We start from the raw sequence: 61894 nt of genomic DNA on the forward strand, positions 1-61894 counted from the left end.
CTCCCCGCCTGCAGTTTTTGTAAGGGCTTGTATTAAGAATAACAGATTATTATTTTTAAAAAACCCAAACTGCTGGCCAGTTCATCCAGGAGGAACTTTCTTTTATTGTCAATTAATAGATTTATTAAGCACTGCAGCCCTGTTTTGGGCAGTGTATTAAGCTTACTGTCCTATGCATGTTTACCTAGGAGTAAATGCCATCGATCAAAGTGGAGTAAACATATTGTGGGGTTGGATTTGTTACCGGTATATCATTTTAAAGGTAAAAGGTAAAGGTAAAGGCACCCCTGCCCGTACGGGCCAGTCTTGACAGACTCTGGGGTTGTGCGCCCATCTCACTTAAGAGGCCAGGGGCCAGCGCTGTCCGGAGACACTTCCGGGTCACGTGGCCAGCGTGACATCGCTCCTCTGGCGAGCCAGAGCTGCACACGGAAACGCCGTTTACCTTCCCGCTGGTAAGCGGTCCCTATTTATCTACTTGCACCCGGAGGTGCTTTCGAACTGCTAGGTTGGCAGGCGCTGGGACCGAGCAGCGGGAGCGCACCCCGCCGCAGGGATTCGAACTGCCGACCTTTCGATCAGGTTAAAGCCTCAGCGCCACCTGCGTCCCCCATTTTAAAGGAGGGACTCTCTAAACATTTACAGGCATTGAAAAATAAAATACTCCTTTTTTACCACACTGCTAGGAGCAGACACACGTTGGCTCTCTTTTAATAAAGTCAGAAATGAATAACTGTCTTGGGCTTCAACCCTAAACACACCTTACTAGATCAGGGTTTTCCCTGGGGTCAGTGGAACTGTGCAGGGGGTGAATAAAGACCTAGGAAGTGGGAAAGGGCCTAGGGTGGAAAAGATGAGCACGGCGCGTTTTTAAGTATGATGGTCAGAGTTGGATTCAGCCATGTTGTCGATCTTCTGTACAAACAAGCAGGCGGAAGCGAACATTCTTAAAACGCGGTGACTCAAGACTCGAACTCACAACCCTAAGGCCCAACAGTCACAAGCTTGTTAAAGCTTTATCAGCCCAGTCCATCTCAGAGAGGAGATTAAAAAGCAGGGCGACCTCATTATTTTCACTTTTCTTTTTTACTTTGTGATTCCTGGCAGTGGCGGTTGATGATTAATGAACGCTGATTGCGTACGGATCTTTCTTGACCTCTATTTACATTCCTAATTGGGCTGGGGGCGCAGACAACTTGATAAGCTCACCCGGAGAGAAAGAGAGTGCGTTGCAACGATTGCAGCGCCATCCTGCGCATAAGGAATTCATAATAATGTTTGCAAGGAAGAGAGACCCACCGTGCTCAAGGGGCAGTGGCGGTACCTGGAAGTGGAGACCTGCACTTCAGGGGGTTGGACTAGATGACCCTGGGGGTGCCCTTCCAACTCGACTCCCTTAACCCTAACAATACCCACCCCGGCGCGGCTTACCCCTTAGCAAACATGTTAACGGCAGGGGCCCGGATTGCGCGTTACGCGCGACCCGGGGTGCGGCTGGAAGCGCCGGGCAGGGGGCGCCGTCTCGGTGGATCGTCTCCCTCGCCCTCTTCGCCGGCTCCTCCTCCTCCTCCTCTGGTCCGGGTCCCAGGCGAGGGCGGGGGCGCACATGGAGGCGGGTCCCTGAGCCAACTGCGCCCTGGAGGCGGCGGAGGCGGAGGCGGCAGCAGGCGAGCGCGGCAGCCGGCTGGCGGCATGCGGCGGGCGGGACAAAGGAGGACGGCCGAGCCCAGTTCCTGCGGGAGATCGGAGACCCGGAGCGCACCCAGGACGCATCGCTAGCCTCGCCTCTGCTCGCCAAGGCGCAGATCTGCGATCCGGTTTGGCCGAGCGTCCCTCTCCTCGTTCGCTCACGCCGGATTGTGCCCGGCTCCTGAGCTACTCAAGGTGAGAAGGTGAGGGAGAGGCTCTGGGTTAAGCCTCTGGTATCTGTCGGCTGGATCTCCCATAAACCTGATCCGGCGGCTGGGTAGGTGATCTTGTAGAAACACGCGCACCTTTCCCTCTGCGCCGCGGAACCTTTTCCCCCACCTCCCCAAGGGTCGGGCTCAACTCTACAACGCGTGAAGAATACGGTATATATGTATATATGGAGAGAGAGCGCGTGCAAGTGTGTGAGAGTGTCATTGAACATGTGCAGAGTGCCTTTTGCAACCCCGATGAGAGTCGGCGACTCCTTATGGGGGTTTTAAGGGGGCGGTTTCCTGCAGGGCCCCCAACACCTTTCATGTGGAAGAGCTGGACTTATGAGGGCATTCAAGTTTCTTACGTTGAGTCGGATTGTGGGTCCACTGTTGCCTTCTCTGTCTGGCTGTGACTCTCCAAGGCATGGAGCGGTGGGCGTCTTTTTGCCACCCTCGCTGCCAGAGATGTTAAAACGGGAGAGTGCCAGAGATTTGAGCCTGACGCCACATATAAATCATGTGCTCTGCCCCCGAGGTATGTACGTGTATTTAGGAGGCGAAAGGCTACACGAATTCCTGTGCATGTTTACAGGCGGCTGAACTCCGTGGCATTTATTTTTGAACAAGCGTGCTCCGGATTGTGCAAAGCGGGACTAATTGTGCATAGCAGCACATTGTTAGAACGGTGCCCCACAAAGAGTTTGTGCCCTCTGGTTTTATTTAGATCTTCTTAATGCCCGCACATCCCCAGGTACAGAGGTTAGAAAAACCTGCAGCTGGAGCTCCGACTATCAGCTGGTTTTGGATAACCAGAATGCAGCTCAGGGACATGGAGAGTCACACTTACCAGGAAGTAAGCCCTATTGGACTCTGTGGGATTTTCTTTTGAGTACATATGCATAGGATTCTACTGTCAATGAATTAAAGGCCATATAAATAGTCAGGTAGCGATTTATTTAACCGTTTGCTGTTCCTAACATGTGTGGAACCATGTGGCTGTGTATACCGTATTTTTCGCTCTATAAGACGCACCAGACCGCAAGACGCACCTAGTTTTTGGTGGAGGAAAACAAGAAAAAAAATATTCTGAATCTCAGAAGCCAGAACAGCAAGAGGGATCGCTGTGCTGTGAAAGCAGCGATCCCTCTTGCTCTTCTGGCTTCTGGGATAGCTGTGCAGCCTGCATTCGCTCCATAAGACGCACACACATTTCCCCTTACTTTTTAGGAGGGGAAAAGTGAGTCTTATAGAGCAAAAAATACGGTACCCACATTTCAGCAAGGTTTCGGTTCAGGGTTCCAGCCTGCTTGCCCTCCTCCAGGACACTCCATTCCACCTACACCCAGTTTTCCTTTTCCAACTCGGCATTCTCTACCAACTGAGCAAGCTTGGTCCTCATTGATGTTCAAGTCCTCAGGATGTTCGCCTGAGCATGCTCCTACTTCCTTTGCGTTCCTCGGCGGCCCTGTTTTGGTACAGTCCTGTCGGCACGCACAACCTAAGCTTGTTATTGGAGGGAGTGATTTATTGCTACCATTCCAGAAACACCTTCTTGCCCATTTCCTGCTATTACAGAGAGTGGCCACCAAGAACACCTCATTTGATCACCTTGCGGTTCAGGTTTGCTACCTGGAGGATACCCTTCCAAAGACGTTGTCCATGGGGTGACCTCTTGACCAAAGTCCAGCGTGATCCTCCTCTTGCACACCCGCAGCCGGATGTCTCAAATGACAACGCTCAGTTTACCTGGCTGCGATCTGTGCTCAGGCTATTGCAACCTCCATTTTACGCACAATCTTAGTGCCTTGGGGTGAGTTTCCATTGTGACTGGGCCCCAGATGGAGCGACTGATTCCAGGTTTGGGGGGTGGGGAGTAGACGAGGGTGAGGCTTCTACAGCTTGGGGCTGAGAGATCAGCCTGGCTTCTAATCTGATGAAGGTGCAGGAAACCCTGGAGCAAAAGGAGTGAGTCAGTTTCTCCAGTCACAGGCAAAGGGAAAAGCCCCCAGCTCTGCAGGGTTCCGGGTGATGCCTGATTCCTGAGCAGATGGCAAAATCAGGAGGCTTTCTGGGCAAAGGGCACTTCCACACACTCCACCTGTCTGTTGAACAGTTATCCTGATTTGTTCGCAGGGAGATTAGACGACATTGTGTCAAACAAGTGTTATTTCACATGTTTGCATTTTGCTTTCCTTGTTGCAAAAGGTCCGATATTTTCAGCAAGCGGGTTTGTCGTTCAAAGCACACCCACCCAGTTCAACTCTGATTGCGCAATCCCGAATTTGTCAGTACAGTGGTACCTCGGGTTACATACGCTTCAGTTTACATACACTTCAGGTTACAGACTACGCTAACCCAGAAATAGTACCTCGGTTTAAGAACTTTGCTTCCGGATGAGAACAGTTTCAGGTTAAAAACGGACCTCCAGAACGAATTAAGAACTTAACCGGAGGTACCACAGGTGGCGCTGTGGGTTAAACCACAGAGCCTAGGACTTGCCAATCAGAAGGTCAGCGGTTCGAATCCCCACGACGGGGTGAGCTCCCGTTGCTCGGTCCCTGCTCCTGCCAACCTAGCAGTTCAAAAGCACGTCAAAGTGCAAATAAATAAATAGGTACCGCTCTGGCGGGAAGGTAAATGGCGTTTCCATGCACTGCTCTGGTTTGCCAGAAGCGGCTTAGTCATGCTGCCCACATGACTCGGAAGCTGTATGCCGGCTCCCTTGGCCAATAAAGTGAGATGAGCGCCGCAACCCCAGAGTCGGTCACGACTGGACCTAGTGGTCAGGGGTCCCTTTACCTTTACCTGTATGGGATTGAAAATTGTGACAATCCAGAAGGGCTCGCAGAGAACCGGGGGGGTGGGGGGAGGACAACAATGACGATGACTGCCTTACGCCAAGTCACACCATTGGTCCGTCTAGCTCAGTATTGCCTGCACTGATTGGCAGCAGCTCTCCAGAGAGTCTTTCCCCAGTCCTACCTGGAAGGTGCCATTGAGGATTGAGCCTTCTGGGGCCTTCTGGAGCAAAGCAGATGTTCTACCACTCAACTACAGACCTTCTCCTTGTCCCCCACCAGGTGTGCTGGGTTAGAAATGGGAAAGGTGTGCCCTGTGTACAAGACAAGGAAGCTTTATACTGGAGAGATGAAATACGGAGGATCTGTCAGCAATTGCCTTTCCATACAGAGACAGCTGGGAGAGGAAAGCCTTGGCACATGTGTGCATGTGTGTGTGTGTACACAAGACAGGTGGCTTTGTTGCCAGGTGCCTTTGCACTCATGCGCTTAGCGGGCAAATGATGGGGAACTTCCAGCTCCCTGAGCAAGTTCATGGAATTTGGGGTCCTGCTCTCGGAGGAAGTCACGCCTAGTGGTTAGAGCAGTGTTGTGCCAAATCTCCGGTACCTAAGGGACCCTTTGTTTTCATCTGAAGCAGAATGGGAAGTGTGTTCTGGGTGAGCGGATTTAAATTGCCGCCGGGACAAAAAAGGCCATTTTAGATAGATGCCTTGTGAAGGAACTGGCAAAGGTATGGCAGTAGCAGCTGTAGCTTCAAACAGGTGGCTTTAAAAGGGGGTCAGACATTCAGGAAGAAGGAGGTTTTTTTTTTACCAACTATTTTTTAGCTGTGGAGGCAGTAGAGAATCTCCAGGTGCTGGAGGACTGAATGCGGCCCTCTGGGGCTTTTTATCTGGCCCCTGGAATGCTCTGCAGGCCCCACCTTTCACCGGCCCTTCTCTCCCACCTGAGTTGTTTTCCCCTGGCTAGATTGCATCCCTGAACTCTGATAATGCTTGTCTGGATGGGAGACCAAGAGGGGGGTTTGTGCTGCAGAGAAACTAGCCTGATGCTCCACCCACTTGCCTCTGGCCCCACCCACCATGGACATGTGATCCCTGCAAGGTTGCCCCAAAGGTATGCATCCCTTGGGTTGAATGCCACTTACTGGAGAGTAGCAACCAAAGAGGACCACTGTGCTGATGTCCTGCATGATCGCCTTTGAGAGCACATCTGGTTGGCCACTGTGTGAAGCCGGATGCTGGGTTAGATCGATGTTTGGGGTTCTCCTTAATGGGATGATTTAAATCCCTTCCCCCCTTTCTCTTTTTTAATGTACATACTCTCCTGAACATGCGTGCATCCAAGCCGGTGGTTTATATAACCACAGAATTATTTCAGTTTGCAGCCAAGCAGAGCATTTATAGAGCCTAGGACCATAGTCCAAAAACCTTTGGTCGTGCACGACTCCTGTGGTGGTGAATTATATCTGCGTAGAGATAATGCGCAGGTTTCTGATAAGCTTTTGCTGCGCAGCTGCAAAGATGTGCAAAGTGAGATAAACACGTTGCTTGGAAGCTGAGGGTGCAATTCTGGAGTTGCATCATGGAGAAGAAGGAAGTCTGGTTGGACTCAGTGTGGTGAATCTGATGGGCAGGAGGCCTCGTTTCTCCTAGCTTGTGTCCTCCAGAGGTTGTTGGACTACAACTCCCATCATTGTGCCTGTTGGCCACGCTGGCTAGGGATGATGGTGGTTGGAGCCCAATAACATCTTGAGGGCTGCAGGTTTGGAGGTCCACAGCTCAGTGGTAGAGCATTTGCCTTGCGTGCAGAAGGTCCCAGGTTCAGTTCCTGGCATCTCTAGGTAAGGACTCTAGGAGGAGCACCTGTTGAAACCCTGGAGAGCCTCTGCCAATTCTTGTAGACAATACTGAGCTGGGTGGGCCAATGGTCTGATTCGGTATGAGGCCGTTTCTAATGTACCTTACATCTCATATTTTTAAGTAAAGGGCCACTCTGTTCTGGTGGCCAGTCTAAATCAGGGTGGGGACTTATCTGAATCAGATAAATGTTGCTGGAGATGCAATGAGGTAGAGCAGGTATGTCCAAAGTCTGTTTTGGGGGCCTAATCCTGCTCTTGTGGCAGTTTATTTCCTTTTAAATATTTTATTGGAATTTTATTTACCCCAATACACAAATCCACCCTCATTAAATGTGAACATAACATACAGTGAACATAGCATACAACAATACAAACAACCAAATAAAAGACTTCCTTTTTTCTGTATCTGTCCTCCTTATTTACTTCTTATAAACTGTTATTATTAAGATTTTTCTAATTATAACTTAAATGTCCACAAAGTCTCCTGCAGACATTAATTGAAACAAGTCCAGGTATGTATTTTAGGGCACTATTTTGTGAAGTATTCTCTGCATTTCCCCCACGCTTTTTGAAAATCTTGTGTAGTGTGATCTCTAATTGCCTCTGTTAATTTACAACTGCAATAATAAACAAACAACTTTGGTCGGCCCTCACACATGTTCACTTCATCAAATCTGGCCCTCTTTGAAAAACGTTTGGGCACCCCTGAGGTAGAGGGTACGTTCTTTCACACATGGTGGACCTGTAAATGGGTGAAAGAGTATTGGGAAATAATTTATAATGAATTGAAAAAAATGTTTATAAGTACTTTTCCAAAAAAACACACTCATAGGCCTTTTTGTTGGGGATAATTCAGATGGAAATTCCCAGGTGTCAAAAAAGGTTATTTATGTAGGCCACGACTGTGGCCTGTGTTTTATTAGCCCCAAAATGGAAAATGAGTGAGGTCCCAACTAGAAGAATGGCAACTTAAGTTGATGGAATATGCGCGGCTTGTGGACCTAACATACAGAATAAGAGAACAAGAAGAACATACGTTTAAAAAAGATTGGAAAATGTTTATTGAATATATGGGGAGGGGGGAATTGTGTACACTTGAAACATGGGCAGCATTAAGATAAATTCAACAGTGTAAATAAGTTTTGATGGATGTAATAATGGAATACTGAATGGTTTAGTTTATACAAAATATGCAGGGATTTATGTTATGCAAATATGCAGGGATTTATGTTATGGAAAGAGAACCAAGGGAAGTTTTTGATATTTTGATATTTTAAGGTTATTTAAATATGCGTCAAGCGCAGACCTTCATCCCTTTCCTGTCTGGCCCCTGGGACTCTTCCCAAGCCATGCCCTCCTGCAGTGCTGCTGCCCAACTGGATGGATGATGGTGATTTGAGTGTCTTTGAAAACCAAAGATTTATATGTGGCTTGGATGTAGCCCACTGTACAAAGGCCATTTGTGCCTTTTACTATTGTTCCCTCTGGCCCCTGAAGGGTTGCCTTCAAGGACATGGGTCCCTGGACCTGAAAATAGTTGCCCACTGCTGGTCTAAATGCTTTATAAGCAGGTGCGGGGGGACCTTTGGCCCTCCAGCTGCTGTTGAACTATGGCTCCCATCAGCCACAGCATGCATGACTAACGGTCAGGGATGATGGGAGTTGTAGTTCTGCAATGTCTGGAGGACCAAAGGTTTCCCACACCTGGTTTATAGTTTGCCTGACAATTCTAACCAGCTGGGATGGCTTTGTCGGTGGAGCATGAGGCTCTTGATCTCAGGACCGTGGGTTCAAGCCCCACATTGTGCAAAAAGACTCCTGCGCTACAGAGGGTTGGACTGGATGACCCTCAGGACCCCTTCCAGTTCTGCAAATCTGTGGAATCTGTGGTTCTAACCTGTTGCAACATATGTAGTGCTTGATCTCAAAAGGGCTTTGTTTTGGCACGATACCTGAGCCTGCCATCAGTCAGATCTTTGGCTGCGGTTCTGTAGTTAATTGCCTTTTTTTGATATGTTTACCCAGGAGCAGGTCCCATTGAAACATTACTGCCGTGTAGACGTGTAGAGAATTAGACTGTTGCCTTTAGGGCACTTTTCATTTCATTCCAATGTCGTTAGTTGCCTTAAAGAACTCTTGCGAAAATGGATATTGAAATGTCACAATAAATATATATCCTTACAGCATATATATAAAAAATTGTGAAACATTGCACTTTGAAAATATATACAGTACATCCATCTCTCTCTCTCTCTCTCTCTCTCTCTCTCTGCATTTAAAACAGCTGCATATAAACATCTGAATATATTTTATTCAGGTTTGTGTGCAGCCACAGCAGGTACTATTAACACTCCAATGCTTTGACTTCACCCCCAAGGTGTATTCCTCCATTGTCTCTCAAGAGTCAGACGGATGCCAACGGGGGGGGGGTGCATCCCCACAGGGATCTAAACCGTAGAGCCTCTAGGGCTTGCCGATCAGAAGGTCAGCGGTTTGAATCCCCGCGATGAGTGAGCTCCCGTTGCTCTGTCCCAGCTCCTGCCAACCTGGCAGTTCGAAAGCACACTAGTGCAAGTAGATAAATAGGTACCGCTGCGGCGGGAAGATAAATGGTGTTTCTGTGCGCTCTGGTTTCCATCACGGTGTCCCGTTGCACCAGAAGCAGTTTAGTCTTGCTGCCCACATGGCCCGGAAAGCTGTCTGTGGACAAACACCAGCTCCCTCAGCCTGAAAGCCAGATGAGCGCTGCAACCCCATAGTCGCCTTTGACTCAACTTCACCGCCCAGAGGTCCTTTACCTTTACTTCCTCACATATACGCGAACAAGCTCCCTTTAAAACAGAAACACTCCATCATCTTTGTCTTTAAAAGTCTTATCTCCCAAAAAGCCTTATTTTCATCTTGAAGGTCGCTGTTCTCCAACTGAGGAACTATAATGGGAGACTCCCGTGTGAAATGAAACATAGCAAAGACAGGGCTAATTCGATATGGCAATGAGTAGTGGCGGCCGCTGTGCTTGTTTGGCATCCCTTTCTGCTTTAATTGAAGCATCAGATGATAGTAATTGTGTTACCTGCTCCCTGGACCCCTGTTGTTTACATCCCGACCCACTCAGCGCACACTTGGGCATGTGGATGTGCGTTTGCCAACTCATCTGACGGAGTGGGCTCCTGTCCATGTGGATTTACGCCACAGTAAATCGGCTAGCCTTTAGGTGTTGCAAATCCCTTTATATGCTTGCCAAGTCAGGACCGCGCTTTGCGGAGTGGCCCGTAGAAAGCCTTGCTGCAACAGACCGAATGGGCTCACCCTTTCCGGGGAAACTGCCCAAATTTTCTATAGGTTGGCCAGATGAAGTGGCATGGAGGGATGGAGAGAGAGATTTAGAGAGAGAGAATGCTATAGAATCCTGCAAACTCTTTTACCATGGGTCAACGGTCCCGGGTACAAAAAAAGGTTCACCATACGATATGATACATCTTTATTGTCATTGTCCCATACAGAACAACAAAATTGAAAAAATCTACCTCAGACATTCAAAAACAAACAAGCCTGCTATCCCAGCCTGGTTAACCCACTAAAAAGTCTGATACCCCATAATTAAATACAATATACTCCCACAGAGATTACCTTAAAAGGTAAAGGGACCCCTGACCATTTAAGTCCAGTCGTGGCCGACTCTGGGGTTGCGGCGCTCATCTCGCTTTATTGGCCAAGGGAGCTGGCGTTTGTCCGCAGACAGCTTCCGGGTCATGTGGCCAGCATGACTAAGCTGCTTCTGGCGAACCAGAGCAGCGCACGGAAACACCGTTTACCTTCCCGCCGGAGCGGTACCTATTTATCTACTTGCACTTTGACGTGCTTTCGAGCTGCTACGTTTAAAACCAAAATCGCATTTGGATAAAAGCTGTTTCTCAGGCGGCTAGTGCTAGTCTTTATAACCCTGTACCTTCGTCCAGAAGGCAGAAGCTGAAAGAGATCATTTCCGGGGTGCGTACTATCCGTGCAGTGTTAGAAATTCTCCAGGGGCCAGCCAAGTTTTGGGACTGGCACAGGTCCAATTGTGATTTCTGGGTGCCAGCTTAGCGACTGACATCTGACTGGCCCCTCCTGCTTTTTAAGCAGGTAGGCAGAAGAGCTCATTTATTGCATATATATCCCATTTTTTCCTCCCAAGGTTCACTCCTCTCCTCAGTTAATCCTTACAACGACCCTGTGAGGTAGGTTAAGAGTCTGTGACTGGCCCCGGCTCATCCAGTGAGCTTCATGGCCGAGTGAAGATTTGAACCCTGGGCTCCCAGTTCCTTGTCTGACACTCTACCAGGCATGACCAAACTTGGCCCGCTAGCTGTTTTGCAACTACAATTCCCATCATCCAAGACCACTGGTCCTTTAAACTAGGGATGATGGGAGTTGTAGTCCCAAAACATCTCAAGGGCCAAGTCTGTGACACCACCCTGGCTCCCTAGAGCCTTTCTGCTATGGGACAGCTCTGTAAATTAAGTCGGTAAATAAATATGGGGAAAGCAAAACGTCACTTAGAGAAGGATTTGAAATATTTTCTTTGAAGGTTGTATCTGGATTTCTTTATTTGATGTTTTAATGTGTTGTAAACCGCTTTAAGATTTCCCCCCTTAAAAATACAAAGCAGTATAGAGATAAATAACAATAAACCTCATTGTAACAAAGAAAAAAGGTGTCTAGACGTTCAGTTGTGGCGACCACAACCTAGGTTTAAGGTGCCATTTGATATATCTGAGCTGAGAACCATGAGTCTTGCAGAGTGATAATTGCCAACCCTAGAAGTACTTGAATTTTCTTGAGTGCTCACTTTGGGAGTGATTGAATGGTCCAATTACATCCAGCGCAGAGGTGGGGAAGAATTTCCTGCTTCCGAGACAGGTTGAAAGGAGGCCAAGGTGATAAAGACAGTTATGGGATGGACTTTAATTCTTTCACTGTTTTATTTCCCGTGAAACACTGGCGGCATGGGGAAATGGTCAGAGTCAAAGTTGGCCTGATGTAGTGGACTCTGTCTTTGGAGTCTGGCTAGGGGAGATCTGGGTTCAGATTCTGCCTTCAGCTGGGGACTGCGGAACCATAAAGTGCCTTTTCGCAATAAAAAAATTGCCACAGGAGAAATTCATAATAATGTCGCCAGCCAATGTCAGTTCCCGGCATGCAGAATGCTTTTTGTGTGAAAAATATGGGTGCTCGTCTCCTGCTTTTTGTGGGAGGCCTCAGACCTTCAGAAACCAGGGAAACTGTGTCAGAGGAAACGCAGGTAAGATATCAGGAGGCGGTAATTGTGTTTATTTTGCAGGGCTATCATTCAACAGGGGCGTGGGCCGGTCGACTTTCCTGAAATGTTTTTATAGTGTGTGCCAGGAAACCTATTTTTATTTTGATAACTCCGTAGCGGAAGGCGCTCTGTGCATGCTCAGAACTGCTCTCTCTCTCTCTCTCTCTTTATCTCTGATCCTGGGGACAGGGTCCATGGCCACAGGCCCTGTTTAAGCTCAAAGCTTGTTCATAGTTAAAAATTTTAAAAAATGCATTAAGCATGCCAAAGGTGAAAAGAGGTCGGCGCCTCACGGATTTTAGCTGCCGCTGGTGGCAGTCATTATTTGCCTATATTATTAAATTTTCTGTTTTACAATTTAGAATACTCATTTAAACATCCTTAAAATAGCAATGACTTCCCTTCTTCTCTTTCCATGGTTCATTTTGCATATTATAAATCCCTGCATATTTTACATAAACTAAACCATTATTACGTCCATCAAAACTTATTTACACTATTGAATTTATCTTAATGCTGCCAGCGTTTTCAAGTGTACACAATCCCCCCCCCATATATTCAATAAAAGAATTCCAATCTTCTCTAAACGTATGTTTTTTCTTGTTCTCTTATTCTATATGTGAAGCCCGCAAACTGCGCATATTCTATCAGCTTAAGTTGCCATTCTTCTTTCTTTGGGACCTCACTCATTTTCCATTTTTTGGCTAACAAAATACGGGCCGCAGTAGTGGCATATATAGATAACCTTTTTTGACACCTGGGAATTCCCAGACGGAAATTCCCAGGCAGTCATTATTTGTGACCTCCTTCTGGGAAAAGAGGTGTCTCAGAGGATTACAGCCTAGCTGTTTCCCCTAAACACCTAGCTTTCTATGTGCATGGAAGTGTTGTGTCTTGGGAAGCATTCAGTTATCTAAGAACCTCCCTGTGCTGCTGCAGGTGGTGCTAGTCAGACACAGGTTTCTCACCTCATTGAGGACTAGTGACTTGACTAAGTATATTTTTATTTTATTTTTGAGGGCATTGCTTTATCACTTTTGTGTTTGTTTCACCTGGGCTCTTCTGGGTGGAAGACGGGAATATAAATTTGCTAATTGGCACTATCACTACTCTGTGGAAATTTGGAGCCGAGTGAAAGGGACTATTAGCATTAAAGTCAGCTCTCTCAGGGTTGGGTGGGGGCACCGTTAGGGCAATAGTTTAGAGTAGCGGGCCAGGGTGCCACCTCACAAAGAGCAGGTGGGCTTCCAAATTCAGTGGAATTTAGAATGAGGCTGTGTATACACTATCCATTTGGAAACACATTGCTAGCCACAAAGAACCATAGAATTGTCAAATTGTCGAATTGGATGGGACCCCATGAGTCATCTAGTCCAACCCCCGCAATGCAGGGATCCTGGGAACTGTAGTTTAAGGGTGCTAGCTCTGTGAGAGGTAAACAGTTCCCAGAATTCTTTTTTTGACATGGGTGGCGCTGTGGGTTAAGCCACAGAGCCTAGGACTTGCTGATCAGAAGGTCGGTGGTTCGAATCCCCGCGATGGAGTGAGCTCCCATCCCATTGCTCGGTCCCTGCTCCTGCCAACCTAGCAGTTTGAAAGCATGTCAAAGTGCAAGTAGATAAATAGGTAGCGCTCTGGCGGGAAGGTAAATGGTGTTTCTATGCGCTGCTCTGGTTCACCAGAAGCGGCTTCGTCATGCTGGCCACATGACCCGGAAGCTGTACGCCGGCTCCCTCAGCCAATAAAGCGAGATGAGCACTGCAACCCCAGAGTTGGCCACGACTGGACCTAATGGTCAGGGGCCCCTTTACCTTTACCTAGAGTTGGATGGGACCCTGTCATCTAGTCCAACCCCCGCAATGCAGGAATCCTGGGAACTGTAGTTTAAGGGTGCTAGCTCTGTGAGAGGTAAACTGCAGTTCCCAGAATTCTCTTTTTGAGGGCGTGTACCGTATTTTTCGCACCATAGGACGCACTTTTTCCCTCCTAAAAAGCAAGGGGAAAATGTTTGTGCGTCCTATGGAGCGAATGCAGGGGGAGGCAGGCGGGAAAAGCCCCCAAAGAGCCGCAAACAAGCTCCATGCGCTCTTGCGGGCTTTTCCCCAGGAGGGAGAAGGGACGGACTGGCCGCATCAGTCCCTTCTCCCACCTCCCAGAAAAGCCAGGAAAAGCCGCAATCTCTTTAAAGGAGTTGCACGGCTTCTGCCGGTTTTGCGGGAGGTGGGTGAATTCCCTCACTTCCCAGAAAAGCCAGGAGAAGCCACAATCTCTTTAAAGGGGTTGCGCGGTTCTGCGGGCTTTTGGGAGAGGTGAGGGAATCCCCCCACCTCCCAGTAAAGCCAGGAAAGCCCTGCGCAGCGTCTCCTGGCAAGGAGAGGCTGCACGGCGCTAAAGGGGAAGCCAAAACAGCAAGCGGGATCCATCCTGCTCGCTGCCTTCGCTTGTGCCATAGCCGCGCGCAACCCCTCCGGCAGGGAGAGGTTGTGCGCAGCCTGTACGCTGCTCTTTGGGGCTGGGGGGGGAATTTTCCCCCTTGATTTCCCCCCCTAAAAACTGGGTGCGCCCTATGGTACGGTGCGCCCTATGGTGTGAAAAATACGGTACTTCAAATATTTTTATAATGCGTGGTGTCTATGCACTAGGTTCTTCCACCCCAGATGACCATTAAGTCCAGAATCTAAACCTTCCTGTCCACACCTATGGGTGCTGTTTTTCTTATTCTTAATTGCTAAAAGGGTTAGGGACAGGGAGGACACCGACTCTTCATGCATAGATGTCCATTGAGATTGCTTGCTTACCGGGCTCTCATTCCGCCTGGAAGGAAGTGTACATTGTGTTGGAAAGGGACAATGGACACAAGACAGTTTGCGGACTGCTCCCCCTTTCTCGGAAAGTGACTCATCAGCCTCCTCTCTGGGAAAAGCCTGTGCCAGTTTTCAAAAGTTTCTAAACAGTTGGGTCTCAACATAACCACCCAAAAAAAGGGGGGGGGCAGTGGCATTGTAAATCTCATCTCTACAATTCCCAGAGTTCCCTGGGAAGCGGGAGCAGTAAACCACTATTCCCCAGCTACAATTCCCAGAACGGCTTAACCATTAATTCGCCTTTTCAGGGAACGCTGGGAACTGTAGCTCTGTGAGGGGAATCGGGGTCTGTTGACAACTCACAATAGTGCCATTATCAAACGGCAGTTCCCAGGATTCTTGGGAGGAAGCCGTGAATGTTTAAAGTAGTAAAATACTGATTTAAAGGGGCCTGGCATTCAGAGTTCCCATAATTATTTGTTGGGAATGACAACCCCGGATCAAACTTGATTTCCAGCAGGGGAACTGTGTGAGTCTACTGCTACAACATCAACAGTCTTGCAGCACCTGAACAACTAAAGCATTTTATTGTGACATGCATCTGGGATGGGGGTGGGGTTGGTAGCTGGACGTTGGATGTTGCTGGACTCCAATCAACCGCTGACCAGCAGGGCCAATGGTCATGGAAGATGGGAGATGTAGTTCCAGGAACATCTGTCAAAGTGTGGGGGAGAGGACTGATAGTATGATGGCTATTTTTTTCTTAGGCTATCTGTCGGTGTGCTTTTCATCATCTTTTTAGCAATGTTTTTATCATTGATGTTCTGTAATGTGTTTGTAATGTTGTACACCCCCCGGGATCTTTTGATAAAGGGTGTTACAGTGGTACCTGGGGTTAAGTACTTAATTCGTTCCGGAGGTCCATTCTTAACCTGAAACTGTTCTAAACCTGAAGCACCACTTTAGCTAATGGGGCCTCACGCTGCCGCCGCACCACTGGAGCACGATTTCTGTTCTCATCCTGAAGCAAAGTTTTTAACCTGAAGCACTATTTCTGGATTAGTGGAGTCTGTAACCTGAAGCGTATGTAACCTGAAGTGTATGTAACCTGAGGTACCACTGTATATAAATTGATGCTGATAATAATAATAATAATAATCTGGACGGCCACAAGTTCCTCATCCATGTCACTTTTCTGCATTACAAACCCACCTCATGTGAAGTGTTCTCCTGAGTTGCTGGTGTTTCTGCACAGGGCTGTGGATGTAAACAGGGGCAGAAAATTACAGACAGCGGCAATTACCGTTATTAATGTGTAGGTGTTGACACAACATTTGAGCACCGGCCTACTAATTAGCACATGCAGTGTGATTTAAAACACCTTACCTGATTTCAAGCCGCAAGTGGGTTGGCAGAACAGATTTGAAGGTTTCACAACCTTGCTCTTGTGCCCCCGCCCTGGCCCATACCCAGCACACGCGGGACAAAAAATATTTTTGCTTGCTGCTGACACAGAAATCTGTATGCAGTGCAATAAATCCCTCCCTACTCTCTGTGCCGGAATGCACAAGCGCTTTACAACCTGGAGTGCGCCCAGAGAAAGCTATGCAGATGCCACACGCACAGAAGGGTGCGACTTTGGCATCAAAGCTCAGCTCCTTGAGATGCTTCCCTTTTATACCTCCCCCCTGGTAAGTTTCTAGTTCTTATTGAGGCCAGCTTGATGCATGCAAGGCTTGTTCAGTCTTGGAAGCTGAAGGGGTGGCTGAATAAAATTTTGAGAAGTCACGGAAGCAAGGCATTTTTGCTGCAGACCGTCCCTTGATATTTGTAGAAACGACCATGCAAAATACAGTGAAATAAGGTCCTTAAATTGCATAATTTGTGCAGGTGGGCAAACCCAAGTTCTTTTCAGGTATAGTTTCTTTTATTATCATTCTTTTTTAGTGCATAGCAATACAGACAGCTTTTGGCACGGGGTGTAGGCGGCAGTGGGGGGAAAGTTGTGCAAGAAAGCTTTCAGAGTGGGATGTCTGGCTACATTTGATTCCCACCCCCTCTTATGTAATAAAGTTCTTTCGCAACCCTCTTGTTCAAAGAAACTGTAACTATGCATGCAGGAGCCTGTTTCTGCACACAGAGCAGTTTTTTAAAAGGTATTTTTAAATCCTGTCCCTTGAAAAATTGTATTTCTGATTTAAGAAATGAAAGCTTTAAAAAAAAGGGTGCAGATCCTGGTGTCAGCAAATGAGGTGTATGTTGTGCACAGAAAGGCCAGGAAGGACGAGGTGGCCGAGTGGTTAAGGCGATGGACTGCTAATCCATTGTGCTCTGCACGCGTGGGTTCGAATCCCACCTTCGTCGTTGCGGAACTTTTTTGGGGAGGGAAAAGGCCGAAGCTCCAGAGAGACGCAGTCGCACTGAGATCTGCGGGGCTCTCTGGATTGTAGCCAAAGTGCCTAGGGACCCCCATCAGCCCCAGGCAGTATGCCCAGAGAACAGGGGATGATGGGAGTTGTAGGCCAACAAGATCTGGAGTACCACAGCTATGGTTTAACAAAGCCCAGGAATGACTGTTCTAATAAACAAGTGTGTTTGGAGATAAGGTCAAGGCTGATTGAAGGTTTTTTGGAGGGGTGGCAAAGCTGTGTCTCCCCTTCCTGCCGTAAGCTTATCAGGTAGCGGCAGGTAGCAGCAATTGGCTTCCATTTTAATTTCCCACAGTGCCTAGGGTTGGTGCTATGTCAGGGGCATTGTGGGTAATTAAAATGGCTGCTAGAAGACTCTTGGCTGAAACCATGGAGCCTTCAGCATTTGATTGGATGAACCAATGGTTTGACTTACATCTCAGTTCACAGTACATATTAACCAACTAGTGCGCATGTAAACATATTAAACGGTGTATATACAAAACATCCTGAATTATTTTTAGACCAATGGTCCCTACACCCTAAGGTGGAGCATCTTAAACAGTTTACACTAGACGTATATCTTGCATGATCGATCTTCCACAGCCGGAAGCGTTTTGACCCAATCTTCTCCAGTGGCCAACCTAACCTGCCTCACAGGGGTGTTGTGTGGCTTAACCTGGGGGCAGGGAAATCTTGTAGTCTGCGCTGAGTTCTGTGGCAGAAGGTCGGGGTTGCAAAAATGTAATAAATAGATATGCCACAGTCAAAAAGAATTGAGTTCCCAGAATTGTTAACCTCTGTGTATGTTTGCAGGTTTCTGCTTGTAATAACAATGTATTCTTTTTGCAGTCATTATTTGGCACACTGCATTTTAACCCTAGGAGAAGAGAGCAAGCCTTAACCTGAAAAGGGTGGCGCTCTCTTAAATAAACCATTGGTGTATGCTGCAATGAGTTGGCATAGCTTAGCCAAATCTCCACCCATATCAACGTTTTGCATTGTTCTGGCCCATCTTTCATGGCCTGTTGGTGGCCAGATGAACATAAACACAATAGAATTGTACATTTGGAAGGGACCCTGAGGGTTTTCTAGTCCAACCCCCTGCAATGCAGGAATCTTAGCTGAAGCATCCATGGTGGATGACCATCCAGCCTCTGCTTAAAAACCTCCAAGGAAGGAGAGTCCACAACTTCCCCTGGGAGTCCGTTCCACTGTCAAACAACTCTTGTGGTCAGAAAGTTCTTCCTGATGTTGAGTTGGAATCTCTTTTCTTGTAACTTAGATCCATTGGTTCAGGTCTCTAGAGCAGGAGAAAACAGGTTTGCTCCATCTTCCATGTGACAGCCCTTGAGATATTGGAAGATGGCTGTCGTATCTTCTCTCAGCCAGTGTGGTGTAGTGGTTAAGAGCAGTAGACTCGTAATCTGGTGAACCGGGTTCGCTTCCCCGCTCCTCCACATGCAGCTGCTGGGTGACCTTGGGCTAGCCACACTTCTCTGAAGTCTCTCAGCCCCGCTTACCTCACAGAGTGTTTGTTGTAGGGAAGGAAGGGATAGGAGAATGTTAGCCACTTTGAGACACCTTGGGTAGTGATAAAGTGGGATATCAAATCCAAACTCCTCCTCCTCCACCACCACCTCCTCCTCCTCCTCCTCCTCCTTTTCCTCCTCCTGTCTCCTCCTGTCTCCTCTTTAGCAGGCTAAACATACCCAGCTTCCCTCAACCATTCCTCATAAGTCTTGGCTTCCAGAACCTTTGAGGAACGCTTGAGGGAATTGAGAGCCCTGCAAGATCTGCCCAATGGCCCATCTCATCCAGCATCATGTTCTTGTGGCAGCCGGTCAGATGCCTCTGTAATTCAGAGGCACCGTGGAGGTAGAGCACAGCAATGGTGGCCAGGAGCCATGGATAGCCTGATCCATGTTTTCCCCTCACCCTCTTTCACCACCATCCAAACTGGTGGTCCTGGCTGCTGCTTCTTGCAGAAGCAAATCCCCTAGGTCCTCTTGCTTCTTTCCAGCAAGCCCGCTCCATGAATAAGTCCTCTGTGCTCGTCTCCCACCTTTCCGACTGCCACTCCCTTTCCCAATGAATGAGGAAAAAAGGCATGCTGTGCTCTGTCTCTCTCTTGGTTTCCTCCTGTGTGCAAAGGCATCTGCCAATCCCAACCCTTCCCTTCCTGCTTTTGTGCCACCCGGCACCCTCTCATCAGACAAGAGGCGAGGAGGACCAGCTCTTCTTTTCCCTCCCCTTCCTTTCTTTTTTTCCAGCAGCCAACTCAGAAACAAGGAGCGGTTTGATTCTTTTTACGGGCAAGCTCTCTCTGGAGGACCACAGGCAGAGACCGCTGGCCAGGACTGAGTTGCGGCAGGCTTGCAGAATGCAGCTGTTGTAACCATCCTGTAACAACAGAGAGAAGGAAAGAGGACGGTTTTTCCCCACTCTGGAAGCTGGCTTGCTTTTTTCTTTTTGTGTGTGTGTGCGCGAGTCCGCCTCTGGATTTCTGGCTTTTCTCTGAAAACTCAAGTGAGTCCGTGGTGTGAAGTTCCCCCGCCTTGCAGAGATTTTTTTTTTTTTTGCATTGTGGATGGTCGACCCAATCTGGCGTGGAAATACTCCGGAGGCAGCCTGGAACTGAAGGGTAATGGATCTTTCTTGTGTGAGGGAGTTTCTGGGAGGCTGGGCTTAACAAAGGGTTTTTATTTCATTTTAAACAGGGCTTAACAAAGGTGTTCTTATTTAGGAGAGAAAATGGTCCCAATTGGGAGAGGCAACCCAACCTTTTGGAAATCTTCTAAGATGCAGGGGGGTTCCGTCGCTCATTGGAACATCAAAGCCAGCAGTTTGAGGGGGCGGATCCTGTTCAGGATTTTCTGCGCCTTTCGTCTCCCCACCCACTCCCTGGCAACCATGTGGACGGGTGGGTGTAGCTGGGATTCTTCGTTCCGTAGGCTTGGGAGAATCTCCTTTGGAGAAATGGATCTGGTCCCCGGGGTAGATTGGAAGTGAAGGACTAGGCTGGGTGGGATCCAGTCTTCCAAGTACATAGGCTTAGAGCAGGGGTCGGCAACGTGTGGCCCATGGGCTGGATGCAGCCCGCAAAGACCGTTTTACTGACCCACAAGCCGCCTCTGAACTGGCGCAGCGCGGTGTGGGGACTTGCTGAGCAGCGCCAGAAATTGCGTCTGCGCATGAGCATATACCAGGAATCGCACCTGCGCATGTCCAGACGCCGAAAATCACTTCTGCGCAGGCACGGTTTTCGGCATCTGGGCATGCACAGAAGTGATTTCTGGCTCTGCGGACATGTGCAGGTGCAATTTCTGGTGTTGCGCTGCGTCAGTCCAGCCCACGGACGATCTCTGTGGGAGTGATCCGGCCCATGGCCAGTAAACCCTGCTGACCCCTGATTTAGAGCAACACTTATAATGTTCTTTTTAAAGATGGTAGGGAATCTGTGGTCCTTTACACCTCTGGTCTCTCTCAACAATAGGCTACACCCCCTCTCCAGGATTCACCCCGCATCATTCTTGCCGCACATACTCCTCAGGTGCTTTTGCCTGGCTGGAATCTGTCCTTCAGCTGCGATTATGCCTTTTGCTCGCCTGGGTGGAGGGCCGTCTTTGCGCACACGTGTGTTTGTGTGTGTCTGTGGAAGCGTCTCTCCTTTGCATGGCTGTTCAGAGATCCATTGCCCCTCCCACTTCTGTCTCTGGCTCCACCCACCACTCACATGTGCCCCCCCCCCATGTTCCCCAAGAGTCCTTGAGCTGGAAAAGATTCTGCCCCATAGGGACCAATTCCACATTCACTTTCTGGGGAATCCTTTGTCTCCTCCCCTCGCAGGCTTGAAATTCAAGTGAAATTGGGGGTGGGGAGTGAGAAGAGGAGAATTAACATCTCTGCCTTATTACTGGCTGGATTACATGTGTTTTCTTACCTCCCAAGGGAGGCTAGTTTGGAACTGGGAGCGTGAAAAGTCTTACAGTAATAGGAACGCCCCCACCCTCTCCAGAAATCTGGAGCAGAGGAAAAACTGAAGGGCTGGAATAAATTTGCCCAACTAAAAAGGAACATAGCAGTGAAAGGGTCTTCTCCTCCCCCCAAAATTAAAGTGGGCAACAGGGTATGGGGAATAAAATATGTCCAGGGTTAAAGAATGAGTGTTTCTCTCCCTTCTTCCCCCACACTTGCCAATTTCAATGGTTTATTTACAAAGCTGCCTGCTTCATGTGGTCTCAATTTTGAATGATTCATCTGAGCAGTTTGATTTTTCAAATGAGAGAGGAGCCCATTAAACGAACACAATGACAGGACAGACTTTGGTTGCAGACAGGGAGAAAGTACAGTTCAGAGAGTTTAAAAAGGCAGGAATATGTGATGTCATCAAAAAAGAGTGCTTTTGAATACACGCAGAGTTGCCAGATATTTTGCCTTTTTAAACACACACACACACACAAATTTGTCCAAAAAAGTACAAAGACTTTAAAAGATTACTAAAGTGATAAATTGGTTATTGAAATTTCTGGAAAGACAAGCACACACGGATAAAGAGAAAATCAGAAAAATGAAAAAAAAAGAAGAAAACCCCTATAATAAAATTAAACGAAAAACAGCAACACAACCCCAAGTAGTACTGTAGTTCAGCACATTAGGAGTCTTTGGTTAAAGGTAAAGGTAAAGGACCCCTGACAGTTAAGTCCATTCACAGAAAACTCTGGGGTTGCGGCGCTCATCTCGCTTTACAGGCCGAGGGAGCCGGCGTTTGTCCGCAGACAGTTTTTCCGGGTCATGTGGCCAGCATGACTAAGCCGTTTCAGGCGAAACCAGAGCAGCGCACGGAAACACCATTTACCTTCCCGCAGGAGCAGTACCTATTTATCTACTTGCACTTTGACGTGCTTTTGAACTGCTAGGTTGGCAGGAGCTGGGACCGAACAATGGGAGCTCACCCCATTGTGAGGATTCAAACCGCCGACCTTCTGATTGGCAAGCCCAAGAGGCTCAGTGGTTTAGACCACAGCGCCACCCGCGTCCCTAAGGAGTCTTTGATTACAAAGCAAAATAATTTAATTGGAGAAGAGATCGTACTGTGGCAAAGACACTTCCAGTGTCTTTCTGGTAGCAGAAAAATTGGGTTTGATTCAGGAGCCCAATTTTACCCAGCATAAGGGATACTGAGTAGTATAACTTCAGCTTTCTCTAGGTTTGATCAAGTTGTGCTCCGTTGGAATAATATAGCCAAATGGACTCTCCTTGTGTATTCCTGCTGTAAATAAGGAAGAGCTCTCTATGGGGGCTGATTTTTTTCCACCCTGCTGTAAACTAGGGGGGGATCCTCCTCTGTTAAACCTCTGTCTCACCAACTCCTTATCCTGGTGTGAACCAGGTGTAATTCTGCTGGAGCCAGGAAGACTGTGTGCACATTCCTGTTTATTCTGGCTTCAGTGTGTTGTTCCCACCACTGTTTTGGAAGCCATGCTCAGTGGTACCTCGGGTTACAGATGCTTCAGGTTACAGACTCTGCTAACCCAGAAATAGTACCTCAGGTTAAGAACTTTGCTTCAGGATGAGAACAGAAATCGCGTGGCAGCTGAGGCACAGCAGTGGGAGGCCCCATTAGCTAAAGTGGTACCTCAGGTTAAGAACAGTTTCAGGTTAAGAACGAATTAAGTTCTTAACCCAAGGTACCACTGTACACATGATGTTAGCCACAGCCGTTCGATGTGTTTCCCCTCTAACCAACTGATCTGAAAACGTAGGCCATGTTCGCTTTGGGGTTAAGCTGATGTCTGTACAGTGGTACCTCGGGTTACATATGCTTCAGGTTATATATGCTTCAGGTTACATATGCTTCAGACTCCGCTAACCCAGAAATACTACCTTGGGTTAAGAACTTTGCTTCAGGATGAGAACAGAAATTGTGCTCTGGCGGCATGGCGGCAGCAGGAGGCCCCATTAGCTAAAGTGGTGCTTCAGGTTAAGAACAGTTTCAGGTTAAGAACGGACCTCCGGAATGAATTAAGTACCTACTTAACCCGAAGTACCACTGTACGTTTGAGGCAGCCATTGTACACGAACAGTGGACAACGCATGCCCAGATGACGGCTTCATAAATTAGGAGTTAGCATGGAGTTAGCATGGTGGTTTGCAGGGCTGGGGGAAACCAAACTGCTCATGCGCACTGGATGAAGACATGTCTGCCCCCCTCCCAGTCTGGTGTGCACAGCAGCGTTCAAATGCAGCATGAAACACAGCGGGAGGGAATGACCTCACTGCGTTTTTGTAGAATCATAGATTTGGAAGGGACCCCAAGGGTCATCTAGTCCAGCCCCCTGCTATGCAGGAATCTCTGCTAAAGCATCCATGAAAGATGGCTGTCTACCCGTGTGTATATAGCCCAACTGTCTGGCTCCTTTTATTTTAAGCCTGGAGTAACACTTAGTGACCATCAGTGCAATTGACTTTCGCTGGGCTCGTTCACCAGGAAACAACTAATATGAGCTCTCCTGAACTAGCGACTTACCCTTTCTTCACTCAGTTGAAATCCCTGCAATTCTGGGCTGCATCAATAGGAGTATAGCATCTAGATCAAGGGAAGTAATAGTGCCACTGTATTCTGCTCTGGTCAGACCTCACCTGGAGTACTGTGTCCAGTTCTGGGCACCACAGTTCAAGAAGGACACTGACAAACTGGAACGTGTCCAGAGGAGGGCAACCAAAATGGTCAAAGGCCTGGAAACGATGCCTTATGAGGGAGCTGGGCATGTTTAGCCTGGAGAAGAGGAGGTTAAGGGGTGATATGATAGCCATGTTCAAATATATAAAAGGATGTCACATAGAGGAGGGAGAAAGGTTGCTTTCTGCTGCTCCAGAGAAGCGGAAACGGAGCAATGGATCCAAACTACAAGAAAGAAGATTCCACCTAAACATTAGGAAGAACTTCCTGACAGTAAGAGCTGTTTGACAGTGGAGTTTGCTGCCAAGGAGTGTGGTGGAGTCTCCTTCTTTGGAGGTCTTTAAGCAGAGGCTTGACAACCATATGTCAGGAGTGCTCTGATGGTGTTTCCTGCTTGGCAGGGGGTTGGACTCGATGGCCCTTGTGGTCTCTTCCAACTCTGATTCTATGATTCTATGATTTCACCTCTACTACCTCTTTTCGCTCTGGAATGAATCTTAAGGGCCTCTTTGCAATCATTCCTTTTTGGGGCGTGTAAATTTGGAGTAACTCTGAAGGATAATTCCCCACTCACCTCTCCTCTCTCCCTTAACTCAGCTGAACTCTAGCTGCCTCAAAGGTTCTGAGTGTTTGGCTTTGTGGTCCCGATTCTCGCTCTGCCTTTCATCTTGGAGTAATTCTAGAATTTGTGGACATCCAGGGAAATGCAAGTACTTGTTCACATAGCATAATTTGCTCCCACAAGAGTAGTGATGGCTACCAACCTGGATAGCTTTAAAAGAGGATTGGAGGAATTCATGGAGGATGAGACTACCAATGGCTGCTAGTCAGAATGACTAAGCTCTACCTCTGTCATTAGAGGAGACCGTATACCTCCGAATACCAGGTTCTGGGAATCACTGGTAGGAAGAGTGCTGTTGCACTTGCGTCTTGCTTGTGGGCTTATTTCCACAGACAGCAGTTTGGCCACTATTGGGCCATTTGCCTGTTCCATCAGCATTCTCCTTATACTCTTAGGAAATCAGAAGTATCTGCTTTGCAGCTGATAAATACCACAGCTTTGTGACTCACCCTGATGTAAGCCAAGAGTCAATGAGACAGAGTCTGTTCTTCCCTATTTCCTCCTTTCATTTTCAACTTTGGGGTAAACTATGGTTTTCAAGAAGAAGGAGATCATTTTGTGGTCTGTAGACAAATCCCTCCCTTTGTTCAGCTACTAGGTGTGGGCTGGGAGTGGTTGCAGGAGGCCTGGGGAATCCGATCAGGACAACTTTAAACTAAATACTGAGAGAGAGGGAGACAATATCACAGACGACAGAGTAAAAACTGATACTAGAGATAATACCTTCATTGATATACAGGGAACTGAGGTGGTGCTCCAGAAACCTTCTAAAGAAGGAAGCAGCTAGAGGGGATGGCTTATCGTCTCAGTTGTCTCTATACTAATGCCCAGAGAATGGGAAACAAGCAAGATGAATTTGAGCTCTTAATAGAAGATAGCAAATATGACCTAATAGGCATTACTGAAACCTGGTGGGATGAGACTCATGACTGGAATGTAGAAATTGAGGGGTATAAACTATTAAAAAGGAATAGGGCAAACAGGAAAGGAGAAGTAAAACTGCATGTAAAGGATGTGTACAGTTGTGCAGTGTTAGAAACTGAGATATGAAAGCTGGGAGGTAAATGGCACCTTAAACCTTGGTAATGGGTACAACAATAGAATGTCTAGGCACATTTTTTTAATAGCAAGGATATAAAGCTGAAAATGAACTGCAGCTAAAATCTTATATTTATTTCTCACATGGTCTAGTCCTCATCTGAAGACTGCAAAAAACAAACCCATGCTTTACCTGTCTGCCCCCCTAATATTCTAGAGGATCTCTTCTTCAGAGAGTGACTGGAAGTGGAGAGGCAGAAAAAGGTCCTCCTTTCCTTCCACTCTGCAGTTTTAATCTGAAATCTTAGGCGCAGTACTGCCCCCAGAGCTCAGAAACAGCTCACACTAATGAAATTCCTTGTCACAAAACGTGCCTAGAACAATGGGAGTTTTGAACACTGTTGTGAAGAGATCCATGAGGAGCTGGCAAATGTGGATGAGGTAACTCTAAGTGGTTTTGTAGCTGGTTGACTGACTGAACCCAAAGAGTGCTCATTAATCGTTCTTCATCATCCTGGGAAAAAGTGAGAAGGGTTCTGTCTTGGGACCATTTATAAACAACTTGGCTGAGGGAATTGAGGGGATTTGCAGATGACACCAAACTGGGAGGGGTAGCTAATGCCTCAGGAGACAGAATCAGGACTCGATGACCTTAACAGATCGTAAAACTGGGCCCAAACTAACAAAATGAATTCCAATAGTTCACAGTTCAGGAGTACACTTGAAAGTGGCATTGCTCTGGATTGGCAAGTGGCAATAGCTTTGGCCAAGGGTCTGTGTGTGTGCAGGTTCTGCTGGTATGCTGGCATCACAGCAGATTTTGTTACGTAGGCTGGTGAATCACACTGCCTAGGTAGATTTTTCAGGCCCCTGTCTGTATCTTTAGATGCCAGATAAAAACTTTATTGTTTTAATGTGCTTTTCAATGTCACAATTTCAGAGAATTCGTTAGAGGCCTAGACAATAAGGATTAGTAGTGGGGGTGCTGTGCAGAATTTCCAGAATCTCGGATGCTGTTTTGCAAATAACAGGTCGCTAGCCCTCATTGATCATGGAAATAAAACTTGCTTGTTTGTTTGTTTTTAACCTGATGGCAGTTTCATTTTGGTTCTTAGCTGCCTTGCCCTATTTGGGTTCAGAAAGGTGTGGTATTGATATTGCAGTCAGTAACCTGTCCATGGAACTCATTGCCACTGATGGGCAGGGGGACGTGGCTCAGTTCTGTTGGGTTGGTGAAGCAGACCCCTGCAGAGAGCATGATCGAAGTTTCTGCTCATCGGTTGGTAAGTGGAGAGTTCAATCCTGCTGGGTGCTGCTTCACAAGTACTCTCTGTGCAAGAAATTCTGTGCTGAAGCAGACCCCACCTCTGCAGGTGCCAGAACCGCCCACCTGATGTCATCGTGACGCCAGATGATTGATAAGTGGGTTGCTCCACCCACTTGTCAAAGTTATCTTCCAGGGTAGAGGGAGATAAAGATCTGGCCTGCTGGACCAAAAATGTGTGCCCCCCCCCAATATATCAGATAAGCACCTATGATTGCATAGATACTGGCTCCCGTTTCTCAATTGAGAGAGAAGTGTGTTCTGAAAATCCTGAGGGGACTCTTTTATTCTGTATTGCTTTGCCTTGAGTAATACTTGTGGCTGAGTGGCACTAATAAATAAAAAGCCCGGACTCACAACTAGCAGATGCACAGTGTTTGCAGGTGATGGATTTTCCCATCATGCCTTGCTTCTAAACCTGCATGTGGCTTCTTGTTGGCTATTGTTGGAAGAAAGGCGATTAAGTGCATGGCAGCTCTTTCATAACGGCCTTAGGTCATGTCGGGAAACGCTGGAAATCCGGGATGCCCATTTTAAGAGCATTGTGTGGGCTTTTAAAGGGCTTTAAAGTGTTTTACTGAGTGGACCACATCTGGGAAGTGGCCAGAACCACTTGCCTCAGACGGGTTTGATGCTGACAGATAATTTTAAAGCAGCTGGCTTTTTAGCTGGCGTTGTGCTCTGAACACACACACACACGCACACATTAAGTTTTGTTGGGGTAACACATGCAGTAAAATGAGTGGATTATACCAGTTTAGGCTGCAAGTGGGGAGGATTCCCTTTTTCTTTTTTTAAAATGCTTCCCTGGATTTAAGAAAACCCAACAAACCACACACTCAGAACATCTGCATGCAAGTGGAAAAATAGTGTAGCTGGGAAAGCTCGAGTCTGGAACATTTCTCACTGCTATCCTAGGCTTTTTGTTTTTTAAAATAGCAGATTGGTGTTTTGTTTTTTTATAATGTGGACACCCGCCTCCCTCAACAACCAACCCCTCCTCTTCACCTGCAGGCTAAGGTGGCACAGTCTGTTCTACCACCTCGCTCCACTGCTTGTGGAGAAAGTTGTTTTTTCCCCATTACATTTATTCCAAATTAGCGGAAGCAGGTGAACTGGTTGTTCCAGATTGAAAGTAATGTGCTGTGATGCGTGCATCTGCATGTATATAATCACTCAGAACAGTATATTTTTTTAAGTGAAGCGACCACAGCCATACATGGAATTTGGGTCATAGAATAAGAGAATTGTAGAGCTGGAAGGGACCTCAAGGATCATCTAGTCCAACCCCCTGCAATGCGGGAATATGCAGCTCACCCGTACAGGGATTGAACCCGCGACCAATGGTGTTATCAGCATCACACTCTAGCCAACTGAGCTATACAGTGGACGCTTGGGTTGTGAATGTGATCCATGCGGGAGGCAACCCACAGCACCGCATCTGCGCATGCGCTGGTTGTGATTCACACTTCTGCGCATGTGCAAAGCACAATTTAGTGCTTCTGCGCGTGCGCGACCGCTGAAACCCGGAAGTAACCTGTAATGGTACTTCCGGGTTTGGCAGGTCCGTAACCTGAAAAAACGCAACCTGAGGTTTGTAACCTGAGGTTTGACTATATATGACAGATAGATTTGTACGCAGGGAAAATAATCTAGTTTAGCAGGGGCAAAGAACAGGGGATGTAGGACTTTTTGTTGGGATTGCACTGGGGGGGGGGGATGAGTTGCTGCTCTCCCCCACCCTGATGTAAAAAGCACAGCTTTTGCGCATAGATGGTGCTTTAGAAATGATAAGAAAACAATACTCTGGCAGTGCTGGCCGAACAACTGTTGCCCCTTCCCTGGCTGTTCCTTTTTTCCTAGCATTTCCTTTCCTCTGCAGTGAGAGGATGCTAACTAAAACCTCCTCGTTTCCTGCGTCCGGAAAGACGCATTTCCCTTCTCCATGGAAAAGGGTTGGAAAAGGGTAGGATCCATGAAGGGGCTGTGGCTTGGAAGAGACAAGTCGCATCTGCAGGGAGCCTGTCTGCAGTTTCTCCAATAAGTCCTTGATTGTTCCAGGTACGGATTCACCTCTCAGCTTTGCCAACCCTTTCTGATTCCTCCCTGGGGTTTTATCTGGTGGCTCCAAATTGCTGTAGAAGCCTGGGCTGCAGCGCAGTGTGCCTGTACAGTCCTGAATAATGAGGACTGGCAACTTGTTATCCGCAAAACGGTATCTTTTATTCTGGCATTTCTGTGCAAAAGCCCCACCCCACGGCCGTTGCTTGTGGCTTGGGCCTCTGTTCAAAATGTAGAATCCTGCACCTGTGCTTTGCTTCTGGGAGGGAGGTGCCTGCCCCTGCGTTTTGCAATTGCCAGTGATTTAACATTTTTACAGATAATACCAATTTGTGATATTTTTGCCTATGTAAAGTTATCTGGAGTGCCAGTGGGGGTGGAAAGGGGTGGCGTGTTCCTTTCATTTATGTGGAGGTTTATTTCAAGCTGCTCAGGGGAGGGTATATGATGCTCTGCTTACTCGGCTACTTTATTCTTAACAACAACCCAGTGAGGTAGGCGAGGCTGAAAGAGAGGGGCTAGCACAAAGTCCACCAGTGAACCTCTTGTCTTGACTGACTTGGAATTTGAACCTGGGTCTTCCTCAGTCCCAAGCTGCACGAGGAGCAGGAATTCAACAGGCAAAGTTTCTTATCGCATAGCATGTGGTTTGGACTTAGGTGAATATTGCAACAGGTTTCTTGAAGGAGGAACATTGTGTATAGCAGGGGTGGGGAATCTAAGGGCTGGGGCTATACCTCTCAAGTCTTTTAGGCTGGTCCTCAGGACCCTTTCCCAGCCACACTCTCTCCTGGTCCTTCTTCAAATCCTCCTCAGGTGTTTTTGCCTGACTGGAATGTGCTCTTGAACTATGAAAATTCCACTTGCTTTTCTAGATACAGGCTAGAGATGGGTATGGGAATGTGTTTAGAAAGCAGCTGACCGTACAAAGGCAAAATTAACTTTAGTTCCTCTGCCCACCTTTGCCTCTGACCCTGCCCATCCCTGACATGTGGCCCCCAGAAAGTTTTCCAGAAGGAAGGCGGCCCTCAGGCTGAGAAACTTGCTGCAAAACGGAAGAGAGCCCCCACCTTTTAAAGAAAACAAGCCGCAGCTTTTTATTGGAGAGGTAACAGAAGAGCTCTGGGTTGAGCTTCCATTTTGATATTTTGAGGATCTATCCCATTCCCAGCTTGTCCCACTTTTTAGGAGCTGCTGCCTTCTGGAGTGTGAACCTCCAAGGAGCTGTCACCTAAACAAGCTCTTGTCACTGCAGAGCTGGCTAGATCACTCCAGGTTTCTAGGGCACAGCCCAGATTTGAGGAGGGCGGAGGGCCCGCTTGCATCGGTTGAAGAATGGCTGTGGGATGTTGTCGGATGAGGGTTGTCTCTGCTAATTGAGGACGCTGGACTTAAGAGTGTTATAAACACACACACACACACACACACACACACACACACACACACACTGTCATGGATTCTACTTGTAGGAAGAATAAGTGAACTGACTCTCCCTGTCCAGAGAATCTCTGAGCATGCCTAGAATTCATTAGGAAGCTGTATTATACTGAGTCATGCCAGTAGCTCATCTGGCTTAGTATTGTCTACACTGACTGGCAGAAGATTGTTTTCAGACAGGGCTCCTGCCCAAATCTACCTGGAGATGCTGGGGATTGAATCTGGGAGTTTTAGCATGCTCTGCTTCTGAGTTTTAGCCTGCTCAGAACAAAAGTGCTGCCCAAATAGGGACTTGTTCCCTCAGTGTAAAAGTCTGAATCTCTGCCCAAGCTCTGACCATCTTGCTTTATTTTCTTCTCCTTCAGAAAGCAGGGCTCTCTGGTACAGTGGTACCTCGGGTTACATACGCTTCAGGTTACAGACGCATCAGGTTACAGACTCCGCTAATCCAGAAATATTACCTCGGGTTAAGAACTTTGCTTCAGGATGAGAACAGAAATTGCGCAGTGGCGGCAGTGGGAGGCCCCATTAGCCAAAGTGGTGCTTCAGGTTAAGAACAGTTTCAGGTTAAGAACGGACCTCCAGAACGAATTAAGTTCTTAACCCGAGGTACCACTGTAGTTAATTCTTAAAACAAGAGGTTTAGGGTTTACACCCCATAGTTGATTATGACTACGTTCTACTACAGTACCTCATCTTAGAGACTGCTCCCAAAAGCCTGCTGTGTTGTCTGTAGACGGCGCAGTTTTGGCTACCTAAGGATCTTCACAGTTTGCTTTCAGTATATGGGATCATTATTATTTCTCATGGGCCAGGATGAGTTCCACCATTAGAAATACAGTGGTACCTCGGGTTAAGTACTTAATTCGTTCTGGAGGGCCGTTCTTAACCTGAAACTGTTCTTAACCTGAAGCACCACTTTAGCTAATGGGGCCTCCTGCTGCCGCCGCGCCGCCGGAGCACGATTTCTGTTCTTATCCTGAAGCAAAGTTCTTAACCTGAAGCACTATTTCTGGGTTAGCGGAGTCTGTAACCTGAAGCGTATGTAACGCGAGGTACCACTGTATGGTGGGGGCGAGCACCCCCAGAAACGTTTTTACGTTTTTTGTTGTTCTTGAGGAAAGAGAAGCTTTTTTTATTGACTGCTTTCCCTCTCTCCACTCCCAAAACATGGCTGTGTCTCTCCTGGGAGCTTGGAAAGGGGGGGGGGGGCATTGAAATGGTGAAGATCAGCTGCAAGGCAGGCAGCTTTGCAGCCTGTCAAGGGAGAGGAGGGAACTCTAGCTGGGAGGCGCCTGGCTCCGGCCTCCCCGGGGGACGTTGGCGTGCGGCCGGTTGGCGTTGGATATGTGCTGCTCCTCAGCTGGTCATGCATGCTCTGCCTTCCCTCCCTGTCATCGATATGATGAGCGTGTGGGGAGTGTAAGGAGGGGCTGAGAGAGAGAGTTTTTGGACAGGATCAAGACGGAGGATTTTCTGGCCATGGGGGTGGAGAGAGAAGGAGGAAGGAGACTCTGCAACATCGCACCGCTGCAGAGAAGAGAATGGGGGCAGGATAGCCTCTCACTCCTCCCCAGAAAAGCTCCTGTGCACTAAATGACTGCAAAAACCTCAGGCAGGAATTCAACAGGTGTGGAGGGAGCTTTCCTGTTGAATTTCTGGCCCCTTGTTGTGGCTGCAAAGGCTTGAAAGACTTAGGTGGGGGGCAGCTGTAAGGTACCAGCTACGGGGTTGCCGTAGCAACCGCTGCACTCTTGCGGCCTACGCTCCTGCTGCTAAAGGGAGAGGCCTGCTCTTCTTCCCGAATGGTAATGAAGGAGGCAAAGAAAGCAGGTCCTCTTTGAACAGAGAAGCAGAAGGGGGAACGTTTTCTTTCCTACTTCTGCTCCCCACCTCATGTACAGGTTCAATGGTAGACACAGGTTCAAGCCTAGACACAGCCTAAAGGGAATCTCAAAAAGATGTGAAGATGAAGCTCTGGCTTTGGGGAAGGGGGTCACGTGGTTTTCAGGGCAGACAGTCTCTCTGCAACCTTTCAGTCCACACTCAGTGCTTTAGATTGTAAAGCAGGAACCATGAACCTTTTATTTCAGCTCGAGGGCCACATTCCCTTCTGCACTAACCTCCTGAGGGCCACCAGTCAGAGCTTAAGGCAGAAGGTGACAGAGCAACAAAGGTAAAATTTACCTTTGTTACAGGAGGCTAGTTTCTACATACACTCGCACACTCCTCCCTTATCCTCCATCCAGCATTATTAGAAAACTTGGATGCATGTAAGGCAAAAACGCTCTGGGGTGTGTGAACCTGGGTTTTGCCTGGGGAGAGCTATGAGGGCCGGATAAAGACCTGGGGGGGGGGGCACATTCGGCCCCTAGGCGCGAAGTTCCCGACTTCCTCTGCAATCTTATAGTGCTGCCCAGAGGGTGTTTGTGGTTGGTCACAGAGAGAACAAGAGAGGCCCGCAACTGAATCATAGAAATGTAGAGCTGTAAGGGACACCAAGGGTCATCTAGTCCATCCCCTGCAATGCAGGAATGAGAAAGAGCAGAGCAGGCTGCCTTGAACCTGCCTTGAACCTCATCCACAGGCTGGAGTGCTCCTAGTTCAGGGAGCCAGACAGTCCTTCCCTCTTCCAGGATACTCCATTCCATTCGTGCTCCCTCCCTCCCTTGATTTTCTCTCTCTTTTCTCTTCCCTTTAGTCCACACACAGAGGACTAATTTTTATTTTCGTATGTATGAAAATATACGATTGGGGGGTGGTATAGGGGAGGCCATGTTTTTGGGCCAATTGGGGAGAGGAGCTGTATTCAGTTGTTGGGGGGGGGGCATTTCAACCTACGCGACATTTTCTCAGCCTCTTGGAGCTGCTGGGGCTAAAGGTTTCTGGCGTTTGATTTTAGGGCCCAATAGAAGCAGCAGGCCAAGCAAGGACTTTACACTGGCCGTGTTTTGGTTTGACGGCCGCCGGTTGCCGACCAGTACCCCTCCAAACACACACACATCCTTTCTCTACAGGCCCACCCCCTTGCTTTCCTCCTTTGCCTCCCTTGCTGTTCTATTTCCTGACAGGCACAAAGCCTGACTTTCTCTACCCACATGGCGGGCCCAAAATACTCAGCAGCTGACATCCTTGCAACTGTCTCCTGGGAGACAGCTGTCCCAAATTCATTCCTGCCTCCTCGCCACCCCACCTCCCCGTCGCCAGTCCCCCGCCATGCATGTATGTGTGTGCATGTTTGCATGTGTTCAGCGGTCCCTCTTCTGCTTGGCCGTGGTTTTGCAGCCGTCAGGTATGGGAACAGGTAAGATGAGGCTAGGAGAACAGACTGGAACTCTGAAGCCTGCAGAGGAAGAGCATTGTGTGTGTTGTATGTGTGTTCTGGGGTATGTTTGAGGGTGTGTCCCTGTGTGGCAGGGTTTGGAACGTGTTTTCTGGAATCGAGATCTAGGCCAATTTTCTTTTATAGAAAAGGAACAGTCGGCCTGGGAATTAAATCTGCTGGGATGCGGGGAGGGGGATTTTGGAGGGGACGACTGGCACATTCTTTCCAGCCCTGCCCAGTTTTTGATCCAGGAGAGTTTATATGCAGCTGATAAGGGCACTCGCTTGGGCTCAGAAGTAAATAGAAGCTGTGGCATTGGATTTGAAATGAAGGGAATCTATACAGGGATATGTGCTCTCTGTAATAGTTCTCTCTCTCTCTCTCTGCCTCCCTCCACATTCTTCACTGAAGAATGCCAAAGTATTTAGTGGAGTCGGTGATGCAAGCTTATAGCAGTTGCACTAATAGTTTCTTTGGCATAGATTTTGTTACCGCTTCTTGGAGGGGGAGGGTTGAGCTATTCTGCCCTTGATTGGCACCCTGACCATATAAACACTCATGCATTGAGTGGCCAGTCCTGTATAACTTGAGATTTCACCAGTCCCTATATTCCTCCCACCCCAGGTATCTTTTGGAAATCATAAGGGCTACAAACTTGACGTGTTTTTGTGTGTGTGTGAGGGAGGGAGGGAGATTCTCATGCAAACACAGAAGTATGGAAGATTCACTCGATTGTGGGATGTTTGGGGTATGTTTTTGTGCTGGAGGCAGGGGCAGGGACTGAAGAGGGTGTCACGGTCCCTTGAGGTCAAGTAGCAACTGCTGTTTTGTGAGTTCCTTTAGAGAAACGGAAAAGCCCCGGAGGAAAAAAGGGCTACAACTTTTACTTGTCGGACGGCGGCGGGGGTAGTTTTGGTAGAATAGCAGCTTTGAGGGGGCAGGAAAGGTTTGGCAGGCTCCGAGTGGAAAATCAAATACTCCTTCCCTTCCCACGGTCCCAATAAGGACCAGAGTCTCCTTCACTACCACCACTGTAGCTGGTTTTGGTTGACATGTCATTGTGCCATGCAGGAGTACTCCTTCAGATGCTGTTGGACTACAACTCCCATAATCCCTGACTATCAGCCATGTAGGCTGGAGCTGATGGGAGTTGTATTCAGTTATATCTGGGCAGGGGTATCATGCTGGCCACTGCTGATGCAACTGCAATGCATAGCCTGGTCACTTTCTTATTTATTTTTATTGCATTTATATCCCACCTTTTTCCTCTAAGGAGCTCAAGGCATACATAGTTCTCCCCCTCCTCATTTACCGTATTTTTCGCCCTATAGGACGCACTTTGTCCCCTACAAAAATGAATGGGAAATGTGTGTGCGTCCTATGGGGCGAATGCAGGCTTTCAGGAAGCTATCCGCAAGCCTGGGGAGCCTGGCAGGAACTCCCACCGAGCTCCCAAGGCTTGCGGACAGCAGCCTGCAGCCCGAAACCCGGGGAGCGCAGCAGAGTGCGCCCCGGGCTTCAGGCCGATATCCACAAGCCTGGGGAGACTGGCGGGAGTTCCCACCAGGCTCCCCAGGCTTGCGGATAGCAGCCTGTTCTAGGGGCTGGCGTCAGGGGAAGCTCGGGCTTTCCCCGCCCCAGCCCCACGCCTGGGGGGTGGGAATAATTTTTTTTCTTTATTCCCCCCCCAAAAAAACTAGGTGCACCCTATGGGCCGGTGCACCCTATAGGGCGAAAAATATGGTAATCTTCACAACAACCCTTGTAAATTGGATTAGGCCGAGAGGCAGTGACGGGCCCAGGGTCACCTGGTGAGCTTCATGGCTGAGTGGGGATTTGAACCCTGTTCTGCCAAATCCTAGTCAGACAAGGGTTCTTCGAAGTTGGGCTTTGTTTTTGTGGATTGTATTCTGCAACACATACCATTGAGCAATATTAGTGCATCAGTGGTGGATTTATTCTGGACCATCTCCATAAGAACCTGCTGTGTGTCTGCACGTCATTCCACTTTATGAGTTATTCTGCGATTCTTGCCTCGTGCTTTTTGACTTTATTGCCGCCTAGAAGCCTGCAGGCTTCTCGCAGGCATCTGGTTGGCCACTGTGAGAGCAGGATGCTGGACTAGGTAGGCCACTGGCCTGATCCTGCAAGTAAATCTTAGGTTCTTACGTTTGCTCTTGCTCCATAGAGCGACGAAAGGAGGGCCAAAATATAAAACCAGAGCATTTGCAGTATGAAAAGCTGCAGGGTTTCCGCAAGATGCACTGAAGTCGTATCTCTGCCCTGAAACTTCTGCAGCCACAAAACAGGATGGAAAGCAGGGTCACGTCTAAACTCTCCAAGCGCCAAACGTCAAGAATGCATAATAAAATGGATGTCTGATTTTTCCCATGCTCCAGTTTTACCTAAAATAGGTGGAGTTGCCATCCCCCTTTGCTGCTTGCATCAGGGCCTGACTAACAGCCTCCCCTCCTCCATTTCCTATGACTTGCCTCTTTATTTCATCTCCACGTTCCTTGGGCAGCCTCTGGCCAGGCTGAGCAGCCCTGTTGCGGTCAACTTCCCCAGCTGGAAGTACGAGAGCCACACCCAGGAGTGTGCTAGCCAGGCTGGAGGGCCTGTTCTGGCAGCTGGCCCTCAAAGCGGGGGGGGGGGGGTAGCATTTAGAGCCGGCTGGGCTGCTGCGTGTTTCAGCTCCCCAGAGGGCAGGATGCGTTGCCTGCGTGCAGAGCAGAAATGAACGAGGTTGTGGAGGCCCAGTCCAAGTGATAGATGACGACAGGGCTTTGGGCAAGCGCTGCCAAGACCTCGCGTATGATTCTGGAATGCTTCCGGAAGGAAGCCTGATTCAACCGGACGCCCAGAACTTTTATCCTGAACCGGGGTTGAGGGGGTGTTGACACAATCCCTCCTTTAAGCTGCTGCTTTGCCTACAGGGCTCTTGCCTCAGCCTCCCATGAGCGAAAAGCTGTAGCTCTGTGGCTGAGCACATGCTTATCGTGCCAACAACACCCGTTTCAGAAAGGCCCTGGTCCAAAACACTGGAGAGAGTCGCTGCCCATCTGTGTGGGAACAGGGGCAGTCAATGTAGTGTCCTCTGGATGGTGAGGACTACCACTCCCATCAGCCCCTGCAAGTGTGATAAGTGGTCAGGGATTATGGGTTTTGTAGTCCAGCAACGAACGGGAGGTCAACATCTTTGCCACACCAAGTGTGCACACTCCCAGTTGCTTTGCATTCAGTGCGCTCCCATTCGTGGTTTGGAAATGGATGTTAGGCGCAATCCATATCTATCCTATTGTTTCTTATGAAATAGTGTGTTTCCTCTCCAAAACCAGCTTCAATCCGAATTGAGGAAAAGAACTACCTAGCTGTATGTGTACACAGCCAGTATGATTCAGTGTGATAACGCAACTTCCCATGAATATATACTGCTAGTAGCCTTTGTGGGACAGTGTAAATTGGGGCTGGTAGACCAGTAGGTGCCCCCTCCTTCCCCAAGGGGTCCAGGGCCCCTTCAGCTTCTTAAACTTAGCCTTGACCCATGCCTGTATTAAACAGAACGATGTGACTGGGTCACGAGATGGTGTAATGGACTGTGCTGGCTACAATTGCAAGTGAAATGGGATACCATTTGTGAATCCTTCCCTTATGCTAAAACAAACAAGCACTTTCTGCAAATAAAATAATGTGTGTGCACCGGGGACAAAGGCTCCATTCTAGCCTGTTTCTGACTTTGCTAATTCTCCCGTTTGCAGAGAGGCTTTTGAAAAAACAACACGAGAGAGCATTAAAAAAGCGATTGCCTCCTTCCGTCTTAAGTGGCACAGTCTATTCTACTGTTGTTTCAGAAGGGTCCCCACTCTCTATATACAGCCAACTGACATTGCCTTCTACAGAGTTAGTCCATTGGTCCATCCAACTCAATATTGTCTGCTCTGACATGACATCAGCTGTCTGTCGTATCAGGACATTCCCAGCCATACCTGGGGAAGCCGAGGATTGAACCTGGAACCTTCTGAGTGCAAAACAGAGGCTCAGCCACTGAGCTACCACCCTCCTTAAGTGATAGAGCAGGCTGAGCCACTTTTGATGGTAGGGATCCAGTCTTTTGAATGCTTTATGAGCAAAACACACAAGACTTTGCAGCAAACATAGGATGAGCACGGCAGGGAGTGGTCTGAAAGTGGTCAATGGCTTCAAATTGCAAGAAAGGAGATTCTGACTAAACATCAGGAGGACCTTTCTGAAGCTGTTCAAAAGTAGAATGGGCTTCCTCGGGAGGTGGTGGGCTCTCCTTCCCTGGAGGCTTTTAAGCAGAGGTTGGATGGCCATCTATCCTGGAAGCTTTAGCTGAGATTCCTACATTACAGAGGGTTGCCCTAGATGATTGTTCCAAATGTACAGTTCTGTGATTTCATTCGCTTAATGTGAGGAAGCATTTAAAAAAATGCAAGTTGCCCCCGGACAGCCTGTCAGGCTGAAAAATGTTCCCTCACCCCCGCCGTTATTATTATTTTACTGTTGTTAGCCGCTCTCAGCCCGGCTTCGGCTAGGGAGGGCGGGATATACCACATTTTTCGCTCTATAAAACACACTTTTTTCCCTCCAAAAATTAAGGGGAAATGTGTGTGCGTCTTAAGAAGCGAATGCAGGCTTCATGGCTTCAGCGAAAGCAACACGAAGCCTCCAGAGCGCAGCAGGAGTGCTCCCGCTGCGCTCCGGAGGCTTCGTGTTGCTTTTGCTGAAGCCAGAAGAGCAAGAGGGGTTGGTGCGCACCAATCGCTCTTGCTCTCCTGGCTTCGCTTCGCTTGAGAGGCGAAAGAGAAGGAAAGCTGCGCAGCGCCCCTTCAGCGAAGCGGGAGGAGAAATGGAAGGGACTCCGTTTCTCCTGCTGCTTCGCTGAAGGTGCGCTGTGCAGAGAGGGAGAGAATTTTTTTCCCTTGTTCTCCCCCTCTAAAACTAGGTCCGTCTTATGGTCGGGTGCGTCCTATAGAGCGAAAAATACGGTAAATAAAATTCTGTTATTTGTTATTATTTAGGCTTCTGCTTGATTGTGTCTGCCTCTCGCTCTCCCTCCCTCCCCCCAGGAAATGAAGTCGTGGCGGCAGCGCTGCGGATGACCCACCCGCTGTGAAGATGTCCTCCATGGACCCTCTGCCTCCGGCGACCCCTCCGACCCAGAAACCCACGCGCATCATTAAGCCCCGCCCACCCACCAGGCCACGACCGTACTTGCCCCCCAGGCCGGACTCTGCCAGGCCGAGCCGTGGACCAACCCCACCTTTGCCCCCAGAGGACTCCTCAACTGAGGCTGCCAACGATGGATCCTCTAGGTCGGCTGATCCCCCCTGCAGCCAACAGCAGCAGCTCCACAAGCTGCAGAACTCTGGTGCCGTTCGTAAAATCGTCGTGCGCTTCAGCCACACGGAGAAAGAAGAGGCGGGGAAGCCGGCTCAGCCTGCTGTGAACTGCAGCCAGGTGCCTGTCGCTGGGAATGGGGAAGAGAAAATATCGGAGGGCAAGGAGGGGCAGTTGGGTAAGTGAACTTGGCTATAAGGCTATGTGGCTGTTTGTGGCTTCCTTCCCTTTTATCGCATTGGTCTGAATATAAGCCTCACTTTTTTTTCCAAATTCTGACCATGAAAAGTTAAAAGTGTGGCTTAAATTTGCTACCTTACAAAAATGGGCTTTTACGATATTGCTGCTGAAACAGACATATGGGTGTGAGTGCCTGAGGAATTTTAAGGGAGCGGCTTATATTCGGGTACAGCGGTACCTCAGGTTACAGACTCCGCTAACCCAGAAATAGTACCTCAGATTAAGAACTTTGCTTCAGGATGAGAACAGAAATCGCGCCCCGGCAGTGCAGTGGCAGCGGGAGGCCCCAGTAGCTAAAGTGGTACCTCAGGTGAAGAACAGTTTCAGGTTAAGAACGGACCTCCAGAATGAATGAAGTTCTTGACCCAAGGTACCACTGTATTGTCTTTTTTCTCTTCCCCCCCCCCTTGAATTTTAAAGGTGCGGCTTATATTCGGGTGCGGCTTATATTCAGGCCAATTCGGTATTAAAATATTTATAGATCACACTCATTAGAAAACACAGCAAGGCAGTATACAACATACAGAACTCAAAGTAAGGTAAATAAAAATGTATTTGGCTGGAAGGTAACCTCTGGCCCTGCAGGCCTTGGGATGCTTCGAAAGCCACGTGCATCCCGAGCTGGAATCTCTGCCCCAAGTAATGGTGAATTGTTTTGCTTCTTGTATAAATTGTGCATTCAAAGCGTGTTTGCATACCAGCCCAGGCTGGTCCATTAGGCTGAATGGGGCACTGCCTTGCCAGCTTCATTCTGCCCTCAAGCAGCCCTCTGTCCTTAACAACCAGTGCAGCAACAGCCTTAGCTGTCAGTATTGCCCTTGCAGGGAGGTGTGATGGGGACACAACTAAAATAGGCTTCATTCACACAACAGTTTGTTCCGTTTCCTTAGCTCAGAGCTTTCCAAACTGTGTGTCGCGAGATGTTAGTGTGTCGGCTGCGGTGTGTAGGTGTGTTGTGCAAATTCTCCTGGTGCTCCTCCTGGCACTGGAAAGGGGTTAGTTTAACCTCCAGTTTGCTAGTAAAACCGAATTACAGTCTCGTGAAATGATGCATGTCTAAAACGCGTGTCACCAACGTGAAAAGTTGGGAAAGCTCTGTCCTAGCTGTTGATTTCCACACTCTACTTGAGCTTTCCAAATTCCGCGATCCCTGTTCGTAGGATCCCTGTTCGCTTCCAATTCCGCCCCCCCCCCCATTCCTGTTCTACCTCTATCTTTGAGCCTCAGTGCATGGCAATATCTAAAGCAGCATCTCTTCGCATGGCAGAGGCTCTGTCTTATCTTTGACAAGGCCTCCAGGGTTGCTTCTCTTCTCTTTTTTTAAATTTATGTATTTGGTTTTTCAGATTAAAATTTTACAATCATATCCAACGTACAATATAAAAACAAGATTCCAAAGAATCTCCTGGCTTCCCCTGCTCCCCTTTGTGGGTCCTATTGTTAGCCATTTCCTCCTGCATCTTTTATGATAATCCAAATCTTTTACATCTCCGTTGTGTCCAAAATTCACCATTAAACTACAAGTGTTATTCCAATCCTACTAACGATTTTAGGTTTTTAAGACAAATTATAAATTTCCCCCATGCCTTATTAAAAATTTGGTCTTCCTGATTTCCGACGGTTCTGGTCATTTTAGCCATTTCGGCATAATCCGTCACCTTGATCTCCCATTCTTCTCTTCTTTTGCTTCTCTCTTTCCCACAGATCCCAGTGAGGATCCCCAGAAGCCCGTGTCGCCTGTGGTGGAGCAGAACGGCGTCGAGTCGCCAGCCACCTGCCCCTCAGGCTGCCCCTGCATCTGCCATCAGCAGCGGCCAGGCATGGTCTTGGCCTGGATTCCGGCACATTCCCAGCAGGCCGACTGTGAGGACGGTCCCGCCTCAGACCTCTCGTCCTCTGCAGATGAGGGAGGGCCTGTCTTCCAACACCTCTTGGTGCTCAATGCCCCAGCTGCACCCAGCCCCCCAGCCTGCAGTGGGCGGCCCCCTAAATCCCGCCGTTCTCCCCGCAGCAAGAAGCCCCCTGACCCACCTCCCTCGGCCAACGGGCACCCCGAAGGCGGTGTGGTCTTGACAGGGTACCGATCCACCGCCGAGCCTCTTCCGCTGCGCTGCCCGCCCTTGATGCCCAAGCCTCCCCGGCGCAGCAAAGCGGGTTCCCTTGCATCTTTGGATGGCGAGGCCTTGCCCCCCGCCATCCCACCCAAGGCCCCCACGAAACCGCCTCGCAACTCCTTAGTTCCTTTAGCCTACTCTCGCCGGAGTTCCCTGCAGTACCCGCTGGAGATGAACCAAGCTCAAGGCGACACCTGCCTCCTCTCTGCGGTGGAAGGGCTCCTCATGCCTCCCCCCTCAATGCCCCCACCGCCGCCGCCCATCTCCCAGGCACAGGCGCCCCTTCCCCTCCCACAGAACCAGCCCCCTCTGCCCCCTTCCTGCCAGTTGCCCACAACCATGACTCCCCCTCCGCCCTCCCAGCCGCCGCCGCCATTGCCTCAAGGCCTCCCTCCTCCTCCAACCCAGCCACCGCCACCCTTGGGTGAAGGACCATGTCAAGGTAACGACAGCACCCTGCGAGTGAAAGACATAATTGGGAGAGGGGGGCGGCCTGGGAAGGATAAGAAGAGTGGAGTTAAGATATTTGCTAGGCTAAGATATATTCAGTATATTCCATGCCTCCTGAAAAGGTCCCAAGGCAATTGGCCAGCAAGGAAAATAATAAAAGACTAAAATTACCCAAAATACCATATTTTTCCATGTATAAGATGATGCTTTTTGCTAAAAAAAATTAGGCAAAAATTGGGTGTCATCTTATACACGGATAGTGAATGCAGAGGGGGACGTGCGATTAATGGCAGCAGCAAGCAGGAGATTGGCAGCGGCGATTGGGTGGGTGATTGGTGGCTGCGGAAAGGCCTGCTGGCTATTGGCTGTGGCAATTGGGCAGGTGATTGGTGGCTGTGGCGGGTGGGCTGTTGGCGGTGAGCGGGCAAACAATTGGCAGCTGAGGTGAGGTGTGCAATCGGCAGTGGCTGTGACAAGGGGTCAGCAGTGGCAGGCAGGCGAGTGAGCGATTGGTGGAAGTGACCTCCCCCCCCCCAAAGCTAAACAACTTAATTTCTTAATTTTGGGTTAAAAAAAATAGGGGTTGTCTTATACATGTTGGTGTCTTATAGATGGAAAAGTACGGTAGTTACCTAAAATAAAATAAAAACGAGTGAGAGCAATACCCTGCTCCCCACACATAGCTTCATCTCTGCTCCTTTTCCAATCTCAACTAACTCTGCAAAATTTCTCTCTCACCAGATGGCTGTGAAAATGAATGCCCGACTCCTGGAGACTCTGACGCGGAGACCCCAAATGACGGGTGCGTTGGTGTTCTTCCGTGTGCCCGCAAATTCCTGAATGAAAGATGTCCATGGGTATTTGTGTGCAAAAAGGATGCTGAGCTTGATCGGGGGATGTTGTGATGGGCTTGCCCAGATTTCTGGGTGATTCACAGTGAATATAGGAACATAGGAAGTGAGGCATTATATTTGAGTCAGCTTGCCCCACTTTGGACAAACCACTGCCTTCTTCTGGAGTGGAGATTGAATCTTGAGAGAGTTGTAAAGTGAAGTGCACTGTTATCTCTGCAGAACTAGTTGGATCACTTCAGGTTTCTGGGGCGTAGCCCAACTTTTGGGAGGGCAGAGGGTCTGTTTGCATCAATCAGAGTATGGGGTTGGAATACCATCTTCTGCAAATTGTGTCTGTTGAAGGAGGAGGCTGAACTTAAAAGTGCCATAAACACACACAGAGAGATTGTCATGCATTCTGCCTGTATGATCACTTTGTTGACTTTGCCTGTCCAGAGAATCTCTGAACGAGCCTAAATGTCTACCAGGTCCATTCTACTATTGGTCCATCTAGGTAGAGGTAAAGGGACCCCTGACCATTAGGTCCAGTTGTGGCTGACTCTGGGGTTGCGGCGCTCATCTCGTTTATTGGCTGAGGGAGCCGGCGTACAGCTTCCGGGTCATGTGGCCAGCATGACTAAGCCGCTTCTGGCGAACCAGAGCAGCTCATGAAAATGCCGTTTACCTTCCCACCGGAGCGGTACCTATTTATCTACTTGCACTTTGACGTGCTTTTGAACTGCTAGGTTGGCAGGAGCAGGGACCGAGCAACGGGAGCTCACCCCATCGCGGGGATTCGAACCGCCAACCTTCTGATCAGCAAGTCCTAGGCTCTGTGGTTTAACTCACAGCACCACCCGCGTCCCAGCCCATTGGTCCATCTAGCTCAATATAATCTACACTGGCTGGCAGCAGCTCTCCTGGGGTTTCAGACATGGGACCGGAGATATTGGGTATTGAACCAGAGACTTTCTGCATGCAAAGCAGATGCTCAGCCACTGAGCTACGATGCTTCCTCAAGATAGTCAAGTGTTTTGGACTCACCATTTTTTAGCAATCGCAAGAATAAGAAGGTTCCTTCCATCTTGTTGAAATGAAGACTGTTTGGGGGAAACCTGGACTGACATACATGTGTATAAGAACTCTTAGTTCTGGGATTGAAAACTAATTCCCAGGCTGAGAATGTGCTCAGAAGCACTTGGTGGGTTGTTTACAAGTGTATTCCTTTTGCATCTGGCTCCCAATGGTGATTTTTTTTTTTAATGGATCTTACAAGACTGCAGTCTGACTGCTCCATCATCCTCGGTTCAACCAGGAAGGCATCATCTCTTAAGATAATTTACCAATTAGTTTCTTTCTGCTTCTCCTTCCTTGCAGACACTGCACGGTGCTATCCCCAAAGGGCCCTGACTGGGGACTTTACCTGCAGGATGGTAAGTGGGAAATTGGTGCAGGACAAGGGTTGAGCATGGATCAGGCCAAAGGCCCATTGAGTGCAGCATCCTGTTCTCACAGTGGCTAACTGGGGGCCCATTCTGGGAAGTCAGCAAGCAGAACCAGCACTCTCCTCACTTGTGATTCCCACCAACTGGCATTTAGAGACATAAGGTCTCTGAAAGTGGAGGTATGGCTATTAGCCACCGATAGACCTATCCTCCTCCACTTCTCTCTTTAAAAGCTTTCCAAGTTGGCCATCACTACATCTTATTTATTTATTTCATAGATTTCCATGCTGCCTAATACAGCAACAGTACTTTGGAGCAAATTCCAGAGTTTAACCATGCGCAGTGTGAAGAAGTTCCTCCTTTTGTCTGTCACAAATCTCCCGACGCTTAGCTTCCATTCGATCGCTTCTGGTTTTAAGAAATTCTCTGGGGGGTTATTTAGTCCTGCCTTGCGGAACAACAACAACAGCAACAAAATAATAGAAATAATAACACAGTGGTACCTCGGGTTAAGTACTTAATTCGTTCTGGAGTTCCGTTCTTAACCTGAAACTGTTCTTAACCTGAAGCACCACTTTAGCTAATGGGGCCTCCCGCTGCTGCTGCGCCGCCGGAACACGATTTCTGTTCTCATCCTGAAGCAAAGTTCTTAACCCGAGGTACTATTTCTGGGTTAGCGGAGTCTGTAACCTGAAGCGTATGTGACCTGAAGCGTATGTAACCTGAGGTGGTACTATAATAGTAATAATAATAATAATTATAATTATTATTATTATTATTATTATTATTATTATTATTGTTATTATTAATACCCTGCCCATCTGGTTGAGTTTCCCCAGCCACTCTGGGCAGCTCCCAATCGAGTGTTAAAAACAATACAGCGTTAAATATTAAAAGCTTCCCTAAACAGGGCTTTCTTCAGATGTCTTTTAAAAATAGGATAGCTGCTTATTTCCTTGACATCTGATGGAATGATGCCTAGTAACACAAATCAACTACCAATGCACTATTATTTGATGCGATACAGAATACATCTGCAAAAAAGCACACATCAGTCTGGAGGGGCTACGTGTCTCTTTTTGAAACCCGTTTCCATCTCTTCCCTCCTCAGAGCCCCTGTACCAGACGTATCGCCAGGCTGTCATCTCCAAGGAGATCAAGAGGCAAACGGTCCCCCGCAACAGCAGCTTCAGCAGCTCTGACTATGGGGGCCCTTCCCCTGGCGAAGGGCCCGCGGGGCCTCGGGGCCCCATCCCGCACAGCACGCTTTGGCAGGAGCTGCCCGCTGTGCGAGAGAGCGGCCTTCTGGGAAATATCAGCCCTGAAGAGAGGAAGATGCAGGAGGTGAGTTGGCTGTTGTCTTGGGCAGAGTGATCTCCTGAGATCCTGTCATTGGAGATGGGCAGAGACTGAATCTGGGACCTTGTGCGTAGTCGGAGCGTGTCCTCTACTGCTGAGCCACAGACTCAGACTGAAATGGAAGTGGCCAAATGAAGAACCTTTTTGAGCCCAGAACACTTTGAGAACCAAAGAATTGTAGCATTGGAAGAGACCCATTAGTGTCAAGCAAACTGGTTGATGGGCTCATCTTAAAACAGCCCACTAAGCTATTTGTTTGGTTTTTTCAATGGGCTCATTTGATAATTTGAGGGAATTTGGGTTTTATTTGGCCTCTGATTGTGCACAACTTTCAAAAAGGTGGCTCTTCTTTCACAAATTGCATGTGTTTGTTTTGTGTGTTTTAATTGCTCATTCTAAACTTTAGGAAGCAGAACACTTTCAGATGAGTTTGTTGGGTGCTGATCAGTGTTTGAAAAGCATGAATTGATTTTACCCCGGGACAAACAAAATCCATACTTTACATATACAAGTTAATTGGGTTCTCAACTAGCCCATCATGAGAGATGTGGTAGATAGGTTTGCTTTTCCTGGCATCCCACTTTTTATGGTTCTTAGCAATTAATTAGTGAAAGATAAATAGAATAGGTAGGATTAGCTGTGTTCCGTCACATCACATACACTAGGTTTGCACACCATGCTATTCCAAACCAGAGAGGAGTTTGCATCCAATCTGCTCCAACCTGGTCATTCTGAAGCTGCGCCATGCTGAACTAACGAAGAGCTCGGGTTTGTGTGTTGTCCATACCTGGTTCATGCCTTAGCCCTTTTCAGACTTAACCATGAGCTGCTGCCAAGGTTTGCTGTATGAGTTACAGCTTGTGATTTGTCCAGGAGAGCAACACTCCAAGCCAAATAATTGCCTAGCTCAGCATGGCACAGTAGCAAAATAACCAGAGTTGAAGCAGCCAGAATCTCCCATTCAGCAGCCTGCACGTCCGTGCTAAACTATGGTTTGGCGTAGTGCGACAGGCGAAGCAAACCATGGTTGTGATGAGTCCTGCCCATCTCCTCCTACTGATCCTCCTTTCCATGGTTCTTGCCTCTCTGCCATGTCCAGAGCCTTTTTGAGGTGGTGACCTCCGAGGCATCCTACCTGCGCTCCCTGTTGCTGCTGATCGAGCACTTTATGGAATCGCGGGACCTGACAGCCACCATCCTTCTGCGCGAGCACCGTACCCTCTTTTCCAACATCCGCAAAGTCAAGGAGGTCAGCGAAAGGTCAGCTCCGCCTCTTTCTCTTCCCTTCTTCTGTCCCCTTTCCCTATATCGCCATGGGGCTATCCGGAAAAGTAAAGGAAACTGATCTATGATTATGCAAGAGAATAGGAGCCTGCCTTTTATCAAGTCTGGGGACATTTACAACCCTGAGTTTGAACATGGGACCTTCTGTATGAAGAGCATGTGCTCTGCCACTGACCTCCAGCCCCTTCCCCACTTCTCGTGAATGTCCCAGATATATACCGTATTTTTCGCCCTATAGGACTCACTTTTTCCCCTCCAAAAATGAAAGGGAAATGTGTGTGCGTCCTATGGGGCGAATGCAGGCTTTCCCCCTGGGCTTCCAAGGCTTGTGGATAGCAGCCTGTTCTGGTGGCTGGGGTCGGGGGAAGCTTGGGCTTCCCCCGCCCCAGCCCCGCACCTGGGGGAAAATAATTTTTCCCCCTTTATTCCCCCCCCCCAAAAAACCCCTAGGTGCGCCCTATGAGCCAGTGCGCCCTATAGGGCGAAAAATACGGTGTATATATATGGCTATTCATGACGCCAGTCCTTCCTCTTTGGCAGATTTCTGCATGATCTTGAAGGACGCCTGGCCGAGAGCCTGCAGATCTCGGACGTCTGTGACATAGTGGAGACACACGCACAGCAAAACTTCTCGGTCTACATTGACTATGTGCGCAACCAGCTGTACCAAGAGAAGACCTACAGCAGCCTCATGTGAGTGGCAGAAAGAGAGAAGGAAGCAAAAGGAGTTCTGTTGGGAGACTCTTGATAGTTTCAAAGGTCTCGATGGGAATAGGGAGCCGCTAGCCAAAGAATCTCTTTCTTTCTTTCTTTTGCGGTTGGTCTAGCAATTTCGGATTGTGTCTTTGTTTTTTATCTAGCGCATTTAAAAACCATGCTGTTTGGGCTGAAAGGTATTCCAGAGTGGCTTCAGAAAAAGAAAAACAGCATTAAGATGGTCCCTGCCCTCTCAGGCTTAGAATCTAGAAGAGACGACATGAAAGGGAAAAGGGGAGAGAAGGGAGGAGGACGAAAACAAGCTCAGGCACCAGTTCTTAAAGTTACCCTTCCAATATTGACCAGCTGGGGCGGAGACAGTTCAGGTAGCCCTGTGGAATGGCTGCCTGCTATGTGACGGTTGAGGCAAGGTTAGAAGTGGAGGCACTGAAATGGCCCTTCTTCTTCTTTTGCTCTGCAGCCTGATGGAATAGCTGCTTGCTTGTGTGTTCATAAGAAGCTGCATTATACGGAGCCAGACCTTCAGTCCATTGAGCTCAGTATTGGCTACCAATTTTTCTATGTTTTGAATGGTTCTTATTTTTATTGGGAAGCTGCCTTGAGTCCTGTGTCAGGCAGAAAGGCAGGGAATAAATAATAATATAATAATATAATAATATAATAATATAATAATATAATAATATAATAATATAATAATAGATATTATTATTATTATTATTATTATTATTATTATTATTATTACACTGATAGGCCGGGGCTCTCCAGTTCAACAACATCTGGAGGGCTAGCCCTGGTTTAGGGCTTTAAAGGTAACCACCTGTGCTTTAAATCAGCTCTGGAAATGAACCAGCATAGCCGGTGCAGAATAGCTTTCATATGCCCCCATTGCTTGCCCCTCTCAAGTAACGAGGCAGCTGTGTTTTCTACCAGAGGAAGCTTCTGAACCATCTTGAAAGGCAGCCCCATGTAGAATGTGCTGCTGTAGTCTAGTCTGGGTGTAACCTGGGCATGTATAACTATGGCAAGTTCCATCCTCCCCTCTCTAGGTGGCGCTGCAGTTGGAAGGCATAGCCTTCTTTCCTGATCCAATCCTGCCTCCTCTCTTCTTTCCCAGGGAGAAGAACCCCCAGTTTGCCATTGTCGTCACCCGGCTCCAGGAGCTCCCCCAATGCCAGCGGCTCCCCTTCATGTCCTTCCTGCTGCTTCCTTTCCAGAGGATCACCCGGATCAAGATGCTCATAGAGGTGGGGGCTCTGGAGACATTCAAGGAACCATAGAATCATAGAGCTGGAAGCATCTGCCAACCATTATCTATCTTCCCCTGCAACTTGTAGCTGTAGCAGGAGAGCGTTGAGAGTCTTCTAAGGCACGCTCAGTGCAAGTCTTCAGCAAGGTCCAGCAGAAGTGCTGTTGGCACCTTGGTCAAATGGGAGATGCTCTCCCAGAATCCTCTGCAAATCTCAGAGGTTGTGTGGCAGATGTGTCAATGTGGGAGGGGGTTAAAGAGACCCCTGACCATTAGGTCCAGTCGTGGCCGACTCTGGGGTTGTGGCGCTCATCTTGCTTTACTGGCCGAGGGAGCCGGCATACAGCTTCTGGGTCATGTGGCCAGCATGTCTAAGCCGCTTCTGGCACACCAGAGCAGCGCACAGAAACGCCGTTTACCTTCCTGCCAGAACGGTACCTATTTATCTACTTGCACTTTGACGTGCTTTCGAACTGCTAGGTGGGCAGGAGCTGGGACTGAGCAACGGGAGATCACCCTGTCACTGGGATTCGAACCGCCGACCTTCCGATCGGCAAGCCCTAGGCTCTGTGGTTAAACCCACAGCGCCACCCGTTCGTCCAATTGCTTAAGAGCAGAGGGTGCACCTGAAACCCATCTTCCAGCCCCATTTCCTACCCCTCTAAATTTACTTGTATCTCCTAGAATATCCTGCGTCGGACAGAAGAAGGCTCATTGCGAGAGCAGAACGCCATGAAAGCCTTGTCCTCTGTTTCCAAGGTGAGGATGACACTGATTATGTGAACTTATGGAGCCATCTCAGACTGAGTCAAACCTGTTAGCCTGCTATTGTGATTGGCAGCAGCTCTGCAGGGTCTTTTCCAGCGCTGCTAGCAAATATTATTTCAAACCAGAGATGCCCTTGTTGACCTTGGAATCTTTGCCATCCAAAGCACTAGATGTGCTGTTGAGCCGTGGCTTTGTTTGCATTACACTTCTTAATCCTGCTCCTTCCCAATAAAGGTAAAGGGACCCCTGATCATTAGGTCCAGTCATGGCCGACTCTGGGGTTGCAGCACTCATCTCGCTTTATTGGTCAAGGGAGCCGGCGTACAGCTTCCGGGTCATGTGGCCAGCATGACTAAGCCGCTTCTGGCGAACCAGAGCAGCGCGTGGAAACGCCGTTTACCTTCCCACCGGAGTGGTACCTATTTATCTACTTGCACTTTGACGTGCTTTCGAACTGCTAGGTTGGCAGGAGCAGGGACCGAGCAATGGGAGCTCACCCCGTCGCAGGGATTCAAACTGCCGACCTTCTGTTCAGCAAGTCCTAGGTGCTGTGGTTTAACCCACAGCGCCACCCGCGTCCCATTGCTCCTTCCCAATATTCAGGTGCTAAATGCCAATGGCTATGTAGCCAGAATGGGGCCGAGGGTGAAGCAAGAGGGATGTTTCAGATGAGTTGGGGTGAAATCCCAAGTTTCGCAGAAGTACAAAAAAAAGGAAGAAAAACTAGCCAAGAAGAGTGGAATGGAATGGAGTATCCTGGAATGTGTGTGGTTGGCTGGAGCACTGCACACTGCTGCATTTTGTTGCAGATATTTGCATGTATTTTTAATACTGCCTGTTTCCTAACCATTCCCTTCCCTTTGCGGTAGATCAGCAGCCCCTCGATGACCACAAGTAACGTGACTCTTTCCTCTCTCTACTTTTCCCATACCCTCCATCTCTGACCAAGATAATAGAAGAATGTAACTCTGAGGTGGGCCGCATGCGTCACATGGAGGAGCTCATCCACATCGCCAGCAAGATCGAGTTTGACAAGCTTAAGGTCAGGAAGTCTTCAGCTCTCTGCCTTGCTTTTGGGCTCACTCCACATGGCTCTTCCCTGATGCTCTCTGCCTGCCTAAATTGCGGAATGAAAACATTGCTGTGCCTCTTCCTCTTTGCGAATTGTGCTAAGCAGCATAACAGAGCGCATCACGTTATTTTTCTCTGCTTGGTTCCGAATATCTCCCTCTCCTTTACAACGGTGCCTTACCCAACCCTTGGAAACAATAAGTCATTTGATCCCGTTCCTTGGAATCGGTGAGCTACCCGTGTGATTGGAGCGTTGACGATCTGTGAATTTAGGGTTCAAACCCTCACTCGGCCTTGAAGCGCACTGGCCAATCTTGGGCTGGGGTCCCTCAGCCTAGCCTACCTCACAGGGTTGTTGTGAAAATAACATTGCCTATCTGCCATCCCCCTTCAGCTCCTTGGAAGAAGAGCAGCGCAATAATAATAATAATTGCAAAATTCATGCTATTAATAGACATTGTGGACCGTTTGAACATCTTATTTACAGTTAAGCAGTATACACATTCTGCTAATTAATTAATTTACTTGAGCTAATTAATTAATTAGTTAATTGAGTTGTCTTGCTGGTCAGCACCACCCCTGTCGGAGGCAGTGTGCTTCTGAATTCCAGTTGCAGAAACCGCAGGCGGGGAGGATGCTGTTGTGCTCAGGTTCTGCTGCTGAATGGGCTTCCCACTGTAGGCATCTGGTTGGCCAAAATGAGAACAGGATGCTGGACTAAATGGGCCATTGGCCTGATCCAGGACGGATCTCTGTATTGTTCTTAATAGACCAGTTAAATATTGCCGGTTGACCACCAACTCTTTGTCAAATACGCCCAGAAACTTTGATGTCAGGGATGCTCGAGAAATTAGCCCACTGGCCTTCTTACTCACTTAGAACAACCACCCTTAAAAAATAAAAATTAAAAAGTGAGGCTTTGCCATTGCTTCTCTTTCTTTCTGTTTTTAATTTTGATGTTTTTAAAATTTGTGACTCAAGGCTGACCCGCTTGTTCCAGGATAAAAGCCAAAGAAAGCCCAGAGCTGTTAGTTAATCACTCGCAGTTCTAGAAAGCTTACCGTACTTTTCCGTCTATAAGACGCCCCCATGTATAGGACACTCCCTATTTTGGGGGACTCAAATTTAAGAAAATGGGGGGAGATGGCACAGAGTTGAGCTTTTTTTGCGGAGGATTGACCAGGGCTGTTGAGAGTTTTTTTGGGGGGGGGTTGCCAAAAGCCCATACGCGTTGCTAAATCAGCCTCCTGTCTGTCACATCGTTTGCATAAATTGCCAATCGACCGCCCAACTACCTACCGAGCATCGGCCAATCAACACTACCCAGTGTGGTGTAGTAGTTAAGAGGGGTAGACTCGTGATCTGGTGAACCGGGTTCGCTTCCCCACTCCTCCACATGCAGCTGCTGGGCAACTTTGGGCTAGTCACACTTCTCTGAAGTCTCTCAGCCCCACTCACCTCACAGAGTGTTTGTTGTGGGGAAGGAAGGGATAGGAGAATGTTAGCCACTTTGAGACTCCCTAGGGTAGTGATAAAGTGGGATATCAAATCCAAACTCCTCTTCTTCTTCTACCCATTGACGCAGCAGCCAATAACACGCCCAATAGCCGCTGACTGCCTTGGAAGCAACCAATCAAACGTCCACCCTATGCACTGCCCATGTATAAGACGGCCCCCACTTTTTAGCATGATTTTTAAAGAAAAAACCATAGTCCTATACACGGAAAAGTACGGTACTTCCCATTGCTTAGAGGAAAGAAAAAGTTAATTTCATTGTTTCACAATAGCAGTTGTTGTTGTCTTTTAAAAAAATTATAATTAGTGTAAGTGTAAAACCTGTAAATAATTAAAGCACCTTTGTGTTTGATCGGATGAAGTTAATGCTGTCTAAAAAACATTTGACCTGACACTTGAACACCCACACCCCCACACCCACGTACATGTCAAATGCTCAGCAGAAAGTACTGTATTTTTTGCTCTATAAGACTCACTTTTTCCCTCCTAAAAAGTAAGGGGAAATGTGTGTGCGTCTTATGGAGTGAATGCAGGCTGCACGGCTATCCCAGAAGCCAGAAGAGCAAGAGGGATTGCTGCTTTCACTGTGCATCGGATCCCTCTTGCTGTTCTGGCTTCTGAGATTCAGAATATTTTTTTTCTTGTTTTCCTCCTCCAAAAACTAGGTGCGTCTTATAGAGCAAAAAATACAGTAATCCAAGTTGGTGGCCTGTTTTGGGAGCTTCAATTCTGCTTTGATTTCTCTTTGATCCAGGCAGTTCCCATCATCTCCCAGAGCCGGCAGCTGCTGAAACAGGGCGAGCTGCTGGAGGTGGTTCACCGGGGCACCATCTTTGGCACCAAGCCCAAACTGGTCCCCATTTACTTGTACCTCTTCAACGACCTGCTGCTCATCACCCAGCGGAAGAGGTGAGCTGAAAAACAGGGAGCTGCCTTACAGCGGAGTCAATCAGACTCTTGGCCCATCTCCCTTGGTATTATGTGCAAGGGCTCTCCAGAGTTTCAGACAGGAGACTTATTCCCAGCCCTACCTGGAGATGCTGGGGATTAAGCCCTGGGGTCTTCTGCATGCAAGTCAGATGCTCTGATCTACGACTCTTGGCTTGTATGGGGTTCAGTCCCATGATCTTGGTGGTATCAGCACCAGGCTGAGCTAACACGCTGGATTTTTTTCTCCTTGGCAAGGAGTGGTTGAGTAGGTGGGTGTGCTTGGCCCCCCAACAAAGGAAAGGGCATGCAAATTTTGGACAGGGACAATATGGGGAAGGGAAGGGATCTTAAGAAGTGACTCATGGGGCAGAGAAGCAGAATCAGGTAGCTGAAAGCCTGCAGCCTGTGATGCAGTTATACTACAGTGGTACCTCAGGTTAAGTACTTAATTCGTTCCGGAGGTCCGTTCTTAACCTGAAACTGTTCTTAACCTGAAGCACCACTTTAGCTAATGGGGCCTCCTGCTGCTGCCACGCCGCCAGAGCATGATTTCTGTTCTCATCCTGAAGCAAAGTTCTTAACCTGAAGCACTATTTCTGGGCTAGCAGAGTGTGTAACCTGAAGCGTATGTAACCCGAGGTACCACTGTAATTTTAAGCCTGTTGCTTTATTCTCAAGGACCAGAAACTTTAAACATAGTAAGTTCGGTTTACGAACTTAATCCGTTCCAGAAGTCTGTTCTTAAACCGAAACCGTTCTTAAACCAAGGCGCGCTTTCCCTAATGAGGCCTCCTGGTGCCCTTTCACCATTTGGCTTCCGTTCTTAGACTGAGGTAAAGTTCGCAAACTAGGACACTACTTCCGGCTTTGCGGAGTTCGTAAACCGAATCATTTGTAAACAGGACTGTTCTTAAACCGAGGTACCACTGTACAGTCAAACCTCGGTTCCTGAACGCCGAAAACCCAGGAGTAAAAGTTCCAGTTTTCGAATGATTTTCGGAAGCTGAATGTGCTACTGAACATGCTACCCTATTGTATTGAGGCTTCTGCTTTCAGTTTTCAGTTGTCGAACGCTTCAGAAGTCAAACGGTCTTCCGGAATGGATTACATTTGACAACCAAGGTTTGACTGTAATAATAAGAGTGGTGATTGCCCAAGTGTTGGCTGCTTGTGGGGTGTAAACATGGCAATGCACACACCAGTCTATTTATTCCACTTTGCTGAAGGAACAGCAGCCATTTTCCAAGATGATGTTTTCTGTAAAGAAAGGGCTTATATGTGCACATTGCGGCTTAGCAGTCCCTCTGCTATAGGTTTTCTCCTCTGCTTCACCCTCTCCTGCAGTTCAGAGCGCTTTGTGGTGCTGGATTATGCCCACCGCTCTCTCGTCCAGGCCCAGGGCTGCTGCGAATCCTCCACAAGCCACAGCGCGGAGAACAGCTTCTACCTGACGCTGCTGGAGAACCATCAAGGACGGAGCAGTGACCGGCTCTGCCGGGCCCCAACACAGTGAGTGGTGGAGATCAGGCTGGGCGTGGGATTCGGGAAGAAAATGACAACTAGCTAAAGTCCTGGTTCGTACATGATGCACACCTATGGTTGATTCAACCGTGGTTTCTTACACCATGGCTTTGCATTGCGTGCAAACTCTGCCCAGGGGCTTCCCTATGGTTCTGATGCATCGAATCACTTTCCAAAAAAACATTCTTGCAGGACCGCAATTGCCTCACCTCTTCCAGAACCAGCCCACCATGGCGAAAGGTGCTTTTCATGGATTTGTCATTTGGTTTCAGGTCAGATATGCACCGCTGGACGGGTGCTTTCCCTCGCCATGAATCCCAGTCGGTTGGCAAACAGGAAACCATCTATGAGGACTGGGGTGAGACACATTGGTTTCATGTACACACTGCCTCAAATCCGCTCTTGTCATTACTGCCAGCAGAATTTATTTGCTTTCTTGTTACATTTAGATCCCACCTTTCTTCCAAGGACCTCAAAGGAGTGTGTGTGTTCCCCACCCCCACTCCAAATTTTATCCTCCTGACAACCTTCTGAGATAGGTTAGGCTTAGAGGAGGTGTCTGGCTTAGTATCACCCACCTGAGCTTCACTGCCATGCAAGAATTTGAACTCGGGTCTCCCAGGTCTTGGTCTGAGGCTGTGTACACACTATGCCTCTAGAGTCCATTCAAAGCCCGTTCATTCCCTCAAAGAATTCTGGGCGTCGTAGTATGTTAGGATTTGCTGGGGATTGTAACTCTGTGAGGGGTAAACTACAGGGCCCAGAATTCTTTGAGGGGAAAGAGTCTTCCTTGAATGTGCTTGAAGGGTGTGTAGTGTGTACATAGCCCGACGCGCTAACTGCTTCAGAGGTGGGATTTGAATCAGGATGGTGGTGCTGGGAGGGGGATTTTGGTCAGCCCCCATGTACATTGATTTTCTTGGATTTGTTTATAAAAATACTTGTATACCACGATTCCATTTTTTTAAAAAATACCAAGTTGGTTTACAACAATTATACACAGCATACATAACGAAAACCACATCGAGATTTAAAATTATAGATCAGCAGCAAACTGTGACAGGAAATGTTTTTCTTCATGGTCTGTGTAAGCCTCACAATTGTAAGCTGCACAAGCTCACCAATGTAAAATGACGCCCTCACCTTAGAGCTGCGGTTCCCTTCAATTACTGGTAACTAGTAAGTTATTTTTTGAGAGAAAGACCCTCTTCCCCTTCCTGGCTATGAACCATAATCCCCAGATTCCCAGTGTTCATTTTTTGGTTTTTAAATAAGAAAAAGAGAGCAAGTTTCTAGCATCTGTAGAACCTGCAGTACAAGGCAAAATGTACTACAGTGGTGCCCCGCTAGACGAATGCCTCGCAAGACGAAAAACCCGCAAGACGAAAGGGTTTTTCGGTTTTTGCGACGCTTCGCTAGACGATTTTCCCTATGGGCTTGCATCGCAAGACGAAAGCCCATAGGGAAATCTCGGGGACCTTTTTTTAAATGCTGGCGGTGGGGAGCAAAGCCTTCCCCCCCCCTCCGGACTTCAGAAGAGGTCCAGGAAGGACGGCGGGGGCGAAAGGCTTTGCTCCCCACCGCCAGCATTTTAAAAGCGGTCCGGGATAGCAGGGAAGCGCTTCCCGCTATCCCGGACGGCTTTTGAAGGCAGGCAGGGGGGGCAAAGACTTTTGCCCCCCCTGCCTGCCTAACCGGGGGCTTTTAAATCGCCCCGGGACTGTCCGGGGCGATTTAAAAGCCCCCGGACGGCTTTTGAAGCCTCCCCCCGCCGCCCGGCTTCGGGGCATCGTCCCGATGCCGGGCGGTGGGGCAGGAACGCCTCCCCCAGCCGCCCGGCATCGGAACGATGTCCCGAAGCCGGGCGGCCGGGCGGGAAAGCCTCCCCCCGCCGCCCGGCTTAGGGGCATCGTCCCGATGCCGGGCGGTGGGGCAGGAACGCCTCCCCCAGCCGCCCGTCATCGGAACAATGTCCCGAAGCCGGGCGGCCGGGCGGGAAAGCCTCCCCCCGCCGCCCGGCTTCGGGGCATCGTCCCGATGCCGGGAAGTGGGGCAGGAACGCCTCCCCCAGCCGCCCGGCTTCGGGGCATCGTCCCGATGCCGGGCGGTGGGGCAGGAACGCCTCCCCCAGCCGCCCGGCATCGGAACGATGTCCCGAAGCCGGGCGGCCGGGCGGGAAAGCCTCCCCCCGCCGCCCGGCTTCGGGGCATCGTCCCGATGCCGGGAAGTGGGGCAGGAACGCCTCCCCCAGCCGCCCGGCTTCGGGGCATCGTCCCGATGCCGGGCGGTGGGGCAGGAACGCCTCCCCCCGCCGCCCGGCATCGGGGCATCGTCCCGATGCCGGGCGGTGGGGCAGGAACGCCTCCCCCAGCCGCCCGGCATCGGAACGATGTCCCGAAGCCGGGCGGCCGGGCGGGAAAGCCTCCCCCAGCCGCCCGGCTTCGGGGCATCGTCCCGATGCCGGGCAGTGGGGCAGGAACGCCTCCCCCCGCCGCCCGGCATCGGGGCATCGTCCCGATGCCGGGCAGTGGGGCAGGAACGCCTCCCCCCGCCGCCCGGCATCGGGGCATCGTCCCGATGCCGGGCGGTGGGGCAGGAACGCCTCCCCCCGCCGCCCGGCATCGGGGCATCGTCCCGATGCCGGGCGGTGGGGCAGGAACGAATCCCCCAGCCGCCCGGCATCGGAACGATGTCCCGAAGCCGGGCGGCCGGGCGAGAAAGCCTCCCCCCGCCGCCCGGCATCGGAACGATGTCCCGAAGCCGAGCGGCGGGGCGAGAAAGCCTTTGTCCCCCCTGCCTGCCTTCCCAGGGGCTTTTAAATCGCCCCGGACAGCGGAGAAGTCCTCCGCTGTCCCGGGCGATTTTAAATTGCCGCCCGCCAGAAGAGGTCGGGGGAAGGCGTTTTCCATAGGAACGCATTAATTGATTTTCAATGCATTCCTATGGAAAACCGTGCATCGCAAGACAAAAAACTCGCAAGACGAAGAGACTTGCGGAACGAATTAATTTCGTCTTGCGAGGCACCACTGTATTCTCATTGTTTTTGGTGAGGAACAGGTCTGTGTCCAACGTACTCTCAGTGTTTAATTTGCTTCCCCCTGGAACTATTTTTGTGGATGTGTGTGTTCCTTCCTCCATGACTGTGTGTCCAATTATAGGAAGATCATTTTCACCTATATCTGTAAACCTCCCTGTACCCTATGCCAATGCCTCTTTTTCGTTCTTTCCTTCTTTCACCCTCCTTCCTTCCCTCTTTCCTCACAGACTGCCCTCAGGTGCAGTGCATTGAGACCTACTCTGCTGCCCAGGCCGACGAACTGAGCCTAGAGCCTACGGACATTGTCAATGTGCTACGCAAAACCAATGAGGGTATGTGTGTGTTTAATTTCGAAATGCGTGTCCGTTTAATAGCGACGTGTGTGGAGTTATCGAATCAGTCTGCAAAAGTGTCACTTATCCCAGATAGATAAAGGGGAAGGGGGAAGGTATTCACCACAGAAGGTATGCCATGTTTAAGGTAATTTAGGTAGGTTAATGCCATGTTTAGCTGGATGTGGGTGGTGCTGTGGGTTAAACCACAGAGCCTAGGACTTGCCGATCAGAAGGTTGGCAGTTCGAATCCCCGCGACGGGGTGAGCTCCCATTGCTCGGTCCCTGCTCCGGCGGGAAGGTAAACAGCGTTTCCGTAAGCTGCTCTGGTTCACCAGAAGCGGCTTCGTCATGCTGGCCACATGACCCAGAAGCTTTTTGCCAGCTCCCTCGGCCAGTAAAGCAAGATGAGCGCCGCAACCCCAGAGTCGGTCACGACTGGACCTAACGGTCAGGGGTCCCTTTACCTTTACTAATGCCATGTTTAAGGTAGTTAAAAATATGGAATTTGCACCCAGAGGCAACATATGGTTTTGAATCCCAGTTCCTGGAAAACGCAGGTGGGAAGCATTTGGCTGTGCTCAGACCCATCTTCTGGCCTTTTCACAGGGCATCTGAGAGAACAAGACAATATGAACTACTGGGCTAGTCCATCAAAACTCTTCTTAAGTCCTTACAAGGCGGTCCTCATTCAGTTTTTGACACACACACACTCCCTGCAATCTAGGGCCCACATACTTTATTGATATGCTGCATTCTGACCCCACCCTTCCTGCAAAGCAGCAGTGATTCTGGAAGCTTCTAGAAGCTTCAAATTCAACTCCTGAGAGAACAACCCTCCCAGTGGCTTTGAAGGCGAGGAAAGGGGCGGACAGGAAGCGAGAGGCTGACGGGTCTCCTTCCCTTTTCCTCCCCCCTTGTAGGCTGGTATGAGGGCGTCCGCCTGACCGACGGCAAGAAGGGCTGGTTCCCCTCGCGCTACGTGCAGGAGATCACGAATGAGCACGTGCGGCGGCGCAACCTCCGCGAGCGCTACCGCGTCCTGCAGGCCGCCCGCCAACTCCAGCTGACGCGCACCAGCCACACGAAGAGCAAGTACAGTTCGGCCTGAGGCGGCGGGCACAGAGCCACGGAACGAGGATGTTTATCCCACTACTGGGCTCAGACTAAGAGCAACACCAGCTCTGCTCAGGGCAGGAGAAGCACTGCCACAAAGGGGGGCACCAAAGATGGCAGCAGTAGGTGGCGCTAGAGGGGAGGAAGACCAATTTATAGCACAAGCCCACAATGCTTCTCGCTGGACATAGACTGTAATGCCACAAGCGGGCCACCAGAGGCATCAGAGGCACACCACCCAACCTGCCTGCTTTGCCTGCTGTTTGCCAGAAGAGGGCGGTGTTGCCAGCATCTTCAGCTTCATTGCACTGTGCACAGAGCCACTTACGGCTGGCTCGACTACAAACTCATCTGAACTCTTCAGCACTTGTCCTGCTTGGTGGGGAAGCTCAACAGCCAACTTCCTCAGCCAGAGGGAGGGATGCGGTGGGTGGGCTGCCTCCAGCAACGCTGCATGGGAAAAAGCCAGATCACCCCACCCACACCTGTGGCATCATTGTCAGGCCAGATGCATTGAGGTAGATGATTCAGGGGCACCCGCAATGACAAACTTTGTCAGCACAGGGGATATTTTTTCCTGTCTGCGCGGGTGGCACTGTGGTCTAAATAACAGAGCCTAGGACTTGCCAATCAGAAGGTCTGTGGTTCGAATCCCCGCAATGGGGTGAGCTCCCGTTGCTCGGTCCCTGCTCCTTCCAAACTAGCAGTTCGAAAGCACGTCTAAGTGCAAGTAGATAAATAGGTACCACCCCGGGGGGGGGGGGGTAAACGGCGTTTCCGTGCGCTGCTCTGGTTTGCCAGAAGCGGCTTAGTCATGCTGGCCACATGACCCGGAAGCTGTACGCCGGCTCCCTCGGCCAATAAAGCGAGATGAGCGCTGCAACCCCAGAGTCGGCCACGACTGGACCTAATGGTCAGGGGTCCCTTTACTTTTACCTCCTGCGCTCAGAGGGTTGAATTTACGTGCTTGCAAAGACCGGGTCCCTTTTTCACACGGAGAGGAGCAGCTAGCTGGAGCCTCCCTTTGCCAACGCCTGTTAACAATGCGGGAGGTGGGCACTCCGTTTGAAAGCAGGATTGCAAGTGTAGTCCGCCCCCTTCCCAGAACCGGATGCTTGAACACAGCACCTTCTTTGCCAGCAAGCTGGAGCACGATTTGCACACAGCCCCCATCCTCCTCTGGATACAGAGGGTCAGTCAATTCCACGTGTGGGTAAACCGACCCAGAACCTGCCCCAAGGCCTCGTGGGCCTGATGCTGCTTCCCACACCCTACCCCTGGCTCAAGGGTGCCCTAACTGCGGGGTTGGCTGTGCCTTTTCCTACCAGGCCATGTTAGGAACCTGGGATTTACCTTTTGCAAAAGTGGGGAATCCCTTCCTCTTGGTGCCATCGATCTCTGCTAATATTGCAGAGACTCTCCCTGCTGTTCTTCGCCTCAGGGCCCTCTCTCTACCTCAGCGGCTATGCTCCTTGCCAACTAGCGCTCCCGCTTCTCCTTTAGCCCTTGCAGGGGATTGGGGCCTCCTGGCTCTGCCCACTTTTCAGGACCCGGCCACTCATTTCTTCTCCTCTGGCGCTGGCGTCTGATCTGCTTCCCCCCCCCCCACCTCCAAATGCATTTCCCTACCGCCAATGTTGCAAGCCTGCCAGAGTTTCCTCAGCTTTTCTTGCGTCTACTTCCCTGCTTCCACCCTGGAAACGTGGCCACGGACTGGCTTCTATTTATTATATATGACAGCCTCTTAACTCCTATATCCTAGAGGAGGAGATTTCTGCACCCCCACCAGCTCTGGTAGCATCAAGGAGGTGCGGACGAAAAAGATGTTTAACTTATTCTGTACCATATTTGCCTGCACTGTTGTCTTTTTGTTTTCGTTTTGTGTTTTTCTATCGGAATTGCTTTTTTAAAAAAATGAAGATGATGGAAGAACATTGTGGCAATGGGGTTTTTCTCTGCCTGCAAGCGGCTCCTTCTCTGGTGTTTGCAGATCCTTTTAAAATACTGGTGACATTACTTTTTCCTACGTCCATGGGGACATGAGAACACTGTCTTAGCCAGCCCTATAGTATCCACTACTGTACCAGTGGCTCTTCTGACCTTTAGGCTTGCTGTTTCCGACATTTAAAGATTCTTCTGAGCTCAAGCCCCCTCCCTTTCCAGACAAACAGGGGGAGGACCTGCTATTTTGGATCCATTAGTCTGGAAAAGGACAAGGCTCAATCAGCCTGTCCCGAGAGAGGGGGCCATTCTGCAATGTCAGCATTGGGTGCTAGTGGATTTTTCAACTCCTTCAGGTGCAGAAACACAGCAGCAGGAGTGGTTGCTTTCAACGGGAGGTTGGCAAGTGTGTCTCTGTGTGAGTTGCTGGACTGGTCTCCTTCTAGCTGGAACAGGCATCCAGATGAGGAAAGCCTATTCTGCTAGAGCAATATGCTTTTGATAACCTGCTGCCTGCCAGATGTCTTGGACTGCAATTCCCATCAGCCCCGGCCAACACATTATTAAAGTGGGCAAGGCTGATGAGAGCTGTCATCCAGGGGGCAGGGGAAGAGGCTGTCAGCGGCTATTGTGTGTGTTATTGGGTGCTGCGTCAATGGGAAGAAGAAGAAGAGGAGTTTGGATTTGATATCCCGCTTTATCACTACCCGAAGGAGTCTCAAAGCGTCTAACATTCTCCTTTCCCTTCCTCCCCCACAACAAACACTCTGTGAGGTGAGTGGGGCTGAGAGACTTCAAAGAAGTGTGACTAGCCCAAGGTCACCCAGCAGCTGCATGTGGAGGAGAGGGAATCGAACCCGGTTCCCCAGATTACGAGTCCACCGCTCTTAACCACTACACCACACTGGTTCATACATTCCTTTGCCGTGTGTGTGTGTGTGTGTGTGTGTGTGTGTGTATGGAACATAAATGTTGCTGTTTTAATGCAGGCTTAGTTTCCAAACACACTCCCACATCTTCCAGCCAAGAAGAGGCATTGTCAAAGTTC

The 61894-nt window shown here is 49.1% G+C and overlaps 1 protein-coding gene across 3 annotated transcripts; it reads left to right on the top strand.

Annotated features, from left to right (window-relative positions):
* Positions 1 to 1661: 1661 nt before the first annotated feature.
* ARHGEF15 (Rho guanine nucleotide exchange factor 15) lies at positions 1662 to 59299 on the top strand. 3 transcript variants are annotated; one of them, XM_081885231.1, is made up of 16 exons: positions 1662 to 1892; positions 38657 to 39105; positions 40872 to 41723; positions 42473 to 42533; positions 43942 to 43997; positions 45121 to 45353; positions 46468 to 46628; positions 47193 to 47345; positions 48484 to 48613; positions 49300 to 49374; positions 50333 to 50425; positions 52724 to 52878; positions 54244 to 54408; positions 54693 to 54778; positions 57685 to 57789; positions 58713 to 59299. In XM_081885231.1, the coding sequence occupies exons 2-16, from the start codon at positions 38706 to 38708 to the stop codon at positions 58898 to 58900; spliced, it is 2913 nt and encodes a 970-aa protein (XP_081741357.1). In that variant the 5' UTR covers positions 1662 to 1892; positions 38657 to 38705; the 3' UTR covers positions 58901 to 59299. The 3 variants fall into 3 exon arrangements, with proteins under 3 accessions (XP_081741357.1, XP_081741356.1, XP_081741355.1); XM_081885230.1 differs by having other exon boundaries at positions 1662 to 1884; XM_081885229.1 differs by lacking the exon at positions 1662 to 1892 and adding an exon at positions 18766 to 19721.
* The last annotated feature ends 2595 nt before the right edge of the window (positions 59300 to 61894 follow it).

The sequence above is a fragment of the Podarcis melisellensis genome (assembly GCF_964234715.1).
Source record: "Podarcis melisellensis genome assembly, chromosome: 13".
Taxonomy (NCBI): domain Eukaryota; kingdom Metazoa; phylum Chordata; class Lepidosauria; order Squamata; family Lacertidae; genus Podarcis; species Podarcis melisellensis.

Bases quoted from the DNA above. Each gene is read 5' to 3' on its own strand.
- ARHGEF15 (XM_081885231.1), top strand. From the start codon at position 38,706: ATGTCCTCCATGGACCCTCTGCCTCCGGCGACCCCTCCGACCCAGAAA. The intron at 47,346-48,483 runs GTGAGTGGCAGA...CTTCTTTCCCAG, and splicing joins AAGACCTACAGCAGCCTCAT to GGAGAAGAACCCCCAGTTTG. The intron at 52,879-54,243 runs GTGAGCTGAAAA...CCTCTCCTGCAG, and splicing joins CTCATCACCCAGCGGAAGAG to TTCAGAGCGCTTTGTGGTGC.